We start from the raw sequence: 72,089 nt of genomic DNA, 5'->3' as shown, positions 1-72,089 counted from the left end.
GGCCAGGTTTGAAAAGAATTAGAGTGATAGTGTTTGAAATTGACCTGGTTATATGCTGTCTAGATGCTCCAAATCAACTGAAAACTGGGTAACACTTTACAATAACGTACACAAATACTATAGTAGTTACTAGTAAACTAACCATTAACTAATAGCCAGTTAATGAGTAGCTAATGAAAAATTTGGCATTAGTCAATTAATCATAGTTAATGAGTAGGTAGTCATTAGTTAATTAAGCAATATATCACGAGAGCAAGTGTGTTGTGGTGAATATATCCCGCTGATAAGCTGTTATCCCACGAGGCCGCAGGCCGAGTGTGATAACAGCTTATCAGCGGGATATATTCCACAACACCACGCAGCTCGAGTGCTATATTGCTTTTATAAAACGGTTTCCAAGTATAATAATATAATAATAATAATACTATAAGTCCGACTGGCATTTTATTCTGATAGAGTCAGTTGAAACACTACTGTAAGGCGGGACCTCTAGCAAGAAGATAGACGTGCGGGTGATTTGATTGGATCGTTCTGGAGACTGAAGTCGACATTGGCCAATCCTGGCGCTTGCTGAGAGGTTTTGCATAGCCCTACACCAGAGCCATATGCCTACACCAAGTAACGTTACGTCTTATTTAGAAATGCGGGGTTAAGAGTGAGGGTGCGCGAGAGAGGGGTTAAGACATTAGCCCGCGTCTATTCTTGTACAAAACATCATTTTCTGCGAAGTATTAGTAAAGTTATAAGCGAAGATCGATTCACAAGGATCTGAAAGTTGTCTCCGCCATTTTGTTTTTGAGGTAACCAAAGCCAAGAGAGTTGCGCCATCATGCGTCTGGCTGCAAGCGAGTAGCTTTTTGTTTTGACACTACTGTAAGGCGGGACCTCTAGCAAGAAGATAGACGTGCGGGTGATTTGATTGGATCGTTCTGGAGACTGAAGTTGACATTGGCCAATCCTGGCGCTTGCTGAGACGCTGAGAGCTTTCTGGAAAGCCCAACACGGAGCTCGAGCCTTTTAGTAAGAGAGTTGCCATGGCAACCAATAACCCATGGCCATGGGTTATTGAACTCGGTTACTGGAATTATACAATGGCTGTGAACCAATCAGATTGCTTGATTTGAGAGAGCACAAAACGGCTCTCTCAAATCAAGCAATCTGATTGGTTCACAGCCATTGTATAATTCCAGTAACCGAGTTCAATAACCCATGGCCATGGGTTATTGGTTGCCATGGCAACTCTCTTACTAAGAGAGTAATAATAAGGCTTAGGCTACCTCAAATGACAACGTAGAAAAAAAAAATGGCGGAGACAGCTGTCAGATCCTTGTGAATCGATCTTCGCTTATAACTTTACTAATACTTCAAACCCCCCCCTAATACCCCCAAAGTCGGGGGGACTGCGGCTGATCACAGGCTACTTTTTGGACTTGGCATGATCTTTCAACACTGTGATCTCAGCCTGCGTTGCAACAACAACAAAACACCCTGCACGTATTGGCTGCAAATATGTTGTTTGAAGAGATGATTGTATAAACAGATAGAGTGATAGACGTAGGATTCGTCTAAGTGTCACAAAATGATGAAATTATCGTACATTTGGGGGATTTTGGGATTATTGATCGTACATCGTACAGAGGTCGAAGTTATCGTACAAATACGATAATTATCGTACGTCTGGCAACGCTGCCCGGGGCCCTTGGGGTGAAGGGGCCCTCCAATTTATTTTTTATGTGGGGTTTGGCATAACCTTCGTTATTTCGAATCCCACATAGGTTATGCCAAACCCCACATAGGTTACACTAAAACCACCACCGCAAAGCGTGTACCTGTAGTTGGCCAGCCGGCAGGAAAGTATCGCGGGACTTCACGAGACTTGGTGACCGAGATCACGTTTGAGGTAATTTGATCCCTGTGAAAGTCCAGGAAATGGCCTGGGGCGAAATATCACTCTGGTGGATGTTGAGGGATCACATTATTACAATATGTGGCGAAAACGGGAATAAAAATAGCTATTTAGATGCAGGAAAGACAGGCTCACTTGGCCCCAAATCAGCTCCATTTTACAACTGACTTGGACGCTATTGATCTCAAAACAACGCTAGGACGGCCAGAAACGCCACGAACATCGCTGGGTGAGTGGCCAAATCATAATTATTGCCAGGAGATGGGTCCAGGTTAAAAAAAAACGAAATTCTCCTTTAAGGAAGCAACACTAGAGTAGGCCAATAGCCAAACATGCTCTGAGACTCATTTTCGTGAGAATTGGGTTAATGCAAACTTGGCATGACACACACTCTTTCAGATCTCATATACTACACACATATAGTAAAGAGGCAGGGTAATATTCTAATCCCATATTATACCAAAATGTTCCCTCATGCAGAAGAGGTCAAACAAACAAGGATATTCCACAGCATTTTATTGGCACAAACAGCAATATTCTGTAATTTAAGGGAGCATATCTAAATACAAAAGTACCTTTTCATCACAAATTAATCATTTATTTTAAACAGCATGTGTGTGATGAAATATTTACAGTGCTACAAAAACAATGGTGAACTGATTCATCATGAACGACTCACCAAATGCTTGTCCTATGGTGCCCTCTACTGTATAACAGGAACTGGTAGTGCTTCTGTCTTCTCTAGTGCTTAGTCAAAATGAAATACATTTCTGATTACTATACTTTCCACAGAAAAACACAAGCATAGCTCAATAGAAAGTGTGATTCTCATTGTCTATTGTGTACCAAAATATACCATAGCCCTCAAGACAATTTCTGCAACTGCCTCAAGAAGCTGCAGCAGATAAACACAATTTGATGTGAAGACACCAAGCTAAACACAAAGGTATCACAGAGTTTAGTGGTGATGAAGTTTGATGATGTTGCTTCTTTTAACATGTAGGATGGACAGCAGACAGGTGGATCTCACTTGCCACCGAGTTTCAGGACATTGTTGACCATGGCCCCGATGCCATCAAAGATCAGGTGCAGCTTAGTTTCACACATGAAGGCTGGAGATGTTACGACCTTGTTCTTAAGGTCTACATGGGCCTCGTGATGCACAACAGTTAAGGATCTTTTGGACAATAATTGTTATAGCTCGCCTATAATAACATCATCATCATCACTATCTGGACGACATGCTCAAATTAAGTGGGCACTGTTAAAACACACCCAATGCTTTCATGGAAAATGCTATGAGCATTTTAAATAACCTTGACTCATACCCTTTGTGGCAGTACATGGCATTAACAGAGCGCAGCCATACTAAAGGAAGAATCCACCCTAAAACATAAAACAACAAAAAATCCAGTGTACCTTGTATTTCTGAGCCCATTTTGTTGTTTGGTGGTGTAGTTTTTCTTATTCTCATGGATAACTGGCCAACGAAGATAGCATGACCTCACATTATATTTCCAGCAGTTACAATGGAGTTTTTGATAGCTGACCCCCTCCCCCCCCCATCTTTCAGCTATCTAAAACATCACACACTGATAACAGACTGATGACATCTAACACTGTAAGAGTTTGCAAATCCACAAATCTGATCCAAAATCAGCCAAATTGAAACATTGAGTGAAAGGATATGGTCACGTCCTTGACACAATGTTTGGCCCCCAGAGCCTTGATAGCCTGGGCAGTGCCAGCATAGGGCCACTTGCCGCCTTCTTCCTCCTCATGGCCCACCGTGACCTCTACCCCCGGGAGAAGTTTAGCCACCAGGACAGGGGAGATGCAGCACAGCCTGACAGAAACACATGTGACTGGGAGATGCAGCATAACCTGACAGAAATAACGGTGAAAGCAATTCAAGCGAGTCAAATTGATTGTAGCAAAAAATAACCCAGCCCCCAAGAGGTCGCATTTGAACACTACACTGAAACAGTAAACTTAACTGGGAATTTAATCATAAATAACTACAAATACGTCGATACCAATACAGTATATCTGTGATAGACCGATAATATCGGTCGATGGATATATCGGTCGAGCTCTAGTTTACAGTAGTAGTAGTAGTAGTAGTACCCTAACCCGATTGCAAAATTCTGGGCCGATACCGATGTTTAAAATAACAATTTGACCGATAGCCAATACCGATGTTTTCTTACGCCTTTTTTGACAGGAAAACAAAGAAATCGTCATTATAAACAAATAACTTAATTGTTTTAAAGTCTTTTGAGACCTTCATCACACTATCTTTGAATGCGCACAAATTCAATCATACTGTAATGTAATTATGAAACAAACAAACAACAAATTATGTGAACAAACTGATAAATATAATGCTAAAAATATTGGTGAACAGCATCTTTTTTTGCCGATGGCCGATTGCAGTCAACAAGGCGAATATCAGCCGATACCGATATACTAGAGAGCTGCGCGGTCCTGAAATCTCGGCCCGAGCCCTCCCCGGCACGTGACATGCAGGCCCGTGCCCGGCCCGGATGAGTTATGACATTAATTGGACCGAGCCCGCTGGGAGGCCCGAAGCCAATATGATATAATGACACATCTCTCCCTCTCTCTCTGTTCCCCAGATGTGTGCTGCGGCGCGGCCGTCCTGCTCCTGCAGCCTCTCTGCCTGTCTCTCTATTTGACTCTCTCTCTCTCTCTCTCTCTCTCTCTCTCTCTCTCTCTCTCTCTCTCTCTCTCTCTCTCTCTCTCTCTCTCTCTCTCTCTCTCTCTCTCTCTCTCTCTCTCTCTCTCTCTCTCTCTCTCTCTCTCTCTCTCTCTCTCTCTCTCTCTCTCTGTTCGGGAGCTGTCCGCTGTACATGGACGGACACGGCACACATGGCTTGTTTTGTTGTTTTTTACACACTGACACAGCAGCTCTCTGTCGCTGACTGAGCGGAAAGCTACATGTCATGACATGAGTATGAATGGCCGACTAACGTCACGTGACTTAACGTCTGTGTGTGACTGTGTGGCTGGGGGAGTGTCTGTGCACTCCTCCTCTCTGTCTGACTGTGCTCTGCTGTGTAAAATTAAGCGAGTAATACAACGTTATTTAATTTAATTATTGAAACGGGCCCGACCCCGGACCGGCCCGGACTTATTAATTAAAACGTACAAATTTAAAGCCCGGCCCCGGCCCGTATTGGCCAGGCCCGAGGGGCCCGCGAGGGTACCCTCGGGCTTGCAGCTCTCTACGATATACGGCCGATATATGGGATCATGTCTATGTTCCCCGGGTTCTATGTTCCCCGGGTTCTATATTCCCCGTTTTTCACTAACCTCTCCCAGCCCCCACGCCAAACCTAACCTCCCCCCATGCCTAAACCTAACCTCCCCCAGACCCTAACCCAAAACCTAACCTCTCCCACCCCCACGCCTAAACCTAAGGTCGGCATTGCGGGTGGTCGGCATAGCGGGTGGACACCATTTGGGAAAAACGGGGAACATAGGACCCGGGGAACATAGGACCCGGGGAACATAGGGATGACCCCCGATATATGGGTGCATCCCTAGTTTACAGTTCAGTGATTTGCAGAGATAGACCACCTCTTTAATACTGTCAATCCTCCTCTCATGTTACTTACCCAATGGGTTTACCTGCTTTGTGAAAGTCCTTCAAAACACGCTCTACATCTTTGTTCACTTTGCAGTCTGGCCCATCCACAGCAAATGTTGACCTAATAAGCAATCAAAACAATGCAATTAAAGCTCAGTAATTGCATTGCTCCATAAATGAGCACTCAGTTGGCTACTCGCGTGACATTTCTAAAGAGAATGAAGCAGTAATGCTACAGGGCAATACCTTATGATGCATTTCACATACCTGTGGGCTCATTAAAAGAAATTAAATTAAAATACAAGCTGCTCCACCTACAGATTTTTGGCCGCCCCAAAGCCTCCTGGGAAGATGATGGCATCATGGTCGCTGACACTGAGCTTAGCCAAGTCTGCGATGTTGCCACGGGCAATACGTGCCGACTCCGACAACACATTCCTGGTAGAAAGATGAGCAACCATTAATTTGATTGGGTGGATTGATTCATTGTGTCACTGTCAGTTACTCCCGTGAGTCAAAATAACTTGATTAGTCAAAATGTGGTGAAGCTACGCGGCCACGCTAATGATATGAGATGATGATCCTCAAGTATGTTTTGTTTTTTACACTGTAATAAGTAGCGGAACTGAAAACCGCCATTGACATCTGATATTGTGGCTAATCGTTGGCTAATATGGGCACTGCCCCAGTGTACAGTTTACCATCTCATGAAGAAAAATGGCCGTTCACTTGCAAATAAACACGCTAGTATGGGAGTAATTATTTCAGTTAATTTCCACCCTTGGGAATGGAAGCTTCAACAACCAATGTGATGCTGTTAGTTTAGAGAGAGCCGATAAGGGCGTCTGACCTAGACTCATCTACAGGTTGGCCCTTGCTGTGGTCGACCACGTGCATCTGGGTCACATCAGGAGCAAACATCTGAACTTCAGCTCCACTTCGGCTAAGGTGTACCAGGATCCTGACACACACACACACACACACACACACACACACACACACACACACACACACACACACACACACACACACAAATCAGTATAATAGAATAGAATAGAATAGTCAATGCAGCAGACTACTGTAGGCCTATGAGTAGAGATGTTCCGATACCATTTTTTCCTTCCTGACACCGATTCCAATAGCTGAAGTAGCGCATCGGCCGATACCAAGTACCGATACCTGTGCCTTTAAGAAATATTATTAATCATATTGTGTGTGTGTTTTTTTGTTTTTTTTTACTACTAACCCTGTATGGATGTGATATGATTACTCTCTATCATTGTTGTATGGCCTGGCTCAGGTTAAACCCTTTGATTTCAGAAAAAACTTTGTTTGATCCAGGTGAAACTACTTTTTATCTGGGCTAATAAATTACAAGGTATCGGATTGGAGCATAGACCAGATACCCGATCCAGCATTTCAGGCAGTATCTGAGGCATTTCCGAGCCTGGTATGGGAACAACTCTACCTATGAGCTACAGTTAGTACGTGATAGGTTACCGAGTAAATGTTCATCATGGAAGGATATAAGACAAGTAAGAGAGATAAGAGAGCAGAACTCACGCTGACGCTTCATGTATCTCTGTGCCATCAAACACCCCGCAGCCTGACAGCACCTGTTATAAATGCAAAACAGCCAAAGACAGTCAGACAGCTTGCAGGCTGCCATATGTAAGAGGGGAATGTCACACATCCAAAAAAAAGAAACGAAAAAGACAAAAGAAATCACTCTAATTTGGCCTTGTTTAACAGGAAAGTCATAGTATACACCCCTAAACTAATGACTTAAGATAGCTTCAGATACAACAGGAACACTCTTAATTTCATCATGCAATCAACAAGCAGCACTTATTTAAATGAAATCAACTTTTAAAAGTGGTTAACGGTCTTCACTGACAGTTATCGTCCGTAACATTGCATTTTGGTAGAAGATCGCGCAACTAACTGGTGAACAAAATATAAAGGGTTAAGTTTTATCAAAGCAAGTCTACCAACCAATGACTGAAAAACATTCCTAAAAATATCAGAAAACTCTGATGCAATATTAATATCAATATTTATTTATTTTATGTATTTTATGTATTTATATCATGTATATATTGGACTGCACCTGCACCTGCAATTTTGTGATTTTGTCTTTTAGATATCTTCTTTTTATCTTCTAAATGTTGATATGACCGCTAGGCTGCATACTTACTCTAAGACAAATTCCTCGTATGTAATCTTTACATATTGTGGCAATAAAAGTGATTCTGATTTGCAGAATATTCATCCAAATTGCTGCTTTTACACAAACTTCCATGTCATTATTGCATTCACTATTTGGGTTAATTTCTCGTTTCTGTATTTTTTTTAAATATGTGCCCAAAAAAGTAGTTAGCAGTTATGCAGTGAATATAATATGACATATTCATTATGACATAGTAATGGACAGATGACCGGTGACATTATGTCACTTTGTCAGCCGTGAGCTGTCATGTGTTTATTACTCAGTGATAAAATAGGAGTCTATAAATGTGAATAAGAGTCAGACAATGAGTCTTGTAAAAGTAGCATTGTTATTACAGTTGTAAGATAGACCTTTGATTGCTCAACCAGCATTCCAGTGCAGACACTACTGAGTGAGCACTGCAGACTCAAGTTTGCATCAGGAAAGTGAAAGACATTCACAGATTAAACTGTGGAGTACATCCACCATCTAGTGGGAAATTGTTGTATTACATGGGGAACACTGGTGGAGACGATAATAATGACGCGTGGTTTGTTTACACACAGTTGACTAATTTATGGGGTATGGACTGGGTTATGTAACGTTATATAAAAGGCCACATTAAATGGACAGATTTTTTAAAGGGATTTTAGCACGGCGTTCTCCCCATACCAGGAAGAAGGGCAGGGGGAGCTAATAAGCTAAGCTACGCAGCAGATATAACTTAGTGCAGGCTTCCATACTTACAACCGCCACTTTAGCTCCGCAGACACGGCCCCCTGTGTGGAAAGCTCGTGTTTTGGCCAGGTATTGCATTGTTGTAAACGCTGTTGATCTGAACGTGAACATTTTCCACAGAAAGAAACGCGTGACAGCTGACAACACGTCACTACAGCAGGGACAGTACAGTCTGGGCATCCCGCTTTTTGTCATGGGGGGCGTAAACCAAGGAACTGGAAACAACACCGGAAATAAGTGCGCCAAAAAACTTTGTTGCCGTTAGCTTGACGCGGTGAGGTTACGTTAGCTAGAGCCTGAAAAGGACAACAACACAAGTAGCGTTAGCACATTTCTAGTAACTGCCGAGGAAGGTTTCTGGAGAGCCAAAGACAATGGAGTACTCGCCATGTGAAATCTTAAATTATGATCAATCTCCATGTCTTTCCCAGCACAGGCAGCAGAGATGCTTCAACTGTTGTACTCGATCCTCCATTATCGACAACAGCGGACAGACACAACTAGCGTTATAGCGTTAACTATTCCATCAACTGGCCATTTGTTTGAAAAGTAAAGCTTCTGTATTGGCTTAAAATATGTGAGATTGTGAATCCGCAATGTTTCTACAAGAACTTCTTCAAAAACTTCGTTCGGTACGTCCATCTTTTGTTTTGTTGTTTGCCGTTTTATTTTCTGATTCGTTGTGTCTAATTGTCAAGTTAACAAGCTATTTCCGCTGTTGTTTCCTGTCTAGGGCGGGCTCTAGGCCGGAAGCAGGCAGGATGACAAAATCACTTGTGAGATCAGTCAAACTGACTACTCTAGACATTAACCAGAGCTAACTGGGACATAGGGGATCTAGCTAATCTACAGCCTAGTCTGGCCTGTCCTATTCTGCTCTAGTCTGATTTAGCCTGAACACTATAACAGGTCTACAGCCTATGGTTAGGCTGTAGCTAATCTTTCGCTAACTAAGCTATTCTAACCTACCGGCAGCCCTCGACCAGTGATGGAGAGCACCCGGGGCGGGGGGCATCGGTTATTGGTAACTAATTGCAGCATGGCATTTAACATGACAACGTAATGCGTGACGTCACCGCATACCACAGCTGACCCGAGCCTGCCATGGAGGAATCCCAGCGTTCAGCGGCTGGATATTTTCTCATCACTTTGATTTTGTCGTGAAAAAAGGTGACAAGAACATCAAAGCCAAATGTAACCTGTGTCCAGGGACTAAGACTGTTTCCACTGCGAAAAACACAACCTCAAACCACATGCACTTAACGTTAACATTACAACTGCACAACAAGATATGAAGCTCATGGACTAACGGCCGTTTAGTGAGCACAGCCAGGGCCGATTTTACACTTCATGGGCCCCTGGGCTATTCATCTCTGCAGGGGCCCCCCTCAAGCGGAAGGGGGGGCTTCGGCGGCGCCGAAAAAAAATGTGAGTGTTTTTTTTTTAGCCGTATTTAAAGGAATATCTCATTTTAACCCTAGAACACTAACGTCGGGTGATTTTCACCCGGACAATTGAATTCACGTGATTTTCATTGTCTTGCTGCTGTCTGAGGTGGGCGGGTCCTTAGGTACCTTCAGGATCCTCACTGACGTCATTGAATGTAGGTTTGTTTCCCTGCTCCCATTCATGGTTTTTTCTACCGGCTACATGTTCGGGTGATTTTCACCCGACGTTAGTGATAGAGGGTAAAATATCTTCGGGTTAGTTACAATGGTATTGTGGTGACTTTTTTTTTTTTTTCACCACACAAGTCCCATGAATGGGTGACCGAAGGAGAAGTTGGGAGCTCCTGTTTTTTGGGGGGGGGGATTTTTTTATAACGATTACCTCATTTTTCCCGAATTTGACATCTTTTTTATAGTGTCCCCCATAATAAACTTTTTTGTGTTTTTTGTGATATTTCACATTTAAAAACAAAAGAAGAGTACCTCAATTTGCCATGTATTGTTGTACTTTAAGATATTTTGATGAGAAGTATGTTTTATGGGGTATATTGCATCGGGTGAAATACACCCGACGTTAGTGATGGTGTGACTTTAAATCACGTTAGTGTTCTAGGGTTAAATCAACATTAGGATTATACTGTTGTGATGTCATTATTCAGTATCTTCTCCTTTTCTCACTAACTTTCATGTCACCACCTGCTCTCCTGTCAGCATTCTAACTTACAAACACAAACTGTAGGTTTAGCCATCATGTTCTTTCATAAACAGCCTGATTGGAAAGAAAACATTGCCACTGAGATGTCACAACAAGCACTTTTATTATTATTATTTAGTATTTATTATTGCTGTTATTATTACAGTGCACACACACATTCTCACAATTATTGCACAAATCAATCAAGCAGTATTCAAGTCTGTTCGTACCTGAAATGTCTTCTTCCTGACTTTTGCCGTGGCAAAGCGTTTGACTAGAGTGGTGAAGTCCAATTTTCTAACAATGTCACTTTCCAATGACATCAATGTCAAGTGGGTGAGCCTTTCTTGTCCCATTGTAGACCGTATCCTGTTCTTGACAAGCCCAAGTTTTGAAAAGGAGCGCTCTCCAGAGGCATTTGTTACAGGGAGAGTTAAGTAAATCCTGAAGGCAATATCCACATTTGGAAAAACTGATGACAGGTTCCTCTTCCTTATTATTTGAAGCAAGTGCCGCACACTTTTATTGTCTTTTTTTTTTGATGAATTCTTTGAATTGCACTATTTCATCTACAAATTCGGGAGCCCTCTCACAGGGTTCCATGTCGTTCCGACCTCTCGCTGTTCCGACCTCCCCTCTCCCAGCCCCCATGCCTAAACCTAACCTCCCCCAGACCCTAACCCAAAACCTAACCTCTCCCACCCCCACGCCTAAACCTAACCTCCCCCAGACCCTAACCCAAAACCTAACCTCTCCCACCCCCCGCCTAAACCTAAGGTCGGCATTGCGAGTGGTCGGCATAGCGGGTGGACACCCTCTCACAGTGGATGTTATTACTCTGCAAAAAAAATTGAATGGCGTCAGTAAAAAAAACATTTTTTGCGAAGACCCTGGACAGGGGGCCCAAAAAAAAAACATCAAGGGTCCCCAATTTCTTTTTTTCTTTTTTTTTTTTGGGCCCCTTGATGTCCCGGGCCCCGGGCTTCAGCCCGGGTAAGCCCGTTGGTAAAATCGGCCCTGAGCACAGCACAGCACAGAAACAGTAAAACTGTTAAAATACAGAGAAGTGTAACGTTAAATCTCACAGGGGACACTGTCTACTGCTGGCGGACGCCAATGTAACATATTGCTATGATATTGTTGCATGGCTACGTTATTTGTGACACAAACTTGTTGTGCAAAGATGTAGGCTAATGCCCATTGAGAATAACTTGGCAGTGCACTTACTGCGTTCTTGAAACAAGCTGTTTAAAATATTGTGTCAGTGCATAGCATTGCTGTTATGAACATAACAATGTCCTCCGTGGTCATTAAACAAGTGAGACAGTTGGTCAAATAGCCTACTTGCCTCATATTAGCCTTCCCAAACCTCAGCCCCACCCGCCGCCGCCTAAAATAACATACATGACAGAAACAGGCTGACGGAGAGAGCAGCAGCGGTTTCCCTCTATCTCATACAAATCGCCCTGTCAATTTCATCCAAAAATACGGAACAAAGTGCGTCTCTTATCAGTTAAATAAGGAACACGTCTTTAGTTTCCAAATACGGGACGATTCCTTATTTTAAGGGACGGTTGACAACCACACAAGTCATCCAGTAGAAGAAACTGCAGTTCAACTATCAGTAGTGTAACAGACTGTTCTGTATGTTAATGTATAATCTTATTGTGAAGTCCGGAAGAGGAAGTGGACAGTTACTGCATTTTTTACTGCATTATAAAAGAAAGGAAGAAGATAGCATGCTCTCAAAGCTGCTGTGTGCAGTCTGCCTGGCTGGCGCGCACAGTCGCACACACGCTCTCCTGTTGCTTCATGGATGGACCAACGTTTCTGTTCTGTTCTTGAGAAATTACTTTAGCCGTGCTTTTTGGTGAAGCTTTCGATCGCACAGCATGTATTGTTTTTGCTATTGCGTTGCGTGTCTGAACCTGAACTTGTGGGGTGCAGCTTGGCAGTTTCTTTACTTTCAGTTTATGGCTGCATTATTCACCTTATTCTTTGCCCACACATGGACGCTTCCGCATTACGTCATTTTGTAATAGTATTTCCGTTTTAGACTTGCCAAAAACCCCGCAGGCAAAATGGCCGCGCACATTCCGCTCTGAAGTGGCAAAATTACTCCCCCATAAACTAACATATCTTGGCCAATACGTATGTAACATACAAAATAAAACAACCCGTAATATCTTAATTTTATGTAGAATGCAGTGGACATGTAACTGTTTAGTTAAACTTGCATTCCAGGAATATTGTGCTCTTAAGATGACGTTAGTGGAGTGGACGTTAGGTTGCGCACCTATGTTAGGTTGCATGTAACCTATGTGCGATTCGAAATTACGCATCCGAGATAGAAACGTTATGAATATAGCCACGTTATAAACAACAAACTAACGCTGGTGATCCGTATGGAATCAGTGTTACTCGAAATGGTTAACGGTTATATCAATTTGGTCATTCAGTGGCATTTTACTGCCATATAACATAACTAACTAGTGGCTAATATTATTAGCCACTAGTGGCCTTCGCAACTAGCACTGAACCGGAAGAACAAATACGTTTGCGTTGAACGCGGAAGAGAGAAAAAGTGGGCGTGGTGAATAAGGTGAATATGCACGGCCTGCGCTCTGCTGCGCATATCTTGGATTTTACCTGTTTTGCTTATTGTGCTATATCATTCCCTAAACAACATGGTAGCTACTGTGAGTGAGGAACATTAATGTAGGCTACCACAGAACAGCGCGTGTCCCTTTTATGACCTATATTGCCAAATAACCTCGCTCTCCATGGATAACCTTTCCAACAAAGCAGGCAAATTCACGCCTGGGCCTCTATTTTCTTAAGATGGTGATACCATGGGGATAAATGACTAGGTAGGCAGCAAACTGTTATTATATATCCTACATTTATAATGGATACAATAGGCTATAGGGAGCAGAGATGCATAGTCTGTCAAAAATATAAATCGTGTAGCCCTACAAGCTTTTTAAAAGGATCAGAGCCATGGCTGATCCTTTTAAAAAGCTGAACATTTTTCTAATAAAAGTTTGAACTGACAAAAAGCTGACCATTTTTCTAATAAAAGTTTGAACTGACACTGCATTTTCGATTCCCCGAATATATATATATACTGTATATGTTGTGTATGGGGTCCCACGCAAGGGGTCCTGGTTCATATAGGCCTATATATATATGAACCTGGACCCCTTGCGTGGGACCCCATACACAACATTTCCTACAAGTAGGCTACATAAGCATCCTATGCGGCTGGTAGCACCACATTGTAATATTGAGTGTCGATATTATATGTACGCATTTCTTTCTTTTCCTTTCCTGTGTCTGAGCCTGTTTGATTGTTTTGTTCATGTACTCTTCCAAATAAAATTGAAAATAAAATATTTAAAAAAGTATCTAAAACCCATTTTCAGTCTCCACCTTTCTGTTCCTGTTCTACACAGACTGTGGTTGCCTCACACTTCCTGTCATATGGGTGGTGCCTCTACTTCAGATATAAGAGTCTCAAACAACTGTCACCCGCAGAGAAGGGTGGGGAGCTGCAGCATCCTGCTTCTTGTAAGTAACTACTCTTTGTGTAATGATGAAGAAACATATTTTAAACTATTCTAAACATCTTCACTTTTTTTTAAGTCATAATGTCTATTATAATTTTTCCTGATGCCGGGAGGGGGGGGGGTGCGTTATTTAACATCAACACCAAAATTGGAAGGCTTAAAAAACAATATGTACAGGTATCATATAAAATCAAACAAAGTTTAGACTTCTAATATATAGCCACATTCTACTAGTGTAAAACATCAGTCAGTAGTTTCATATTTTGTTAAAAAGAGGAACTTAAGTTGTTTTCTTCTCAGAGGAAGTTGACTGAAGTAACTGATTCCTGGTATCAAGAAAGGACCCAAAATTAACTAACTTGAAAACTAACTGGCTGCTACTTTTGATTTGTAAAAAAAAAATACCCACCTTTTTTTGTAGATCAGAACAAGAGTCTCTGTTCTATTATATGCTATTAAGATGATGTGACACTGATACATATGACATTAGAGTATACTATTTTCATCAGAGATTAGACCAAGTCCAAATGTTACCTATGAATCAAGTTCTATTAATACATTTACACACCTTGAGTATTGTGCTGGCATGTTTGGGGTTGGGGTTTTCGGGACCTGTTGGTGAGGATTTCGGATGTGTGTTTGTGTTATTTTCTAGAGTAGAGTTCCACACCTTCAGGCTACACTTACAGTTGCTGGATATGCCTTTTAAGGACAAGAGCAACTCATACTGTGTACCTCTACCAAATTATTAGTTCCCCATACTGTGTTCACATCACATCATATTTAACATTACCCTGAATATGAGCTGCCAACTGGTGGGGAAAAAAAATGTTGGTCTGAAGAAAAGTAGGATGTGGTTATACAGGGTTTTTTTCTGTCGGAACTCGTGGGAATAAAAATGCAATATTATAATGTATATTCATACTTATAAAACCACCTCCATTTATGAAAAGTGTCAATCTATGCTGCTGTTGATTTCTGATGGATTTTAAATTCAGAGATAAAATGCTGTTGCTGGAGTCAGGAAGTGGAAATGTACTGATGACACTGTTTTAGTCATCAAGCCACAGCACCATTTTGTAACCATTTATGGTCACCAATGTTAAAGTGTGAAAAAGGACAGAGGTATACTGTAGGTTGTATCAAATAAGATTGTGTGGTGTGCACGCCCAGTGTAAACTTTAATAGTGGTGACCAAAATGTGGTCGGCAGTCACAATTTATGCATTAATATTAGCAGTCAGTAGGCAAACAAACCGGTTTGTGATGTATTTTCAGTCCCTTTATATCTGAATAATTTGAAACTATGTGGGAAATCTTAAATTCTGGTCCACTGGATTTTATTGTTGCTTGTTGTTTATTGAGTGTTTTTGGATCTCTTTGGTTTTTGTCACCAGGAAATGGATACATGTATGCTGTTCCTTCTGCTCCTGCTGATGTGTAGAAATGGTAAGTTTTTTGTTTCTTCGTTTGTTTCTTTGTTTGGGACTCAATGGTACACACTCTACTCTGCCCCTTTTGTTTGTTTTTAGATTACATTGCACAGAAGAGGATTGAGGCCACACATTTATTTGAGTTGTGAGCTTAATTAATTCAGAGATTAAAGTAAGAATTCTTGCTTTATACAGTACTTTGAATTCTGAGATTAAACTCAGAACTCATATTTTTCACATGTGGACCTTAATCGTCTAACATTGCTATATTCACATAATTAAAGGTGTAGCCTAAATTTGCAGGTCTTTACCAAATGTGATTACTTTAATTTAAAAAATCATGTTAAGCCCTTTGAGGCATGCGTTGTTATATTGGACTAAATAAATAAGACCTGGCATGACTATTCTAACCTGCTGCTGGATGGATGGGTTTGAGCGTGTCTTGTTGTGAAAACAATACCGCCCCCATCTGGCAGGGTCAGGTTATGACTATTCTGGGTTGTTCTCTGTAAAGCCCTCTGAGACATGCTTGTGAATTAGGGCTAGACAAATAAACTTGGGCATTACATTATATTACGTTACATTACACTACATTATATTACGTCATTTAGCAGATGCTTTTGTCCAATGCGACTTACAGTAAGAACAGCAGTCAAACCGACTCTATAACAGTCTTCATCAGGGAAGCCTTCAAGAGGCATAAATAGCATTCATAGAATCAGACCCCCCCCCCCCCCCCTTCTTCTTAAGAGTAGAAGAGGAAGAAGATTGTTACATGATAAGTTAATGGTTAATGGCTCCGTAGCCTATTTTGGATGAGGCTGTACACCAGTGTTACAACCCAGTCTAGGGTTTAGGCCACAACAAGGAAGTTCACACAGAATTAACCAGGATAAAATGTGCAAAAATACTTTACTTTGACTAAAAAGAGTTACAAAGTCTTTTATTTTTCCTTAGTGATGGTACACTTAACACAATTAACATAAAGACAGACATTACAATTACCTTAACTCCAACCAGTAAACCAAATACAAACAAAGTGAACGTGTGGGTTGTTGAATGAGCAGACAGATGAGAGTGGAGCCCCTGTCGCACTCTGCGACACTCTGCTGCCAAGCTGTCTGTCTTCCACATTTGTAGAGGAGCAGTGGCTGATCTCAGCCACCATCAGCAACGGCCTCGTAGAAGTACTTCTCTCCTCGATGCACCAACCCCAGCCTGCATACACCTAGAGCACAGCCAATCAGTCACACAGCCAGTGGCGTGCCGTCCATTAGGCGAACTAGGCAAATGCTAGGGGTGCCAGAGAGGGTAATTTTTTTTTTTTTTTTTTTTTTTTTTACAAATACTTTTTCATGATAATAGGCCTACTATTATTTTACAATAGTAGACAAAAAATTAGCAGAACAACATCTTAAGTCTTTAAATAATAGTGAAATCATTTTTCTAATTCTGGCTTTCTGGCTGCCTGGGCTGCAGCACTTTCACCATGGTCCCTAATCCATACCACCCCACCCCCTGCGCGGCCGCGCCCCCTTCTACCTGCTCGGAGCTTTTTCCCAGAGTGGGGGAAGGGAGCTGGAAGGTGGGTGCTGAGGGTGCTGCAGCACCCCTTGGTGGCAAGAAATGGGATTTTCGAAATTGTTGGATTTGGCTGTCTTGTGTTTATACCACCAACAAGATGCATTAAAAAACAGTTTGTGCTTCCCAGCTCTAATCTTATTTCATACGCTCTCTCTTCAAAAGTGTTTGATTTTCATCATAATCTGGTTTTCCATAATAATAATAATAAGTTCAGTTTTTATGCCCGTGTTGCTGTCTGTTGTAGTGTAAAACGACTAAAGGGAGAGCAGGTGCTTACATGAAAGTGAGTGAGAAAAGGAGAAGACTGAATAATGACATCACAACAGTATAATCCTGATGTTAATTTAAAATTAAATATTCTTCTAAATATGGATGGAAGTCCAAAAAACGTCAAATTTTCTTCGGCGCTGCCCTCGCGGGCAGCACAGAGAGTCCCTTTCTTACAGCACCCCCTACCTAAAAGTACTTCCAGCGCCACTGGGGAAGGGACATTCTGAGCCTGCACTGCAGTGGTGGAATTAGCTGCGATATAATTTTTATTATATTTTCTTTGGGGGGGGGGGGGGCACCAGCAAAAATCTTGCCTAGGGCACCAACTTGGTCAGGCACGCCACTGCACACAGCACAAACACTCACTATTCACACAAGCTGACATGCACCAGGCTCCCATCAACAGTCAATCAGGCATGCAGATGAAGGGAAGAAAACACAATACAGAGGATCCCAGTACAGGGAATACAATCACATATGAGCCCCAGGGTCATAACAATCAGCAAAATGGTGTCAATAGAGACAGAGCAAGCAATGAGACAGCTGAACGACATCGCACTGAGGAGCCCTGAGAGTGAAATCCCTTGCATGATACTGAATTTATATAGACTAAGTTATATTCTCTGCAAACTTTTTGTCCACATGTGAGAAGCATTTTGTTCAATTAAAGCCATAGTTTACCCCAAAATGAAGAAGGCAGTCATCATTATCTACTACAACACTCCCAGAGCTTGCCAGCTGAAGTCAGCATGCTCCAAAACAACTGTAGTTGCTGGGGTCCTGTCTTCAGTCTTCAAAATGTAATGGAAAAGAACCATAACACGGCTCCATCCTCTCTCTTGAGGCTAACCAATCTTGAAAAGCTTGACATTTACACCATTATTTAGCTGAAATTGCTTCTACCAGTTGTTTTCAAAATATGTCACGTTTGCACGTACCCAGGCCTAGATGAGTAACACCAGAGCAATCGAGTAAGAGAGTGGCATCAGCGGAGGTCCAAAATGTGGATCCAGGAAGGGGGCTTGCAATATACATGTGAATGTATAAAATAAAGCTGCTAAATATACAAATTGATTATTTAAACCGCTTACCATTTTAAAGTACATCACAAAATGTACTTTCTGCTGCAACTCAACAGCTCTCCTTAATCAAGAACCTTACTTCCCAAAAGTTCCTTTTTGCCAAAAGTTTTGCAATGTAAAAAACTGGTCCATTGAGTGAATGGAGATGTTGCGACTCTTCTATAGCCTATACATGGCTCTGGGTAATACTAGCTTGAATTTGTAGAAACAAGCTGTTTATCCTTAAAAATAAAAGTGTAAGATTTTAAATATAGAAATACTGTTTTAAACCAATGTTTAAAACAGAGTGTATTCTGCACAATGTAATACATAGCTTAGAATGGAACATACCGTATAGCATTTTCCATTAGTATTATTGACATCAAACATTCATATGGATGCTCCCTTATGACTTGTGACAAATGTGAACATGTTGCACCTAGTTGATGCTTTTGTCACATAACCTAATCCTTTCGTGGTGGAGAAATTTCTTCATTACTACAATTATACAAGTTGTTATTATGTCATTATGCATGAGCACAACATATATTTTTCAGAATACAATTTTGTGAGACTGTTGGTACAATGTTTTCCCTGTAGGGTCTTCTCAAGAACCGGAGGTATGCTCTAAGTCAGCGATCAGCTCTTGTGATGACTGTATAAAATCTGGACCATACTGTGTGTGGTGCAAACAACTGGTAAGAAAGAACTTCATGAATTATCTGCTGGGAATTTGGTATTACGTTTTACCAGTGCTTAGAATTTGTGTGTATAGAGACGGGTTGGGTGTGTCTCAACACACTCTACATGTGTGAAGTGTCTCCAATAGCTACAAATGCTGTGGGCAAGGTGTGTGCCTTGTGACTCTGCTCTTCGACTGTGTGGTTAGAGCAAGGGCTTTGTGTTGAAAAGTGGTGGGGACATAATTATTATTTATTTATTTATTTGACAGGGACAACAACACATAAGCATTGCTACATTTAAATAAAATGCAACCGATGCAAACAATACCTCTTACTGAGAAAGATGACTGACCAAATGTTGTTCTGCGCATTGCTGCTCTACAGTTTCCACTTGTTGCACCTAGTTCTGATCCCACTATCTTGTTTACCAGTATTTCTGTGGCAAGTTTGTTTACACATTTATTAGTTTTAGAAATGAAAACTGTCTACAAAACTGTCAAAATTTAGTAGCTTATGTTTCTGTAGAATAAGGGCTCAGATGGGGGAAACATTTTTTAAACATCTTCAACATAGGTCAAACAACATCATGGGAGTTTGAGTTGAGATCACCTCATGCCCTAACTTCCCCAGTGAAGTGAGACATTTCATAGATGTTGCCGTTTAACACTCAGTGCACAGTGTGACATGAAATTCACACCTCTGCCTGTGCAGCGGAAGCAGAAGACAAACAACAGGCTTCATTTATTTCGGATGCGAGACTATAACACCTTCCTTCATATGTGATTTTACTCAGCATAAAATGCAGCATTTTCTAGTGTTTTGTATGTAACCCACTGTTTTTTTTTTATCTGTCAGTTTTATGTCATCACTTTTCACTAATGAAAAAAAAACAATCAGTTAGAAGTTGTGATCACAAGAAAAGTTGGATCTCTTGAGATAACGAGATAATTCATAAGTCATGATGTTGAGATAATCTGATAAACATAAAATAAAATAAAAATCAAGCAACCATGGTACAAAAAAAAGACACAGGAAGTGGTAAGACGGTGTGACTTCAGAGAGGATACGTCACCTATCATTGAAGTTTGTAGAATGTTAAGTTTCACTTTTGTTTTCACACCGGGAGACTGTGGATTTAGTTCAATACTGCTGGTCTGCTGTCTGTGTCTGCACATCAGGCACATCATAGATCGATGTAGATCCATCTACACACTGACCAACTTTTGATTTTGTGTGTCTGTATGGGAAACACTGCATCTCACAGTCAAAGACCCCCTCTAGAGGCCATCTGACGAAGCACATGACTGACTGACTGACTGCCTGCCTATCTGAATTTGGCTTATGATGCCCTCAGCTGCGCAGATAGTTTTTATTATTATTATTATTATTATTATTATTATTATTATTATTATTATTATTATTATCATGGCCTGGAAGCTACCAAAGGTAGCCTACTACCAAAGTTCAAAATCACCTAAAGTGTGAAAAACAAAATATATTTTTTTAATCTTGTAATGTGTATTTTCAGGATTTCACCAAAACAGGGGCACAGGAAGCAGCTCGCTGTGATACCAAATCACAGCTGATGAAGGATGGTTGCATGGAGGACGAAATCATATCTCCCACGAACCTCAAGACCATAGTTAAGGAGAAGCCTCTGTCTGCGTCATTCAAAGAGACAGAGCCCATCCAACTCACTCCTCAAGAGATTACATTGAGACTGCGACCTGGTGAGTGGATACAATTTAAGTTGCACTATTGGGTATACTGTACCTTGAGTTCTTGATATTGTTTATCTATCTAGTAGTATTGATTCATTAATTCACAGTAGGCTATAGGTTTAGCTGGGAGGAGTTGCGCCCCTCAGTCCTCATTGTAAAGTCTAACAAAGGAGAAAAAATCCAGTCAGGCTCATGTGAGGATGACCTAATCTGCACCAGGCTTGATACAGCTGCATCAATTCAAACCACTTGAATTAGGCCAAAGATGGGAAGGAATCACAGCTGAGTCGATGCAGGATGATACATAAGTGCTATATAATTTGGCACATTGTGTATAGCACCTTTACTCTGGCAGACACATTGTGTCGAGACTATAGAGAGCCAAAGTGAATGTCACTTCCTGCTTTTCTCCCTGTACCACCAGCGTGTGAAAAAATAGGAATGGTGGTGAACGGAGAGATTCGTTACTTTTTGATCAGGTTTGAATTGTGCCATGGGGTACACATGTTACATTTGGTCAATTTAACACTCAGAATAGGCTACTGTCTTATTGTGAAGTTGCCGTGCGTTACAGCAATATACAAACGTTACAGCACTTTCATGCACCGTCATGGGGCGGCTTTAGCTCAGGAGGTAGAGCGGGTCGGCCAATGATGCAAGGGTTGGCGGTTCGATCCCCGCTCCCTCCCAGCTGCCGTCGCTGTGTCCCTGGGCAAGACACCCAACCCTCCTTGCTCCCAATGGTGTGTAGGCACCCTGCGTGGCAGCCTGCCGCCATCGGTGTATGAATGGGTGAATGTAGACTACCTACTGATTGTAAAGCGCTTTGGATAAAAGCGCTATATAAATGCAGGCCATTTACCATTTACCATTTACAGCAATAAGTTCATATTCTCTGCTTGTAGCGTGCGATTCGGGGTTGTAACAGAGATAAAAGCCACTGGATCAGGTGAGCTGCTGCCGCGTAATTACATGCGGCGCAGGAGGAGACCTGCTTCAATGTGCAGATGAAATATCATCAAAGTTGCCAATTGATTTGATACTGTCGCCATCCACCACTAATCCAACAGGCGTTTCTGCACTCCACTTACCCCCTGACATTATATGTGTGTTTGTTTTTCTTTCTTGGAAATTTAAGAGAAGTTCAGTCATCAAGCCTTATTTCCCTACATTGAGGGACGAGCATTAATTAGACAAACCCGACATGCTTACCTCATTCATTGAAACTGATAATATGTGGGTATTAACAATGATGTGTTTTGATAGCAGTGTTTATTATAAATGAATTTGGGGTGCCTTGCCCCCGAAACTGATTGTTTCACTCCCTCTCTCATACCCAGCTGTCGCTTATAGGCTACTGGGCAGCTTTGAGTCTTTTCTTTTTTTCCACGAGAAACGATACACCGTGTCATACCAAAAGGTTTGGCAAGGAGGGGTGTTGTTGTTGGGTATAGTTGCTGAATTCTGAAAAGCAAAAAATAATTATTATTATATCTGTATGATCCTCCTCTGGACTCAAATTAATAACAGTGTCTCCTCCCCGAGACTAAATTTTAAAAAGCATCACCCTCCCCTATTTTCCTCCAGTGACCCCTTCCATAAATAACGAATGGTCCCTAACATCACAAAACTTTGTAGATAAGTTGGTCATGGGCCAATTTAGAACTGATTAACTTTCCACACCTGCTGGCTAAAAGGGGGTGTGGCAATGGGCATGTCCAATCACAGAAAGGCACCTAACTAACGGATTTGCACAAAACCTAGCAGAAAGGCTGGTGATGGGCCACTTAGAAGTTATTAACTTTGCACGCCCACTGGCCAAAAGAGGGTGCTGTAATGGGCGTGTTCAATCACAAAAAGGTGCCTAAGTTGCGAAGATTCATGCAACACCACAGAGAAAGGCTGGTCATGGGCCAAGGACAAACTGATTAAAGTCCCTGGAAACCAGAAATATTTCTTTATTATTTAGCATTTTGAGTTCATCACATCACAGGAGCCTATGTTAATAAGCCACCAGCCAAATTTGAACGATGATGAACGTCGCAAAGTATATAAATTTAGGTTTGACAGTCCTGGCAAAAGTCATGAGAATCAATTATTTTTTAGAGTGTATTTTCTCCCGCGGACTGTGTGGGCGTGTCCCGTCTACAGCAGGGAAATTTCCCTCTCTCAGTCAGACCTCTCTCCTCTCCTCGGAGAGGGAGAGAGAGAGAGATGGTGTGTGTGTGTGTGTGTGTGTGTTTGCGTGTTGCTGCGCGCATAGCGTACTGACGGTCATCTGTCTATCTGTCTATCTGTCTGCACGCGCGCACACACACACACACACAGCAGCGCCGCAGCAGGCAGAGGAGAGGTTTCTACACACCGCCGATGAGACTAATCTCTGCTCTGCCACTTCGAGTGCACAGCGCTTCTATCTCCCTCCCACCGTGTGCTGTGTTCGTTCGTTCTCTCTCTCTCTCTCTCTCTCTCTCTCTCTCTCTCACTAGTCCAGAGAGAGAGAGAGAGAGAGAGAATGAACGAACGAACACAGCACACAGAGTGGGAGGGAGACAGACAGACAGCGCCGTGGGGGCAAAGAACGCGCGTGTACAAAGGTTATATAGAGCTTATGACGTCATAAGATCCTGCGTTTTAGCACCTCGCGCACTGCTGTCTTCAATGAGGAAGTACTTTGTAGTAGGGATGGGCATCGAATTTCGAATTTTCGAATAATCGTTGTTATTATCAAGGTCGACTTTTATTATTGAAAGTCGAAATTCGTTTATTGGGGGGGGGGGGGGAATTGTGTGAGTGAAATGTTGCATTGTCTCCCCTGATTCTAAGTATAGTCGAATCGCTTGGTTTGAGCAAGTAAAACAATTTTTATAAGCAACCTCTCCCTCTTCATGGGATTTCATCCGCCATTCATTTTTCCATAAACCTTGCTTAAAATGCTTATAAAAATTGTTTTACTTGCTCAAACCAAGCGATTCGACTATACTTAGAATCAGGGGAGACAATGCAACATTTCACTCACACACACAAAAAAAAAAAAAAAAAAAAAAAAAAAAAAAAAATCGAATTTCGATTAAAAGTCGACTTTGGCCAGCGAATTTCGAATAGTGTTTTTGCTAGAAATGCCCATCCCTACTTTGTAGAATCTTGTAGAAAAGTGTCGATTTTAAGGCTTTGGGTTGAAAGTAATGTATAATAATTTCGGAGGCACACAATTACTAACATAAGACCCTAAATAACATAGTTAGAACGTTTTTGTGGATTTTGGTTTCCAGGGACTTTCCACGCTCACTGGCTAAAAGGTGGCGTGGCAATGGGGTTATGCCATGGCAGAGGTATGCACTCTAACAAGTGCCCTCTAGTATATGAGGGATCAACCGCGCAGCATTTTTGGTAAACAAACCGCGTCACTGGGTGGCAACGGCAATGGAACCCTATAGAGCCTGAGCTTTGGGAGGCTTGAGTGGCTGACTCTAGCAGGCTGACTCTGTTTACATTTTAAAAACTGCGAAAGTTCACACAACTTTAACACGACATGCATATATTATACATCAAACTCTTGAGCTACTTCTGCTCTCACTCAGATTGTATAAATATAAGCGATGGGATGTATAGTTTTTGAGATATTAACGTTTGTTTGGCACAACTCATACTAATAACTGCCGCGCGGTTCCGTATTTCTGGGTGGCAAGTGACATCACGCTGATTCGTCCTATTGTGTTGTATTGTATCCCATCACATCATATTGCATTGAAACAGGCCAGCATCAAATTGCATTGAATCATTGGCTCCTTAAATGTCTTAGGTACTAGGACTGGGTATTGGTTCAAATGTCAAGAATCGATTCGATTCCGATTTACAAGGTTCCGAATCGATTAATCCCGATTCGATTCGATTCCGATTCGATTAATTTCAATATCGATTTGGTTAGTGATACTAAAACATGTTTTTTGAGCTGTAACCTGAATTACATGATTGTCCAGTTATGTAACACAGGGGTTCCCAACCTTTTTTGCGCCAAGGACCGGTAGATACATGGGGGAAAAAAGTTGCGGACCAGTTGTCAATTTGAATGGTTTTAGTTACACATATATTTACTCACCAGGTGGTGACAAAGGGTAAATAACAGCCTTTTCATCTGTCAATAAAGACACTTTCACAATTATGCACAGTGATTTGATTTCACCCTATATAATTTCTAAAAGTAGATATTAATGATCAAACATTTCCATTTATGTACAGTATTTATGTTTTTGTTTCAACTACAAACATAAATAAACGTCAACTTGAAACTATGTTTCAACTACCACACACAGCCTATAACATTATAGCCTATGTTTATTAAAAAAAAAAAAGGGGGGGGGGGGTAAAAAAAATCGATCTCTGGACATATGAATCGATATCAAAGGATTAAAATAAAAATCGATTAAAAATCGGAGAATCGATTCTTTTTTTAACCCAACCCTATTAGGTACATCAAATTGTTGATTCTATTGCCCTGTACATATTTATTTATTTATTTATTTATTTATTTCGGTCATGGGAAATTAAAACATTTCATAAAATAAAACGAAAAAGTACAAACAAGCAGCACAAGGCTGATAGACCGAAAAGGTGTAGGCTGAAGCTATAGCTTATAGCGCCTACCCTTCTTACTTAAACAAGCTATACAACAGAAAAATGATTAACGAATAATCAATTATAAACAAAAACAGAGACAATAATTCTCAAATTCAAATAATTACACAATTGACAATTACACTGCATATCACATCTGTTGTGGAAGTAGAGATACACACCCTAGCATTGAAATACTGCCTAGCATGAATTAGGCTGCCGTATTGTTTTTCCACCTGATCTGTTGCCCATTGTTTCAGCATTGAACAGTGTTGCATAAACCTAGATTCACTGAACTACAAATATTTGAATATAATGTATAAGATGTATGCAAAACTATAGTTTTCGCTCTCTTTGCAGGGCTGCCTACCACATTCCCCCTGCGTTTTAAGAGAGTCGAGGGCTATCCGGTTGATCTCTACTACTTGATGGACCTGTCCTACTCCATGAAAGATGATTTGGAAAATGTCAAACGTCTGGGCCAGACCCTTTTTAGGGCTCTGAGGGAAATCACTGACTCTGGTCAAATAGGTGACACGATTATTTATTGCAATCTCAGTCTGATAATGTGAATGGTCTAATATACTAGTCTAGTATAAGCTCTTTTGCCATCTCATTGGTCTGGTTTATGTAGCCTACCTTTTAAGATGTGTTTGCTTGCCATCCCACCTCCTGGTTTCATGACAAAATCAATGTAGTAATACGAATAAGAATAATAGTAATAGCTGTTTCTTGACACTGCAGGATTTGGTGCCTTTGTGGATAAGACAGTGCTGCCTTTCACTAACACCAACAAGGAGAAACTTCTGAAGCCTTGCGATGCAAAGGAGCAGCAATGCCAGGCTGCCTTTGGCTACAGGCATGTTCTCAGCATGACGTCCAACGAGACTAAGTTCAAACAGGAAGTGACAAAGCAGTTAATTTCTGGGAACTTAGACACTCCCGAAGGAAGTCTTGATGCCATGATGCAGGCTGCTGTCTGTGGGGTAAGAACAAAACCAAAGAGTTTAAATACCACAGTTAAATACCACCAACCTGGTTGTGTGGCAATAAAAGTGTCTTGTCTTGTCTTGTCTTGTCTTGTCTTGTCTTGTCTTGTTGTCTTGTCTTGTAAAGAGATACTGTATAATAACAAGCCTGTGATCAGAGATAACTTTTTTTTATCAAGCTTAAAGCCGAGCTAAAATGGCATTTTCAGAGTATTAATTTCCTTATTGTGACGCATTTCCGAGTGAAACAACCAGAGACTGGGAGGAATTTGGTTGGACAACATGCCGATAGAGAGGCGGAACATAACATTCAGGGAGTTTGATTGGACTGTTGAAAAGTGTGTCAGATCAAACCAAACCAAATAGTCTGACATCGATGAGTTGGATGTTAGCCTCACACACACACACACACACACACACACACACCCTTCATCTCCCACGTACACGTAATGCACCACCCCCACAGGATTACTCCTGTGGCAATAGTGTAGAAGCTAGTAGAAGTGAGTGACTAAGCTAATAACCGTAACAGCACATATAATTGACAAAGATCTCAAAATAAATATACAATATTTACCCTAATGAGAAAAGGAGCAAATATTGATGGTTAAAACTGAATAATGACATCACAACAGTCTAATGTTAATTTAAAATGAGATATTCCTCTAAATCTGGCTTCAAACGACCAACATTTTAGAAAAACAGCCAAACATTTTCGGCTGCGAGCTAAGGTTGCCCTCAAAAATTTTCAACGAAAACCTTTGGTCGTCGCCGAATGTTGCCCCCTCAGAATTGTGGCTTGCTCTTGTGTTTGTGTGTCAATGGGGCGTGGGTTGCAGAGTATCCGCGCCATGGGCTGGTTGAGGTTGGCTGGTCTGGGTAGAAAAGTCCAGGGCCGTTTCTTAGTCCCAGCCCGACCCTGGTCACACCTGAGTTGTTTGAGTTCCATTTAAACAATCGGGAAACCAGACAGGATTAGCTCTAGCCAGGCTAACCAGCCATTGTTAGCAATAACAGTTAATAACAACGCATTTTGCGGTATTTAGCGCATACATACAAACACTGTAGCAACATGACCACACAGATAGAAGATAAAGAGTACTGTGTGCTAAAACTGATTTGATGAGACATAAAAAGACAGAAGTGCTAATAAACAGTATTTACTATGATTACTCTTGAAGCGCAGAGCAGCCATGTTGGATTTTTGAGGTTGGGGCTGGTGAGGCTCCCCCAAGTTCGGCAGGGAAAATCCTAGGACAGATGACGTCACAGGGGGAGTTCATTACCTTTGAACTGTGAAATTCCCAGCTCCCAGTTTAAATGGAATGCAGCATTCGTTTTATCATCTCGTTAAGAGCTCTGCCTAGATACTGTCCATTTCAAGGGCTTTTTGCACATGGATGTAATCCACAGCACAGCATATTGGACATCTTGGAGCACCCACAGAATACACTGCAGCCAAATGGCAGGCACATAGTTTGGAAGACACGTGCCTGTCCCAAACAAACCATTGAAAAAAAAAACCTGAAAGAAGGCATTACAAAATGTGATCACAGCTTTGCTCTAATAAAAAAAACAGTCATCAGTTCCATGTATTTGTTCCTTCTGGACAGGACAAGATAGGTTGGAGGGAGAGCAGCACCCGGCTCATTGTGCTAACCACTGATGCTGGATTCCACATGGCTGGGGACGGCAAACTGGCAGGCATACTGGATCCCAATGATGAACAATGCCACATGGAAAACCAAGTTTACGCCAAGAGCAATGACATGGTATGTGTCAGTGGCCAGAATTTACTGGGTATTCACTTCGTTTTGCATTGTACCCGCGCAGGAGAGAGTCTGGCTCAACTCACTCTCTACTCAACTCACTGCAATTTTCAGCTTGTAGGTTTCGCTGCAGAGGCAGAGGCATTTGAGAGCGGTAAGATGCAGGGGATTTATATGCGTAGCCTGCTTCCGTTGAGTCAGACTTAAAGGTGCCAATGCTTTCACATGATAGATCTACTCTCCCCGCCAGGTAGAGAGGAGAAAGGTCAGCGGTAAGTAGGTCAAAGTTGAATAATTTTAACTTTGAGCGCAGCAAGGCACAAGGTTTTCCCACAAGGACCAGGAAGTAACCCTGAACGATGTAATTCCTCGAATGGCCACTTGAGGCAGGGTGCACAAGTCCCGTCATTCTCGTTCACCCCCATGTTAAAAAGCCCCACTTTGTAGCAGTGATCAAGCATCTTTACAGCCTTTGGTCAATACAGCTAATTTAACCTTTTCATAACAACTGTATGGGGTACATTTTTATATAACTCGCACGTTTGGAGTAAAATAGATGATAGAAAAGGGGGTGATTGACAGATCGTCTGTCCAGTGATCGCACAGCTTGCTGATCACGGACTAATAGCAGGCGAAGCTGCGGCTCTGCGAAACTCCCATCTCACGTGAGCTGCGCAAGGACTCGACCCAATTCCCTCCCACTCTGCTGACGAAAAATCAAGATGGCGACAGCCACCACTTCAACTCAAAACAGGAGAGCAAAATCAATGGGATTGCTCTGTCCATATTTTTTAGGCCAGTGAGCGCAGCGCAAGATGGCAAATTCGAGCGGTGCATGATGACAAGGGTAGCGTTGCTGCTTAGTTGGGAGGCACCACTCTCTCCAGAGGAAACAACGGCACAGCAGCACAGGAATGTTCTATGGTATCTCCTGATTCTAAATATAAATGGCGGATGAAAATCTCTGGTACCATGCTGAAGCAGGAAGTGACGTTCACTTTAGCTCTCTATATGATACTCCACTGCAACTTAGTATTGAGCTAATGTTACAGTCAGAACCATAGACACCTGTCTAGTGAAAGATCTTCCAATGAAGAGGTGCCACTGTGCGAAGAGATAAAGTTAAGATAGCACTTTATTGATCCCCTTGGGGATATTCAGGTGCCACAGCAATTGACAGACAATGCCAAAGAAGTCAAGTAGAATATACTTAGAGCATCTTGCTAGAGTCTACCAAGAGGCTCTAAGCTTGCAACTTACCATTGTGATTGCTAAATTGAATATCTTTGTGTGTAGGACTACCCATCTGTTGGACAATTGGCTATGCAGTTGGAAAAAAACCTCATTCAACCAATCTTTGCTGTTACAAAAAACATGGAGAAGGTTTACACGGTAAATAAGCTTAACATAGGTTTCTTCTTTTTTTTTTTTTTTTCTAACTTCCCATCAATATTTATCATCTTTACATCATTTAAAAGGCAGACATTGTGACAGTTATGTTTGACTTTTGCCATTGTCATATGTTTTATCACAGCAACTCAAACGAATGATTGCAAAATCTGAAGTGGGAGTTCTGTCAAATGATTCTTCCAATGTTGTTGATTTGATTAAAAACGCCTACGACGTAAGTTAAATGCCCTTATTCCAAATGTTCTGCTTGTTTATATTTTTGTGAGCACATGCATGTTTAAGACTGACCTATTATATCAATACACTATAGTAGCCTATCTGGTAACATTGTTGTGTTTAGTGTCTCTCCCATCTCCCCTGGCCCCTCGGTAATCATCCCTCTCAAATGTTGTCACCCATGGCAGAGCTTGTCCTCAAAAGTAACTGTGGCCCACAATCTCCCTGACAATGACAAAGTGAGAGTCAGGTTCACCCCTATTTGTGATCATGGAGGACTACCTGGGGACACTGGGGTTTGTGACAACGTGGGGGTGAATGATGAGGTCAGTTCAACAATTACTGTGTGATCCTTTAAGGTGCTGCCTGTATTTATTTAGCCAATTGATCACCACACAGCCATCTTGATAGGAAAATAGCAGGTGATTGTAATCAATTAACAGGTGATTACAATCAATTGACACAACCAGCCAATGAGCTGTGTGTATTGTAGCGCCAGATTGGTAGGAAAATGCTTGTGACGTCATGTGAATACTATGAATAGAGCTCAACAGTCACGTGACTTTTCGTGACGTTTTCGGCCCCGGAAGTAAGTTCGCCCATTATGTTTCTCCCATTCATGTTTCCAGCCTTAAAATCGGTTATAAAAGGATTTTTCAAAATGTCTATGGGAGAAAATGAATGGGCAACTTACTTCCAGGGCCGGAAACGTCACGAAAAGTCCCGTGCCTCTTCAGCTCTATTGAGCTAGAGCTCCCGTCCAGCTGTGACATGAAGGTGGTAGTGTAGAAACCTGAACACCAGAAACATGCACACTAAACCTTTGATCTGGTAGCACTTTATAATAAGTGAAACAGGCGAAACCTCGAGGGCAAACCAACGAGGCACGCCACTGTACAAATGAGCGCTGCCAGTTCAACAGGCGAACCAGCGAGGGATGCTAGAGCGCTCAATTTCTAGTATTAATAAATAGTTAGCTACTATTAGTTACTCATGTAACTTATATGTTAGTACTGGGATAGCATAGAAATGAGAGAAACAATGGAGTATACAGGAATGAAAATGTATATTGTCCACTTTTTTTAATACTAACTTCAGTAAAACAACATGGCATTCAACAATGACCTGTTTACTAAGAAAAAAAATCTACTTTTGCATATACTCTACATACAGCACACCCACCCAATTTCAACAGCTTATTAGTTGACATTCAACAATTCAACTGTTTAAGAGATGTTCAACAGATTATCTATTGATAGTATTCTGTTACATCATCACACAGCCATCTTGGTATAAAAATAACATCTGATTGTAATCAATTAACAGGTGATTACAATCAAATGACACAAACAGCCAATGAGCTGTGTGTATATTGTAGTGCCATATTGATAGGAAAATGCTCGTGACATCAGGGGAATACTATGAATAGACTGTTTCACCGGGATTCTATAGGGTACAGTTTGGAAAAGTCTTGACTTTCTGTCAGTTATTGTATTTTACACAAACTGCAACAGGTAAGCTTAGAGCCCATTTAGAATGTTTATGTTGTCAAGTTGAAATGGTCTATAGCAGGGATTTTCAAAGTCTGAAACTGTGGGCCTCCCTTAGAATAATGAGCCCCCCTTGCTCAATTCCTGGATGCCTATTGCCTATGCCTATTGGATGAATTAATGAATTAATGTCTTTATATAACAGCGACAATGCACAAGAGCCTATAAAATAGGGAGAGATGTGTCGTACCAGGTTATAGTAAAAATGCTATTTTCCACCCGTAGTCCCTGGGCAGATAAATATCTTGATTATGTTATTTGATCCCATAGACACTCAACAGTTGAGCCAAGATAGCCTGATATTGCTGTTTGACATACTTCAGACACCAAATACATAATAAATAAATATCTGTCTGATAGCATTTATTATCTGACTCTGGGAAAGTGGGAAAAACTATAAATGTCCCCCAAACTACTCTGTCTCTGAACTATCTCTTTAACAAATCACACACATTTAGGCTATTCTGTGATCTCCTTTTGATCTGTTGAAACTCAACTGATAAGCTGTTAAAACATCTACAGACAAAGCCAAACAGTTGAATTGCTTGTTGAATTCCATCTAATATCTACTAAGAAGCTGTTGAAATGTTACATATACTCTGTAGACTCTCTGTAGGGACTACTATCCAAATAAAGTGTTACCCAAGTGGATACATGAGTAGCAGAGAGAGGACATTAAGAAGTGTCAGAATGTTGCACCTGGTGGTCAATATAATAAATAATTTGAAACAATACTGTGCACCTGTACATTATACATGTAATGTATTTTGTTGTTTGGAAGAGACAGCTTTATCATTGTTTTTACTTTTTATATATATAATTTTTTAATGCTGTCCAAAATGTATTATGCCAATTCTACTGCCTGACTCCGCCAAACCCTAACCCCACTCTGCAGATTTCTTTTAATGTCACCGTGACAGCAAACGGGTGTTTGGAGGAGGCGAGGTCTTTCCTGATCAAACCACAGGGCATTAAAGATCAACTGAACGTGACTGTATCAACCAACTGTCAGTGTGACTGTGATGATGCCACTGACATTAACCACTCCCACTGCAACGGCCAAGGTGGAGTCAGCTGTGGTTTGTGCAGGTAAGCTTGAGACTGACATGGCTGGGAAGGCTAGTGACAGGCAGCTTCATTATGTCACATTTTAGAATTCTACTTTACGTTTTGCTTCGATTGTCTCGTCTATCTCTTCCTTATCCAGGTGTAATCCAGGCTTTGTGGGGCACCAGTGTGAATGTGCCATTGGAGATAGGGACTCAGAGTCTCTGAGGGCTCTTTGCGAGACGAATGGCACCATATGTGGGGGTCGAGGAACCTGTGTGTGTGGCGCGTGCCAGTGCCATGCCTTGGAGTCTGGTGGCAGCTACCATGGTCGCCACTGCGAGTGTAGTGATGAAAACTGTGAGAAGTTCCAGAATAAGCTCTGTGGAGGTACAGTTCCAATAATGTGCACATAATCAACATTTCAGGAGTATGAATTATTACAGGAAAATTATTTATACTCCCATTAGGGTTTCACTGCATGGCATTTTGAAGGCGGATATCGCTTTTGTTCGACTGAAGACATCAAAAGGTCACGATATTCATGATCTTAAAGCTGGAGTGCGTAACTTTTGTAGCGCACATTTGTCTCCCCCTTCTGGCAGTGAGAGTACATGCGCTGCATTCATGTGGTGTCGGGAAAATGAGTTCCCAACCGTTTCCTTAGCTCTTTGTTGCCAGCGTATCATGTATCAACGTGTTGTTTAAACACTCTGAGCAATAAAATACATCATTCTTCAGAGCACATGAATGCAGCATTTGTCATAGGCGACGTCGTAAACCTACTCCACCGGGACTGTAAAGCAGTGGATATATAGTTTTGAGATCACACAATCCAAAATAACTCGTTTCACTTCAGAATTTGATAAATTCGGTCTGAAACATTTGGAAAGTCTCGAAGAGCCGCACAACTGAATTATTTATCCCCATTCAAGTTAGTAGAAGGCTAACTAGAAATTAGGTACCTCGGCTAATTATCTGGTGCGCATGCTCTAGGCCAGCGTGGGAAAGTCACCAGACGACACTAGATTGAAAACTCTGGTACTGTGAAATACAGAGAGAATTACAGATGTTACTCCGGTACTGTGAAATACAGAGAGGCCATTTACACCTGGCACTAACATACATACATTTCTGTGATCAGATTGCAATCGGATAGTGCTTGACCACTTGAAAGTACAGGTCTAAATGCCCCCAAGACACATTGAGGACGGATTGCGATCTGATGGCGATTCCTCTGTTCTGCATCATGGCTTTCTGACAGAAATCCTTCAAGGCTAAATTCTCCCATGTGCTTTCGGGTGCAGGCTAGACATTGTTCATTTGCACATACTACCAACATTGTAATGATACAAAGCAAAGTCCCTCTTTAAGGCAGCCTATTCAGACATTATTGAACAATTACACAAATAATTACAAAGTCAATAATGTGCAAAGAAAATTTAACTGAATTGAGGTTTTACAGACTGTTTATGAATAGTGGTCAGAGAGGAACACAGCAATGGAGGACACTGTCTCATATCTATGCCATTAACAAACAGATTGGTCTAACCCTGCTCTCCATCCCTCTCAATTTAAAGGAAATGGTAATTGCCGGTGTGGCGAATGTAAATGCAACGATGACTATGATGGCACAGCCTGTCAGTGTAAGAAGTCCGATGAGCAGTGCACCTCTAACGACATTGTGTGCAGCGGCAGAGGTACTTGCAAGTGTAACCAGTGTGAGTGTGAGAAGGGATACCAACGCCCATTCTGTGAGATATGCCCTGGCTGCCTTGACCCCTGCCAGACCAAACAGTAAGGAAGCTTATACTGTACAGTATATTGATTCTTATGAATGAAAGTTTTACTACCAAAAAAGAAAAACAAAATAAAAAACACAAAGATAGGGAAACACCACCAGACAGAGTCAAAGTTACCTCTTGTTAAAGCTGCTCAAAGGAGTAATCAAATATCTGTATCACTTCAAAAGGTTTGACTGTTGAGTTTCCAACTTATATAATACAGTTGTCCCATCTTGAGATCTGGAATTGGGTAATATATAGTATAATTTGCTACTGTCACTCTTGTTTTTCAGAAAATGCATTGAGTGCCACTTTGGCACAGGCCCCTGCCCAGATTGTGAAAGTGTTAAGGCCGAAAAGGTCGAGACATTCAATATGCCAAAAAAGGAATGTAAACTGAAGGACGCAGAGGGTTGCTGGATCAAATTTAAGATACAACAGCTGGTCGGATACAACTACACAGCTGAGATTCTCAAAACCAGAGGTAAGCTCACGATGAAATACAGAAATGCTATATAGACACAATTATATTTCAATCATGAGAGACCAGTGGGTAAAATTTAACGAGCGAGCTTTATTCACAAATGGCATGGCAACTAATTCTATGCAGGGCCGATTTTACACTTCATGGGCCCCTGGGCTATTCATCTCTGCAGGGCCCCCCCTCAAGCGGAAGGGGGGGCTTCGGTGGCGCCCAACGGGCGCCGCCGAAAAAAAATTTGAGTGTTTTTTTTTAACCTTTTTTAGCCGTATTTAAAGGAATATCTCATTTTAAATCAACATTAGGATTATACTGTTGTGATGTCATTATTCAGTATCTTCTCCTTTTCTCACTAACTTTCATGTCACCACCTGCTCTCCTGTCAGCATTCTAACTTACAAACACAAACTGTAGGTTTAGCCATCATGTTCTTTCATAAACAGCCTGATTGGAAAGAAAACATTGCCACTGAGATGTCACAACAAGCACTTTTATTATTATTATTTAGTATTTATTATTGCTGTTATTATTACAGTGCACACACACATTCTCACAATTATTGCACAAATCAATCAAGCAGTATTCAAGTCTGTTCGTACCTGAAATGTCTTCTTCCTGACTTTTGCCGTGGCAAAGCGTTTGACTAGAGTGGTGAAGTCCAATGTTCTAACAATGTCACTTTCCAATGACATCAATGTCAAGTGGGTGAGCCTTTCTTGTCCCATTGTAGACCGTATCCTGTTCTTGACAAGCCCAAGTTTTGAAAAGGAGCGCTCTCCAGAGGCATTTGTTACAGGGAGAGTTAAGTAAATCCTGAAGGCAATATCCACATTTGGAAAAACTGATGACAGGTTCCTCTTCCTTATTATTTGAAGCACTTTCATTGTCTTTGTTTTTGATGAATTCTTTGAATTGCACTATATTTCATCTACAAATTCGGGAGCCCTCTCACAGGGTTCCATGTCGTTGTTTCCGACCTCTCGCTGTTCCGACCTCCCCTCTCCCAGCCCCATGCCTAAACCTAACCTCCCCCAGACCCTAACCCAAAACCTAACCTCTCCCCCACGCCTAAACCTAAGGTCGGCATTGCGAGTGGTCGGCATAGCGGGTGGACACCCTCTCACAGTGGATGTTATTACTCTGCAAAGAAATTTGAATGCCGTCAGTAAAAAAAACATTTTTTGCGAAGACCCTGGACAGGGGGCCCCAAAAAAAAACATCAAGGGTCCCCACAAAAAAAAAAAAAAAAAAAAAATTTTTTTTTTTTTTTTTTTTTTTTGGGGCCCCTTGATGTCCCGGGGCCCGGGCTTCAGCCCGGGTGAGCCCGTTGGTAAAATCGGCCCTGATTCTATGGCATGGCAGCATGGAACTGATTCTTTGGTGTAATGACTCCGTGGTAAGATGCCTCTCTTCTTGTGGTGAGAGAGGAGGGCATCTGCTCAGACTAGGATAGAGAATCCCCCCCCATAGGGAATTCTTCAGGAGTCAAGACGTTGGTGGTGGACTGGGGAGGTGGGTGGGGCGAAACGCAGCTTCAGAGGATGGTATACGACCTGCCCAGGTACAGCAACCATAGAGGTGAAGGGTCAGGGAAAGAGGATGATGACACGCACATGGCTATATGTACTGCCACGCCATGGCCTCGGCAGTGACGTCATTACCAACGTCATATTGTCATATTGACAGGGGCTGATTGGCTATTGAGGATGGGGTGATGAGTGAGGAGACACACGTCATAACGGACGTCACACTTGGATTACACTTGACTTATGTTGAGCGCTGATGCCTATTGTGATATGAGGTAACATGACTGGTTCTCATCTTGAAACATATTAGCCCATCTATTTTTTTACATTTCAAATTTTGCACCCAATGCACCACCACCGACACGTGCAATGAGAACAGTGCTCTGTTACTGTCTGCATCCCCTCTCAAGTCTCAGATGATGACAACAATTACTGTAGGAGGAGGACATGGTAATGAGAATAATTAAGCAGAACAATTAACTAAGACCATCTTGCGATTGGATCAAACCAGCACACAACTTAAAGCTGCATTCAGCAATGTTTTTGTGTTAAAATAAGTGTTAAATGGCTCTATATTCTGACGGCAATCACTGAAATAGAGTGTTTGGTCAGTAACTTGGAACCCCCAACCCCCCGCTGTCCTCTAGCTATCTCTCCTGTAGTCCTGCAGGCAGGGCGGATGTATCTCTGCAACCGTTTCTCTGATTGGATCAAAATTGGCGCCAACCTCAAACTATCCAATTAGAGAATATAGAGCCATTTAACACAAAAACATCGCTGAATACAGCTTTAAGAATGTGGTCCAGGGGTGTAAAGTGTGTGGGTGTGTGTGTGTGTGTGGGGTAGGGGGAGCGTTTCACACCCATTGTAGACCTCGACCTTCATATTTATGTCAACCACACACCTGTAAAGTTTCGTGAGGCGTTCGGAGCCTTGCAACTCCGAACAAACTCTGTCCAATAGTATTAAGATATATAGGATAGGATAGGATTAGGATATGATTAGGATAGGATGAACAATACTGCAGAATGTTTGGAGAAGAGAGCCTGCCTTCATCTTTGTGGTTGGTAGAGTTTGTATCTGGGGATTTACCTCTCGAAGAGTTATTTATCATGGAGAACAGATAATTTAACATTGCTCTTCCCAAATTAACCAACAAAGAGGCCACATCATGGATCTTCCAGTCAATCTTAATGAAATGCCACGAATACTGTAATGTACTAAATGATGACGATGTGTGTGAATAAAATCAATCAATCAATCAATCATAAAATACACAGAAGCACTCATGCCAAATGGTAGATCATCTACTCAAATGACAATATAATTTACATGGACTCGAATAAACAAATTGTTTCTTTACATACATCCCTCTTTTTCTTCTCTTCCAGAATGTCCAGAATTACCAAACATTTACGCTATTATTGGAGGCTCCATTGCTGGTGTGGCTCTCATCGGCCTCCTGATACTGATGCTCATCAAAGGCCTAATCTACATGAACGACGTGAAGGAGTTCAGGAAGTTTGAAAATGAAAAGAAGAGAGCCAAGTGGGCAGATGTGAGCCTGCTTAATTAAATGCCGTTTTGACATGTTGTTGTTGTTAATAATAATAATAATTATTATTATTATTATTATTATTATTATATGCTTTTCTAAATGCACAATTAAAAAATGCACATAAATGTAGATGATGATAAGAGGCCCATTAATTAATTCACAGAGAGCAACGTTCCGTGCTTGACTAATTTTATTCAAAACCCTGGAATCCAAACACAATGAATCGAAAGGTCATGAATATCAGATAATTTGACAAGCAAAGCACAAACAGAACAATGATGAAAGAGAATGGGAAGTCTGAGTAATATATGATAATGAAAATTGGTTCAATGGATTAGTTGACCCAAAAATTACAATTCAGTCATAATCTAGCTACCCCACTAAAGTGTATTACTCCATACAACATGGAGCTTCCCAGCTGAAGTACGTAGCAGCATTCCCCAAAACAACTGCAGTTGCTGGGGACATATCTTCAGTCTTCAAGACATATAGTATAGTGGAGAATAACCATAAAATGACTCCATCTGGTTATCCAGCATAATCTTCTTTTGAAGCCAACCGATCCTAAAGTGACTTGAAAACATCAACATTTACGCCATTATTTATCTGAAATTGGACAGTCTATAGCTCTCGATTTAAAGAATAGTCATGTTTGCACGCACCCTGGCCTCCATTAGTACAACTAGCTCCCGGGAAACAAGACTTCCTGCTAGCCGTTACCCTTCAAAATAAAAGTGCAAGATTTTAAATGGGTAGAAAGCATGTTAACCCAATTACAGTACTTTGTATTTAATTGTCAAATTCAATAAGTGAGCACTAGGGGTGTGCCGATTAATCGTATAATCGATGCATCGCGATTAGCTTCAGTCGCAACTGAAGATAATGGAGGTACATCTGTTTGTTTACTTTAATTAATGGATACTGACAAATATACCTTGCTTAAAAAAAATCCTGTTTGGTGAAAAAGATGCATCGAAAATCGTGATTAATCGTAATCGTTTAATAATCTAATCGTAGCACCCTTAATCGTAATCGAATCGAATCGTGAGGTGCCTAAGGTGGCACACCCCTAGTGAGCACCCATATTGTTGTATGTCCCCTTTAGTCTCTGTTCTACAGTATGTTTTTTATGTGTAGCTTATAGTTAAAATGACAGATTCATTATTATGACATTAAACATGATCTTTATTTATTTATTGCCAAATGATCTATCATCTTGAATTATAACGGGTATTCAAGGCATAATTTTAAGTGAATTATTATGTAACCGTCTCTGTAATTAGCATGGTTGAAAACAGCTCATTGTTTTTGCTCCCTCAACAGGCCGGCGACAACCCACTGTTCAAGAATGCCACCACCACTGTGGCCAACCCAACCTTCACTGGAGAATGAGCCCTATCACTGCAGCCGTTCCAGGATTTACACAGCATTCAATGCAATACATTTGTGGCAAATTAAATTTCCATTGTATTCAATTATGCCTGTGTATATGCAGTCGGCACTAACTTATCATGCAATGGGAAGCAAAAAAAAAGTAAAAAAAATAATAATCATAGGACAAAATTAGGCAAACCACCTAAACAGCTTGACTGGCACTATGGAATAAGAAAGGCTGCATCTTCCATGAGATATACAATTAGAATCAATGAAGCTCGAAATGACCAAAATTATTACATTTATCGCTATGGCCAAATTGAGATTCTTCACATAAAAGCAATGCTCACCTCATACAGCTACTGTATAATTCTGAGGTCAATTTGACTTTACCAGTCAGATGTTATTTTGTTATTGTTTAATAACAGAATCACAGTTGCATTATGAGTGCCTAAGTTGCGGTTGCTATGGCCCATTCACACCAGGCTATAGTGACAATTATAAAGAGAACTAAACAATACTGATGTAATTTAAGTGTAACTGTAATTGTTAGGGGCAAATCTTTTTCAAATATATAGTGCCGGGTTCCTCTGGACTTCTGTCATCAGTTCCTCTGCAACCCAAGGACATAATTTATGGGGAAGACACGGGACATGCCACACACACACACACTTTTTCAGAAGGCCGTATTGGACCCCTGCACTTTTTTCCCACTCCTCGGCCGACTTTACTGTCGTTCAGAGGGTGTTGCTGGCCCATTTTTAAAAACTATAGTCAATATACTGGTATCATTGAAACTAGAAGACCTAAGGCATCCAGTGGTACCAACAGGGGCAGCGCGACCCTATCAGCCCAGAGGGGGTGAAGCTTCTAGGGGGGCCCATGCCGCCGGCCTTGGCAAAGAAAAATTTGCCTTTTTTGCATGTTTGAATCTGTTTTAGCCATATTTAGTGGAATATCTCATTTTAAACACACCAATGTTATTGTCTATTGATTGAATTCCTCTCACACTCACACCACTGACTTTATTAAATAAAGTCATTTTAAGTCACAACTGTAAAATAGCTGATAGCCCCTATATCCGAAAACACAATTTGTCACTCATTGAGCCAAGTAATATTGGGCTCTATCGTTGCAGCGGCGCAGTTTCTAGGCCGAGCGCCAGCCGCAGCGCAAAGCAGTGGGCGTGGAAAGGCGCACTTGATATCTTGGTATCGGCGCTAAACTCAGCCTCAACCATTATAACCACGCCTTTTAAGCGTAAAATTATGCATTGTCCGCTCATTGGAGAATTGCAGGGAAGAGACACACGCTTGCCTTTTAAGCTCCAATTCCTGGACAAATCCGGTAAAACCAGACAAAGCCAAGGGCTCCGCCGCCCCCCCCTCCCTTCATCCGGTCTGTCTATCTCCATATATAGGCTATTATTCCATATTATTGCTTCTCAAACCAATCTAACTGCAGTTAAAATACTGCAAGCATGTAAATACCGTAAAATACCAATTATTAGCCCGGCGTTAATTGACAAAATATGTAGCCAGACCCCGCGTCAATATGGGACCTGCGGCAGTTTGGGACCTGCTTTAATTATTTTTGTACAAAAATATTGCTCAGCAAAGATTGTAAATAGTATGAAATTGTTTATTTAAACCATTTATTTTAATGAGTTGGCTACAGTCAGCACCCCACACGATTGCTTGTCTATGGGGAGAGCCGCGCCTCCCTCTCAGCGCAGCAGAGCACATTGCATGCCAGTTCTGGCCTGTACATGAAATCAAATAAAATTTGAGCTGAACTGTGACCTACCGGTATTTACCACTAAACTTTCTCCGCTGAAGGTGAGAGAACATGATCATCATGTGAGCAGATTATTTGTTGCATGCGCTGCCTCCTCCGCTGTTCATCACTCACGGAGCACCCTCTTCAGTAGCGCACATGTGAAAGAGCGGTGAAATACCAATTAGAAGCGGACTTCTATGCCCGCTGGCAGGGAAATATACCATAGGCACATTTCTCAAAATAATTATTACACCAGAGATGTCGGTTTTAGTGTATAAAAATCTTCAGGAAATGCCTACACAATTTTCAGAATCATCAGATGTTGAGGGAAAACGAATTTTGATCAGCAAGTTTCGTGCATGTGTTTTTTTTCCTCGTTGTTCCCGTTTCCTCGTTGTTCGTATTCTTCATCCGATTTTTCTTCTTCGTTGTGTTTGGGAGATGCATTCAACAGGATGTCGCAAAGGTAAAAAGAAAACATTGAAAAAACTAACCGGGCGTCAAATTGGGACCTGCTTTTATGTACAAAATATGTATCCAGACCCCGCTTATATATGGGACCCGCGGCAATTTGGAAGTCGGCTTCTAATTGGTATTTTACGGTACATGCCTATAATGTCAATTATCTGAATGAAATAATAATACATATTAATTAGGAATATTAGTAATATTAGTAGCCTAGCTAATTTCGGGGGGGGGGGGGGGTAATAAAACGTAGAGCTATATTACACATAAATGGGGATTATTATGATAGCCTAAACTAAATTTATGAAACTGCATTACAGCTTCACCCAAAGCCTGAGAAGGGTTGCAATCTTATATTCTATTGTATTCTAAAGTATTTTTTTCTATATATTGTATTCTCCATTCACTTTCCTGTCCCCGGTGCACAGAATCCTGCTTTAGGCCTGCTTTTCAAAAGCGCAAAGCGCTAAAAGTAGGCCAGGTCGGAAGATGGCTGGAAGATAGCAGTACGCCGGTATTTAGCGCTGACACGCCCACTTCGGCGCATTCAGGGACTCCGCCACGCCCATTCGGCCTAAAGCGCATTTGGCAGCCTAAAGCCTATTGCTATTTTCCCGAAACAGGCGCAAGGCACGTTTTTTTGCGGTTAAGGCCCGTAATAGCGCCGATGGCCTGTGGGAGAATAGGGCCCATTATGTCCAAGAAAGCCTACAGTGAAGGCACTTTACAGACAAACTTGTTCTGAAGAAGAAAAAGAAAAACACAGGTTGCCAGCCAGGCCTCTTCAGATGTTTCAGCACCGAGGCACAGCCCTCGGTTCAGCACCACCGCAGATGGACAGCGACAGGCTGTCACAGACAGCACCCTGTCTGCCCCTGTCTCCCTCTCTCTCTCACACACAGACAAGCGCGGACTGCATAATCGGGCACGTCGGGCCGATGCCCGGTGGCCTGGCCTGGCCTGACCTGCAAAAAATAAATAATAATTGCGCACCCTCTGCCCCGGTGTACCCTCCGCTACTGGGTACCAACCCTGTCATGCTATCCTGTCGGGAAGGGGGCTAAATAAAGCTCAAAATTTTGGCTAAATTTTGGCGATGGAAAACTGCCATGGCCATTTTCAAAGGGGTCCCTGGACCTCTCAATAGATCTGAATGAGAATGAGTGCTTATGAGTGATTATTTAATTTCAGTAACTTTCATGTCCCTGGGATATATATATATATTTCTTTTTAACAAAAACAAAGTCCCCCCCTGTTATTTATGTTATCATTAGTTAGTGCTTAACTAGGCTAACCCTCTATACATAATTATTCTATTGGAATTGTTTTTTTGTTTTGTTTTTAGCTTTTATACTGTTTTTTGTTGGAATGTCACCATTTTCACCTTGTCCCCAACAGAGTTCTTTTTAGTATGTGTTACTATAAATAAAAGTTGAATCAATGTTATTCTCTCAAATATTTAACGTTAAGTACCATTTCTTACTTTTTTAAATACAAAATATGTATGTCTCTTAAGATTGCTGCCATCATTCACCACATCGAACAATTTGCAGGACAATAACGTTTTGTCAAAGGTTGGTTTGATAACCATGGCAATCTGTGTCAAGGAGGAAGTAGCCTACCTGTGTGACATTTTGATCACCAGAAATATAGAAAATCTTCCCATTATACATGTACGTAAGAGAGTATTTTTATTGCATGTGATTACCAAACAAGCTGTAGTTTGATGTTTTTTAATTAATTTCGTCATATCTTTATGTAAATTAAGTAGTCTACATTGCTAGCTAGCTCTGAATGGGATAGCAAGTTCACCCAGCAGTTAATATTTTGTTGCTAAATGTGTTTAATGTAATTTTACATTAATAATAAAATGTCATTATAACAAAAGATTGTCTCATTACCACAACCGTTCATCAACATGAGATATTTTCAGATAAATCTAACAGATCAAATAAAATAAAAATACATTTTTATATACATTACAAGCCTCTCCGACTTTATTTAAAAGAAAATGACTTTTCACTTTTTTAAAGTTCTTCAACAATTCTTTGATGGTGGTGGTAATGACTATTTCTTTTGACATCCTGGAATATATATATATATATTTTTTATTTTTCTGTAAGATCATGTTGATACTGGTCACAGACGTGTTTACTGTAATTAATATTTGCTATGCCACTGTATTGTTTGCAGAAGACAGGATATAGATGAATTGCCTTCATTTTCAATGTGTATTTTATATCTATGCTCTAGCCCCTCCAGGATTTCACTGAGTTTTTGTGTGATTGTTGTGATCATTTTGCAGTGGCTTTTCTCAAGAATTCTGATGCAATTTGCTGGCAACAATTGCAAGTTGAGGAACCTGTTTTGGCATTTTTGCAGAGAAATCGCAGGAATTTTGAAAAATTGCAAGCCCCTTCAAATCTTGCAGAGATTGGTTGAATTCACATTAATTATTCTGATCGCAAAATTGTAATTTCCTGGAGGGACTGATTTATATTTTATGTAGGCTACAATACGATACAATACAAACATTGTACTTATCTTTTTATAATTTACACTGTTCATTTCACTGTTGTCGTTTATATTAATCAAGGGCATGAACTTATTTTTCATGTTACATTAGCCGTTTCCAGCTAGGAAATGTCCAGAATTTACTGGGGGGATCCTACACTGAGGTCCCAGGTATCATCGAAAGCTGTTATATTTCCTATATTAGTCAACTGCTTTTTCCTCACTGTAACTCTGCCATCTTGCTACAATTTAAAATAAACCATATTATTTCTGCTCACTGGGTCTGATTTCACAAAGATCTCAAATTAAGATATCGGATTTATTCTTACATCTACCTTGGTGAGACCCTTGGCTTATATATATATATATAACCATTCATGCCACATCATGAATCAAGTTGGACTCCTTGTCCATACACCAGGGGCCTGAAAAGCAAAACGTAGCAATCTCGGCACCACTGTGACTTGAAAGTACTGTAAGCATCCTTCAAATCCTCTGTGATTAACCAATTCCAGCATCTACTTTAGCATGCAAGATGGTCTCTGAGACTGAGAGATGCAAGTGTTGAGCAGACGAAGATCCAGGATATGTCTCATATCTCCGGTTCTCTCTCTCTCTCTCTCTTTCTCTCTCTCCTTCTGGATAACTACAGAAATTGCTCTCTTCTGAAGTAGTATCTCCCTGGAGAGTGAGACCTCCCCTCTCACTCACTGCTCTCTCTCTGGTTCTCTTTCACTCTCACTGCTCTATGCTTGGTTAATGAGATGAGGAGAAGGGGGTGTGGTTGACACAGTGGAAAGACAGACACTTTGTGTGTGTTCATAGAGCCTAACACTTCCTGTCAAGGGAGACACACAGACTCCACCTCACACAGGTAAGCAATATTTAACCTGCACAGGTGCTAATATTTGTTTAGTGCTGAACAATTTCATTTTGAGTGTTGTCCTTTTCTACTGGTCTCCTTGTCTGCTGTCCTTTGTAGTAAATGTCAAAGCCACACAACACAATCGAAAGCACTTCACTGTGCTGCATGGGATTAAGGCAAATAAGGTGGTTACTCTTGTGAGCTGAGACTTATTTCCCTCCTTAACAAAGACTTTAGAAGCACTGCAAACTTGTCCTGTATAGTAGCATTGGAAGCAGGTGCACTGACTGACTCTGCCATGCCCTGTGTGGAATTATGTGACATGACTATTAGGCTGTCTCTTGATGTATCTTTCTGAATGTTGAATGCACAAATCTGTATGTATGTCTGCATTTGTGTTTATGCTGTATGACAGTACACAAGTCTACTCCAGGAATACTGTATACTGTAGTGTATACTATACTATAGGCCAGTGGTTCTCAAACTGTTTTTGCTTCACTACCCCCCTCTCCCCGAATCCAACATTTTGCTTAGGAAACTGGAAGAGAAAAATATATCATATGATGCAATGAATTAATGATAACCCACCCTTTGAAGAATATACCATTAATTAAAAAAAAGAAATTGAGTGAAATTGAATGTGAGTGAGAATTGAGTGTCAATTAGTGACTCCCGAGCAGGTCTATTCTTACTTTTTATTAGATGTATTCTTACATTTGACCATTTTACTCTCAAGCACCCCCTGTAGTACTTTTTTTATTTTTTATTTAACTTTTATTTAACCAGGTAAGAACAAATTCTTATTTACAAAGACGACCTGATACCACATACGTGTACCCCCATTTTGAAAAACGTGGGTGTAGGCTACATTGTTAGTACTGTAGACCTCTCTGCAATCTAACTTGCATGGAATTTCCCCATGGTGGTCTCATCTCATGGGAATCAACACAATTCAGAAGGCGCTCTTATTGAGTTACTGCTTGACTTCAGTTTAACAAACGCTGGTCAAGTCCCATTAAGGACCAATCACCTTACAGAAGTCCAGATTCCCTTCCCTTCCCCTCCCCTCCCCCCCCCCCCCCCCCCTACTCACATACACACACTCACATTTAATGGTCCACGGTCCACCTCACTCCCTTGAAGTACCGACCCATTCGGAACTTGGCGCAGGTCTGGTCTAAACAGGCTCATCAGATTGGGAGTCTGATCTGGGAGACAGAGGAGCCAGTGTGGACGTAGTGACAATGGACAGTTTAAGTAACCACTCTTTAAAAACTCTCTCCCATTTCTGTCACTCTTGCATTGTTTTTCCAATGGAATTAAAGGGTAATGTAAAGTGGACTTGTATCATGAGCCATTTTGAGTCATTTCACCTGCATTTGGACCATTTCATTACTGTCCAGGTCAAACATTCACAACAAGATGCTGAGATGAAGGGTGAATTTGCTAATATTCCAAGGTACAGATAGCCTACATAGGTTTCTCCACATTCTAAATATGCAAATCAATCCAAAGTCTATAAGCATAATAGAAGAAGTGTGTGTGTGTGTGTGTGTGTGTGTGTGTGTGTGTGTGTGTGTGTGTGTGTGTGTGTGTGTGTGTGTGTGTGTGTGTGTGTGTGTGTGTGTGTGGGGGGGGGGGGGGGGGGGGGGAGGTTGTGTGTGGAGGTGTCTGTGGGGGTCAACATTCCAGTACAGATTTTGGCCTGTTGTTGGGAGAGCATGGCTGTTATGAAAAATTCCTTTATCTGGAAATCGGTCAGAGGCCAACCATTATCCAAAGAGCTCTGTGAGGATTTATCATTGGATACAAAAGCCAACTGTTTTTCTTCCATTTAAGAAGTCCTCCAACAAATCAGTCCCCTGTGTGTGTGTGTGTGTGTGTGTGTGTGTGTGTGTGTGTGTGTGTGTGTGTGTGTGCGTGCGTGCGTGCGTGCGTGCGTGCGTGCGTGCGTGCGTGCGTGCGTGCGTGCGTGCGTGCGTGTGATCTAAGGGGGGGGGGAGTTGCGTGCGTGTGATCTAAGGGGGGGGGGAGTTGAGCCAGTGCCACTGGCACTTTGTGCAAATGCCACTTCTCCGTGCGTGCATGTACTGCATGCCTGTTCTTTCAGGCTGGACATGATGCTAAGCCAAACATGTCAGTGACTGCGTCCATTTGGCTGAAAATAGACTGCAGATGATTTACATGACAGTACACACCAGTCAGCAAAAGGCAGCTGATCTCTGACACAGAAAGTGACAATAAAGGGTATGCACACCCACTGGAACACGCCCCCTCAATCGGGAATGAGTGTCAAAACGAGTGTCAAGTTCCTCCCTGAGCAGCAGGTGTCAGTTATCTAGGCTGATTACTGCATTCAAGCTCAGTCTTGCTGTGACTCAGTGGGTGTGACCCCACAGTGACTTCTGCCTCTGTGACATCACATGCATACCCTCTATAGCACCAACATGCCCCAGCCACAATTAATTATGTTCAAGATGAAACTGTCTGAAAAGGTTTCTGCGCGCCGGCGATGCAGTAGACTCCAATTAATGAAGCCCATGTAATATAGTAAACATCAAAACATGCATAGGAGTGATTATGTCTGAGGAGATAGGAATACTTTGATTTACCAAAGAGACAGAGCTGGATACACACAGCACTAAACCAGTGAAAGTACAGTATATAGCCCCTTTCAGACATAGCCTTAATGACCTGGGACAGTCCCTACATGGGGTCATGTGTGAATGGGTACAGGCATCGATATCCAGGGAAACTCTCTAGCACCAATTTCCAAACACAGGCTATAACCAGAGGACAGAGTCGCTTGTTTCTATTGCCCTGCAGTCAGGGGTGTAGTGGTAAATACAGAGGTGGGTAAATGATCCAAGGTGAGTAGTTTACCCACCTTGTTTCCCCTCATTGATTGATACAGTTGATCTGAAAACAGGTGAGTAAACTATTTGCCACATGCCAAAGAGGTGCAAACTGTGTATACTCTACCCTACGCCTCTGCCTGCAGTTGCTTGTGGGGTTCGCCGGTTTTGAGTGCGTTTTAGCCGTTTTTAAACATTCGTCTTTGGGCTGGAATCCATCAGCTGTATCTGGCAACACTATCCCGGGGTTGCCATGACATGTATGAATAGACGCAAGACGGAAATGTCCCTGTGTGTAGAGCATGTATTACTAGTGAAAATCACTAGTGGGCCCTGAAAGGTTATCCCAGTAATGTACTGGGAACTATGGCTTCCCAGTAAATTAAAGGGCTTATGACAGGGCGTCCGGGTAGCATAGCGGTAGATAGATTGCCTGCCTACCAACACGAGGGTCACAGGTTCACGTCCTCATGTCACCTCTGGCTTGGTTGGGCATCCATACAGGCACGATTGGCTAGTGTCTGCGGGTGAGAAGCCGGATTGAGGGTATTTGTCCTGGTCGCTGCACTAGCGCCTCCTCTGGTCGGTCAGGACGCCTGTTCGGGGGGACGGGAACTGGTGGGAATAGTGTGATCCTCCCACATGCTACATCCTGCCGGTGAAAAGAAGCGGCTGGTAAATCTGCATGTCTCGGAGGAAGCATGGTGCTAGTCTACGGTTCTCCCCAAATAGGCAGAGGGTGGAGCAGCGACCGGGGCAGCAGGGGGAAATTGGCCAAGTACAATTAGGGAGAAAATGGAGAAAAGAATCACGGGGGAAAAAAGGGCTTATGACAGACAGAGTGGACAAACAGGCAGTGGAGACAACGGAGTGAGGACAGGCCAGAGGCTCTTCTCTAGACATGTGACTCACACCTGTATGCATATCACCTCTGTGTTCCATATATGGTTAGTGAGGTAATGGATAATCAAAGTGTGTGTGTGTGTGTGTGTGTGTGTGTGTGTGTGTGTGTGTGTGTGTGTGTGTGTGTGTGTGTGTGTGTGTGTGTGTGTGTGTGTGTGTGTGTGTGTGTGTGTGTGTGTGTGTGTGTGTGTGTGCATGTGCGCATGTAAGAGAGGGATGCAGAGAGACAGACAGACAGAGGGAGAGGAAGAGAGAGTGAGAGACAGACGGAGAATCGGGCAAAGTCCAGGTGCCATAAAAGCAGATACAGCTCTACTTGTTGGCGTGCATTGACACATATCGCCCTCTCCTTCCTCGTCTGTTTACATCAGGTGAGCTTTCTAATTCTACTCCCAAACAGCATGCATACGAGGGAAATACAGCTTTTATTTTTTATTTATCCGTCTATGTGAACATTTATGTCGCCCCCCCTTCCAAATAGGGAAATACACAGGCTATGTGATATGGAAAACTACTATAACTTCTGAGCTACTACTACTACTACTACTACTAGCATGCTGTATAAAAGCAAGATTTTGGTTGTTGTTGTTGCGGTAGTGTCATTTTCAATCTTGTGGAAGTGGAATTGAGTTCTGTTTCGAAAATTCTGTTTGCCATCAAAGCTGTGCGTGTGGTCACTAGGTAGGTCTTAACTTGTATTGATGCATGAACTTGAAATACAAAAGTGGGCATAATACTGTAGCACATATAATCAGTGTACATCAGTAAAAAAAAAAATCAAAGTTTCAAAGATTGAGCTTTTTAACTTAAATGCAGACAAATTATTTTAATTTCATGTAAATTACATTTTGTGTTCACAAATTTAGGATGTGTGAAAATGTGTAGCTAAGTTGTTGAGAATTATTTTGGTTTAAGTGCTGAAAACTATGTGTGTCTCTATGACGTCGGCAATCTTGTTCCTGTTATTGGCTTTCTTTCATGGCCCTCAACGGTTTTGAACCATGTTTGTAAAGCATTCCGAATTATTATTCTAATGATATAGTATACTCATAGTATACTAATGATATACGGTATATTATACAACAAAAAGTCCAAATGTGCAGTGCCGCGGTAGGGAATGCCTACTCAGCTGTGAAGACGTGACACCATTTGATCATATCTGCTGTTAGCTGTGAATCATGATTAACTACACCCCTCTAAACATCATGACTGTATTAACTACACCCCTCTAAACATTCCTTCTGGCCCCTGATACTGTATCTCAGGACAACTGGAACCGGGACCATGACCCATATCAAAACTGACGTTTTAGAAGTCTTCAATAAAACCACGGCTGGTCTGCAAATATGGAGAATTGAGGTGAGCAGAAGTTTGCCAGATCAATGTTTGCCTTGACCTACATTTGTGATAAGAATAAGACACATTGATGTTCAAATTTACATTTAATTCATTTGGCATATGATTCATTTTGTTCAGGACATGGCAATGGTGACCTTTCCCCCTAAGTCATATGGAAATTTTTTCGAGGACGACAGCTATGTTATTCTTTATGTAAGTACCACAGGTTTTCCTCATCCTAAATTTTGTATTTTAATCTGTTAGATAATTTATTATACCAGCAAAGCTAAATGACATATTTTTCCCAAGCAAGAATTCAGCTGGGAAAAACTGATAATCAAGAAATAACAAAAAAGAAATTTTGACAATTACTGATCCTGTTGTCACATAACATGACTGTGTCTGTGGCCTCTTCATTGTGCTGTCACGTAGACAAATAAAGTGGGCAGCTCTTTCACCTATGACATCCACTACTGGCTGGGGAGGGGCTCCTCTCAAGATGAACAGGGGGCCGCAGCTATCTACACCACTATGATGGATGAAGTCTTAGGGGGCATGGCTGTCCAGCACCGTGAGGTACAGGGCTATGAGAGTGACACCTTCCGCGGATACTTCAAAAAGGGACTTATGTGAGCAAATACGCATGCACACATGCCTCCAATTCATAATGTTCATTAGGCGCCTGTCTCATGAAGCAAGTTCATCAACGTGTCTGCAATTGCTAGCTTCACAAAACCAAACAATGGCAATCCCAGCTAAGTGGTCTGACAAAGAAGGTTATCAATTTGTTCTGTCAACCCAGCATTTTTGAATTTAGTTTTAGATTTTTTTTTAATAAGACTTTATTGATCCCATTGGGGAAATTGCAGCAGCAAAAGTAGTAGGATTCAGAGGCGAAATAATTATGATATGATCACACCTCTAGAATATAAAAATTATAATAGTACCACTAAAACACATTTGCTCATACCAGGTGTAATGGAGGGGATCTCCAGACTCTGCAAACTTAGAACTGGTGTCCCTCAGGGCTCAGTCCATGGGGTCCATGCTATTCTCTCTCTATACTAAATCCCTCTGCCATGTGAACTCCTCCATGACTTCTCCAATCACTGTTACACTGATGACACTCAACCCTACCTCCTCCCCCCCCTCAGATACACAAATTGATGTGTGCATCTCCGCATGTCTCAAAGACATCAGTGCATCACCTCAAGCTCTGTCTTGACAAAACAGAGATACTAGCTTTCTCCCTGGGAAACATTGCCCTCTCACAGACCTCTCCATCACCACTGTGTTGCCCCCTCAGACTGCCAAGAACCTTGAAGCATCCATGGTTGATAACTGTCATCATGGTCATCAGCTGATGCTATTTTTCCACAGCTACAAGAGGGGTGGTGTTGCCTCAGGAATGAAGCATGTAGAGACCAACACCTACAACATAAAACGACTGCTCCATGTCAAGGGACGAAAGAATGTAGTGGCAGGAGAGGTGAGGGGAAACAACCTGCATCTCAGATTCTCAACTAAATTCCACATAGCCTACTGGCCTAATTTTTTACTAATCTGTCCCTTTTTTGGTTGTACATTTGTGTGTAAAATGTTAGGGATGTTAGGAAATAGCAGTGTCAACTGCTGTTAGGATACAGGGTGTGTAGTGTAAAGGAAAAACCTGGGAAAAACCTAAGGAAAAATACATGGTGTCACATATTTTATAGAATTGTTGTCTTCTCCAGATTCGTGGAGGGATGTTATGATACGTCTTGAGGCAGGAGATCATAGTCATGACATCAGTCTGAGAGGACTTCCTCAATATTTAGAAGTTCTCACTGTGAGTAACCTTTAGACAAAGATAACTCGCAAACACATAAGCGAGTGAGGCATACAATTCAAGTTGAATGCAAAGACTTGAGAGGGAGAATGTAATGTTACAGACACTAACGTAGGAGCTACTAATTGTAGACTAGGCAGAGTAGCGGTCATAATAAACAATTAGTATACATTACATTAATATTCTCGAGCCAGGTTTATGTCCGGGATTTCGTAACAATTGGAGGGTTACGTCAGGGCGTTTTCGTAACGACCACCAATGAGGGAAACATTCATGATTTGTAGTTCAAATGTTAGTGGGTGCATGTAGTCGAGACGCCATACTTAGAGTCTGAGTCAAGTCTCAAGTCACGAGTGCTCAGGTTGAAATCCAAGTCACATATGGGTTTGAGTCTGAGTCCAAGTCTCCAAGTCGTGTCATATTAGCAAAAATAAATAAATAAAAATCTCTGAGTAATGAGATGCCTCTCACTATGGATACACCCCTATGCATATCGTCAGAAGCATCTACCACTATGGCAGGCTTGTGTGCTCATCTACCACAGCACATGAAGAAAAAGTAACTTGTATTACTACAAGCAAAGTGACATTCAATCGATAATTCTTACATGTAGGAATAGACAAATTATGCCTGCTCTCATTTAAACCTGAAATTTCCATATGTGCTCTCCATACGCAAAAGGTGAGAGAAATGCATGTCCCTACCGCAAAAGGGTTAGACCTACGTGAAGGAGACACTAGAAACAGGATGTACGCTGAAATAGAATGTAAGGGTGTGATAGGTGCTTATTGCCCGCTATCACACAGCAGGCAAACACCTGTGTCAACTTATTACAGACTGCATCTGATACCAATGTATATTAATCATTCATTTGTCATTGCCTTTCCCATTGCCAACAACTCGACCTGTCTACAGGTGGAAATGAGCTGGAACAGCTTCAACAAGGGAGATGTCTTCCTGTTAGACATAGGTAACCTCATTATCCAATGGAATGGGCCCAAGAGCAATCGCTTGGAGAGACTCAAGGTAAACCTTTAGACTAAATAATATGGACATTTCTGTCTTAATGTACAATACCATCCAAAGCCATAGAGAATATTAAAACCAGTGGTACTCAACTGGTCTAGCCTCACACCCCAGATTTTTCCTAAAATTTATTTCACAAAAATCACTCAGCCAAGTCTCTGAAATTGCTATTATGCTAAACCTTTGCTGAAACTGTTGAAGGTATTATCTTTAATTTTGTAGAAGTTACTGTCGAGACTCATACTGTTAAAGTGAATCATTGAAAAACCCTCCATTTTTATGTTGGAATTGAACTTGTGGAATAATATCCACAATATCATGTTAACTTTCTGGTAGAAGTGGATCTCTGAATCAATGTCATTTCACAATGTCACAAGTTTGTGATCTTGAAATTCAAGACTTAAAATCTGTGTTCATACATTTTCTTACCAGATTAGTCACTCACAAACAACATTTGACCTTAGGCTATTTCACAACACAACTAGTATGACATTTCCCCACTATTGCACGTCTATTTCACCTCCTTATCTCTTCAGGGTATGGCCCTGGCCAAGGACATCCGTGACAGAGAGAGGGGTGGGAGGGCACAGGTTACTGTGGTGGAAGGTGACAATGAGGAGTCATCGGAAGAGGCCATGAAATTGATGAAACAGCATCTCGGAGATAGACAGAATATCAGAGATTCCATCATCGCTGACGACGTGGTGGACAACAAGCTGAAAACTAGTGTCAAACTCTTCCTGTTAGTGCCTGTCACTTCTCGGTTCTTCACTTATTAGTTAAACAAAAAAATAAGTTGTGCTACTATCTCTAGTCTAGTTATCTTTCTCTTTCCTGATTAACAGTTAAAAATATACCTCAGTCAACCAATTCAGAAATGTGTGATCCCAAACATGACTTAACAGTTCTTGCTAAATCTAGTCTAACTTTGTGTGTTCTCTGATGGTAGTATCTCTGATGCCCAGGGGAACCTAGTGGTTCAAGAAGTGGCAGCGAAGCCTCTGAAACAGGAGCTCCTCGGTCATGAGGTTAGTCCTCAGAAGTAGTAAAGAGGGCTTTACAGTACTTTTAAAGGTGGAAGACTCTCATTGATGAGTTTGACTGATGTTTTTTCTGAAAGGGGAAATTGATACCTAGTACCTAGTATAAGTGGTGGTAAGTACTGATAAATATCAGATTTAAGTGGGGCCTGCCTGCCTCAGACTGGCTGTATAGTTTATTTCTTCTTGAGTTGGAACCAAAGTACCAAACCCAGTGCAGTTCCCTTTGCAACCTTAGTTTCCTGTGGTATGAATATAACATGATATACAAATTGCAGCTAATACAGAGCTTCACTTTTAATTGCTCTATTTAAGATCAACATTGTTTGGGTCAACTATTGCATTGATTTTTCAGGACTGCTATCTTCTGGACCAAGGTGGAACAAAAATTTTCATCTGGAAAGGAAAGAAGGCCTCAAAGAATGAACGCTCCGAGTCACTGGATAAAGCAGAAGTGAGCCTCGTCTTTGACATGACTAAAATTACATATTCAAAATTACTTTTTATGCTTGCTTTGATGTCCGCTGATTGACTGAAAATATAATTTTATGTTCGCGTCCATCTCAGATCATCATTATCGTCATCATAGGGCTGGATAATCGTTCATACCATTATACGGGTAGGCCTATATATTTGTAGCTAATTATATCCAACCCGCCAGTCCGCATTGTATGTTTTTAGAATCCACGGAAATGTAAGCTATGAACATCTCTGAACCAAAATACATTGTAATACATTAGCGGGTAGCCAATTAGCCTGCACACTGCAGCTAAAACATGATTGCTGCCTCAAATTGTCAAGACTTCTCTTCAACACAACTAACAAAACTTTCTGTCCCAAACTTGCCAACCATTATCTGTTTACAACCGAGCCACTGTAACTACTTGCACCCCAACCAGCCAGAGTGAGGTGTCAGCAGTCAGACGTATATATGGCCAGCCACTGTAATGAAACAGTCAAGAAAATAGCTTTTTCAAAAAATGTGAATCACCACAGCCATAAGGGATCATTGAGCATACAGGTATAAATGTGCACAGAAGATGTTAGGCTGATTATCTGATTGGTCCAGTATTATGCAAGATCAGCTGTGGACAGAACCACACGCTCAGACACACGACCAAACGCATGATCTCTCGCCTGGAGGAGATAAATATCAAGGTATTGAATTTTGTCAATATCACGCAGCCCTTCATTATCATATATGCCTTGGCAAGCCAACAGCATCTGTTTCTCATGGTTCCCACAGTCTAAACAAGCTCACAACACATGACGTATGATGTTACTGATCGCAAGAGGAAATACAATGGCATTCATATTAACTATAGTAGTAGTAGGTTAACCCCCCCCCACCCCCCCCCCCAAAGTGTCTTACACCAAAAGGTGCCCAGCCTACATACAAGACACTACAATCATATAATGCAGGAGCAATATCATGAGTGAAAGAACAAATATGATTTACCTCCATACTAATCCGTGTCTGTTGTGCAGGCATACATAAAGGCCAAGGGCTATCCTCCCTCGACGTATGTGGAGACAGTGAATGATGGGGCTGAGTCGGCTCTGTTCAAGCAGCTATTTCAGAGCTGGACCATCAGAGGGCAGACTGTGGGACTAGGAACCATAAACAGCCTGGGGAAAATTGGTGAGCTTTGTTCAAACAGCTTCTCTTTCTGTGTTGCCCTGATGTCTTTCTATTTGGGTTGCCTGATGGATTAGATTAGTGACCATCCAGGGTGTTGACCCTGCTTTCTGCCCAATGGATAGGCCTACATTAGACATATGCTGATCATTTTAATTAGGGATGCACCGTTGCCACTTTTTTGCAGGCCGAATACGAGTAGGCTACGAGAACTTACATTTGGGTACTTGCTTCAGCAGATGTTTTTGTTTTTTTTAAGCATGAGTTTTAGTCCTATTCTTTAGTTTATTTATATTTTACAAGATTACAGTTTGAACATTTGATTGACACATAATTTTTACTGAATGGAGCTTAAACGCACCATAAACTTTACTGAATGGACCTTGAACGCACCACCAATACAAATGATAAATTGGACAATTGGAAATTGGACGTAATCAGTGAATTTATGTTACTGAAAGGTATAGATTATAGGGGACATGTATACTGCAATATCTGGTAAGTTCCACAACACTAACACTGTATTTTCTGCTAGAAGAGCTAACTTAACCTGTAATTTAGACAAAGTTCTGTTAGCAGTTCAGTTGGGCTGAAGAGTTTAACATTATACCAACGTGAAAGACGTATAGAAGTATGTGGGCAGTGACGATTAATGGCTCTTATAGACGGTTTTAACTTGACAACAAAAACATTCTAAATTGAACCCCCGCTCACCTCCTGTTGCAGTGTTTGCTATGGACATAAAAAAAAAAAAACATTCAAGTGCAGGACTGACCATTCCGTGAAAACCGTCTATACAGCTGAGCGGCAAAAACAAAAGTAACGATGTCGAGTGAATATTTCTGCAGTTTGCCGAATGCTGAGAAAAAGGAAGTGCTGTGGGGTTGCGCTCTGGTGAAAACCGTCTATACTCCATTTTCATACGTAAATAGATGCGTCCGTTTCAAACGTTATTATCGTCACTGCCCACATACTTCCATGCGTCTTTCACGTTGGTATCATGTTAAGCAATACATTCACCAGTGGGCAGTAGAGAGTCAAATGTATGAGTGTGTATGTGGTTTTGCTCCGTTTCATGCATATCCGTAAGCTTTCGAGGACGGACAGAAAATGCACGAAATGAACACAGAGTACGGACAGAAGGCTCTGTCCGTCTCCGTCTTTAACGTAGAGTATAATTTGGCCTGAAACGGAGCAAAACCTCATACACACTCACTCATACATGACTCTCATACTGCCCACTGGTGAATGTATTGCTTAACATGATACCTATGGGCAGTGACGATTACACCGTTTGAAACGGATGCATCTATTGACGTATGAAAATGGAGTATAAATGAGCCATTACACCGTTTGAAACGGACGCATCTATTTACGTATGGAAATGGAGTATAAATTAGCCTTAAGCAAGACTAGCTGCAGTGTGCAGGCTAAGGGCTAATCGTGCATTCCTTTATAACTGGGAACTGGTAGTCTTACGACTTCAAAGGTCATGAGCTGGGAGGTGACGTCACCAGAGCTGGTATTTCCCATTCCAAATTCGTAGGCCTCAGCAGCCCCAACCTAAAAAATCCAAGATGGCTGCAGCAACAGTAGTTATAATCGTAGTAATGTTGTTTAGCACTTCTGTTTTGTTTATGTTTCATTAAATCAGCTGTACACACAGCACTGCATAACATCTATCTGTGTGGACATGAGGCTGCAGTGTTTGTATGCGCAAAATGCCACGAAATGCCATGTTATCAACTGTTATTGCTAACAATGGCTAGCCTGGCTAGCGACTGGATCTGACCAATGAACAGTGAACTTCCCAGCTCAAGTTTTCTGCAAATGGAACGCTAACAAAATGGATGTGACATTTTAGCCTCAACATCCCAGTTATTCCCAGGTATTTTGCGATAAAGGAATGCGCCATTAGTACCAATCTAGTGAATGGGCGAGCAAGGTCGGGAGCCAGCCGAGGTGTGCCTGCAGCTGATTACTGACCTATTTTTGCGCTCCAGGCAGGCAAAGCTTTCTCCATGCAAAACACGCTATGTGTAAACAGCAGTGTTGGGAGTAACTAGTTACTAAGTAACTAGTTACTAAGTAACTAGTTACTGTAACTAGTTACTAAGTAACTAGTTACTGTAACTTAACTACTTTTTTCAGTAACTAGTAATCTAACTAATTACTTTTTCAAATTCAGTAACTCAGTTACAGTTACTAAAATAGTAACTGGGCTAGTTACTAGTTACTTTAGGACATGAAAATAACAGACAACTTCAGAGGATTACCCAGTTTCTGATCCTCAGACCTAGTCTGGGGAGAGAGCTGCAGCCAGAGCCCCAGAGGCTAATGACCTTGATAGGCTATAAGCCTCCCCAATAAGCGAAGGTTCAATGCCACACTGTGGCACAGCAACACTAACATAATGTGTGCATTAATAACAATTGAAGCAGACTTTTAAAAGTAACGCAAAAGTTACTTTCCCTAGTAATTAATTACTTTGAAGTAACTGGTAACTTTAAGGTAATTAAATTACCTTTTGAGAGAAGTAACTAGTAACTGTAACTAATTACCAATTTTCAGTAACTTTCCCAACACTGGTAAACAACCAACCATGATCAGCCATGACAATATGTTTCTGAAAAATGGCGATTTCATTCTACTGTTGAGTGTTGAATCTGGCAACATTTCCTCTACCATGTACGAGGCAAGCCTGTCCACCTCTGATTTTGATGTTACCTGGTGAAAAGCAAACTTTTGCTGCTTGCTTGGGGTCGAGGCGGGCGACTCAGCTTGGCTCTGCGGGTCTCGCAACCAGCTTTGTGTTAGCATGTTGCCTCTGCAGTTACCCTGCTAGCCGGGCGCTTCTGGCTCATAATGCGCTCGTATGAGCCAGAAGCGCCCGGCTAGCGGGGTAACCTCTGCAGATGCTTTGAGAGGTTTGATGTCGTGTTCGCAGTGGTAGCTAGCTGCTTCTGTCCAGGGCAACGTTTGCAGTGTCACATTCTTGTTCTTCCTCGCAAAGAATGTGAGGTAATGTGCGTATCTCCACCCCTCAAAAGTTGTTGTAGAAGACGGCGGGGTGCTACTGGATTTTTTGGCAGATTGCAATCCAATTATTACGAGCTTATCACACTGCGCCCACTTCACTAGCCTGACGTATTACAGACCCCATCGCTGTATGTGGGTTTCTCTTATGGTTTACATTTAATTTCATTTTATTTTTTTGTCCAATATTCAAATATTCCAGAATTGCATGTTGTTAAACATACATATTATTTCTACATAAATATTATTTCTATCTAACCCTTTTTAGCCTGATTTAATTGTAAAACAGAATGTAAAAAGTTATGCAAAGCTTTCTGGGAAATTTAACCTGTGGAAGAGGAAAGTGGACTTAGTTCCCAGCATGCCCTGGGGTAGTGTGTTTTGTTTGTAGGTTTGTTTTGTCAATGTTTGTCAATTGTTTGTTTGTCAATGTGTTTTGGAGGTTAAAATGATTTATTGTTCTATTATGTTAGTTATTATCTGCAAAGTTATGTGTTGACTACGGTAATAGTGCTGTTCTGCATGCTAATACAAAGTTGAAATGTTGGCACCATGGGTGATTCTGGTGTGCAGTTAAGTGACCCCGTCTGATGGGGCACAGGATCTGCTATTAAAACTGATATCTTTTCTCTCTATACTTATCTTGCTAGTATGCAAGTAACGAGTTAAGTGTTTGATTAGAAACTGTAATGTGGTTACTGATATTAGGGGCAGTAGTGCCTTACACTACTGTTACCCCCATGAGCCTGTTGCTGCTTTCAGGTTAACGTCCCATTTGTAGCCATAAAGAGGTATCGGGTGCAGTCGTGTCAGTATCGGAGTACGTGTACAGTAAATGAGCACAGGATCGGACATGTATGTCTTGGTGCATTTCTAATTTTAACCATTGAATAATGAATTTAAATGTGCATCAAAACCAGATTAATGAGATTTAAACAATACTGTCAAGATATCATGTGTGCCATGTCCTTATATGCAGCTAAAGTTGAGCAGATCAAGTTTGATGCCACCTCCATGCATGCAAGACCTGACCTGGCTGCTCAGCAGAAGATGGTGGATGATGGAACAGGTGAAGCAGAGGTCAGGAACAACAAAACAATGTCAAACAATGTTTTATAGAGCCTATCTCAGATTCTTTGAACAATGACTCAACCCCTGACATTCCACAGTATGCATGAATCTGTTCATTTCTCAAAACAGGTATGGCGGATAGAGGACAATGAACTGGTCCCTGTGGACAAGAAGTGGCTGGGGCATTTCTATGGCAGTGACTGTTATCTCATCCTCTACAAATATGAAGTCGGCAACAGGAGGCACTACATGCTGTACATCTGGCAGGTCAGAAATGAAAATTAATTATCTGGGTGCTAAAGATAAGATAATAGACCACCATTGTTTGCTATCACGTTTGCAATGTCCACAGACAGACAAACAGACAGGCAGACATATAAACTCCTACTCAAAATGGCTTCTGTGGTAGTTCCCGCTACAATAGGTGTCTCCAGGACCACATTTTTCCATGATGACACACATACAGGAAGGTACTGTAATAAAATAAAATATGTAATAAAAGACGATAAATTAAATGTACATAATATAAAACTATATAGACAGTACAAATAAATGCAGAGAAATCTGTCATTTTTTGTTTTTGCCTTTGGGCTAATTTCATGGGCTCTACAAAAGTAGCTGATCGTATCCAACAATGTGAATCCTCTTGATGACATACAGTAGCTCTTGTCAACATCTCCGGGTCCACTGAGAAGCAAGTGGTTGAACTTGCTGCTTCTTTCCAGAGTTCAAATACATCACTGCATTTTTACACCAATCACGATTAAACTTAACTTCATGCTGCTTAATTGTCATTCAGGAATCTGATGTATCTATTGCGTTCCTGGTGTGACAGGACATCTTTCTTCACTTCGGATCTGTACTTTTGGATCATTGTTTCACATCTAGACGTGGGACGTATGTTTGATGGTCCCTCGTCCACTGCAGCAGATTCAGCTTCTTCAGTTTCAGGTGCCATTATATCCCATGCTGCTTGCGGAGGTCCCTTTTCTTGAACTTGATCTGTCTTGCAAGTCCTTGTTGATGAAAATGTGTTGTTTGTCTCTTTCATGAACAACTGTTCTTTCTGCATCATATCTGGTTTTGAAGTCCTCAAAGTCTCCTTTGAGGGCATTCTCAGCTCTTCAAGGAATGAACAGGGTCAGACGTGAGTGACAATACCTTTTGGGCTCCTTGTGTTTGTGGAAACTGGCACATCAGATGATGGCTGGCCATCTGCACTTCTGCATGGTTCCCAAGCCATAGGCAGATGGATCACCTTGAGAAGTTCATTGTGTAGGCCTACTGGATCATTTGCAATGTGAGCTTCTTGGTCTTGATCATCAACAGCTAGTGTTGTTCCTCCGTATAGTTCTCTTGTTCAGTTTTGTAGCGGTAATGACTGGCGAAGTCTGCAAAACACTTTTCACAACAGAATTTGTGTAGGGGCATGGACAGAGCACAGTCTGTGTAGTTTGTCTTCTCTTGCTTTTTACAAGTCCTCGTTTTCACTCTCATGAATAGCTGTTTCCTGTTTTCTACTTTTAAGCTCAGTGTGTTAACGCTGTTGATGTGTGTTGAGATGTGGCCTATTTTTCCTACAAAATGCAACATTATGCATTGATTATGCATTATGCATACAGCAGGAACTGAAAGTCATACTCAAAACATACACAAGGGGAGCTCAACTCCCCTGAATCTTATTGGTCACCTAGACAGAGTCTGAAAGCACGTCTCACACCAAATGCATGAGAGTTGACAACACTGATAATGCACTAATAACAACATATTTGCATGAAGCCAACAGAGAGCCACCCCTTAACAGCACTACAGCACTACACTACGATTTTTGGTGTAATTTTTACATAAGAAATCTTGAAACGAACTTGGGAAAACCAAAATATCCAAATGGAGATAGTATTTCCAATCAGAAGCACAGCCTCATGTGTTGCATTATGTTACTAATGTGTTTTGCAGTGTTTCATTCCCTTAAAGGTGATCATTTTGTTTGACATTTCTGGTGTAGGGTCGCCAGGCAAGTACAGCAGAACGCACCGCATCTGCTTTTCAGGCTGTCATACTGGATCAACAGTACAATGGAGAGCCTGTCCAGGTCCGTGTACCCATGGGCAAAGAACCTCTCCACCTTATGGCTATATTTAAAGGAAAGATGGTTATTTATGAGGTGAGTCTAACACAATGTTTTCATTCAAGTTTACCTCAAGAAACAAAATGAGTTCTCAGGTTTTACATAAATGTAATCGTTGACAGGAAGGAAGCTCAAGAGCCAGCTCCACACAGAACCATCCCTCTATGCGTCTTTTCCATGTTCGAGGCACGAACGAGTTCAACACCCAAGCCATCGAAGTCTCTGCACGTTGTTCATCCCTTAATTCCAATGATGTTTTTGTGCTCAGCACTGACACATACTGCTATCTGTGGTATGGAAAGGTACAAATCAACACATTTTTATTTGTGAAATGAGCATGAAGTCTGAAATTCAGACTAGATTACATTACATTACATTACATTACATTACGTCATTTGGCAGAAGCTTTTATCCAAAGCGACTTACAATAACACACTTTTTGTCAGCAATAGAGCAATCAACTATGGAGCACAGTATATGACAACTACAAATCCTGAAGGAACAGTGGTACGAGTTTAGTTTAGTTTAGGTTTTTTTTTTTTCTTTTTTCTTTTTTTTATAGAAAGAGAGAGAAAGAAGTTAGATCAAGAAGGGCCCAGATGGAGCCTGAAAAGGTGAGTCTTTAGTCTTTTCCGAAAGATCGGCAGTGATTCAGCAGTCCTGACCGAAGGTGGCAGCTCGTTCCACCATTGGGGTGCCAGGGACGATAAAAGTCGAGATCGGGATGAGTGACTTTTGAGCGCCCGTAGCGAAGGAGGGGCGAGGCGCCCTGCACTGGTGGAGGAGCGAAGGGAGCGGTGAGAGGTTTGGAACCTGACCATAGATTGCAGGTACAGGGGAGCTGACTGGTGTACTGCCCTGTAGGCCAGTACCAGTGTCTTGAATTTGATGCGAGCTGAGATGGGAAGCCAGTGGAGGTCCCGGAAGAGAGGAGTGACATGAGAGAATTTGGGTTGGTTGAATACCAGACGGGCTGCAGCGTTCTGAATGAGCTGAAGCGGTCGGATGTCGGTGGCAGGTAGGCCAGCCAGGAGCACGTTGCAGTAGTCCAGGCGAGGGATGATAAGTGACTGGACCAGGAGTTGAGTCGCTTCTCTTGTGAGGAAGGGACGGATTTTGCGGATGTTGTAGAGGGAGAACCTACAGGAGCGTGCTGTCGCAGCTATGTTGGCTGAGCAAGACAGCTGGTTGTCGAGGATCACCCCAAGGTTCTTAGCTGTTGTGGACTAGATGTTGTGGACACCAATTATATGAACTAGAAGTTAGCGCACGCGGAGCACACTCATTTCTACGGTGGAGACTCTGGAGACGATGCGCCATGGGCGCACTTTTTTGGGGTGTGTGACTAAACTCATGCTGAAATTTGGCACCGCACTCCTTCAGGCTCCTGGGAGCGCACTCCCCAAGGTTGAAGTCGATTGGATGAACAGTTCTCAAGATAAACCGTTCTTTGTGTTGCCAGTAGGTGGCGCTATGAGGATGCGTGTGTCAGAAATTGGACACCACACTCCGTCGGGTTCCCGGCAGCGCACTCCCCAAGGTTGAAGTCGATTGGATGAACAGTTCTCAAGATAAACCGTTCTTTGTGTTGCCAGTAGGTGGCGCTATGACGATGCGTGTGTCAGAAATTGGACACCACACTCCCATCGGGTTCCCGGCAGCGCACTCTCCAAGGTTGAAGTCGATCGGATGAACGGTTCTCGGCATAAACCGCTATTTGTGTTGCCATTAGTTGGCGCTATGACTATCTGTGTGTCTGAAATGGGGCAACGCACTCCGTCAGGTTCTCAGCTTCACTTCAAGCTTCTCAGCATAACTTCAAGTTATGAAGTTAATAGGATGAATGGTTCTCGAGATAAACTGCCTTTTGTGTTGCTAGTAGGTGGCGCTATAGAGCTGAACAGTCACGTGACGTTTCCCATTCATTTTCTCGATAGATATTTCGAAAAATCCTTATATAACGAGTTTTAAGGCTGGAACCAGCTGGGGGAAGATAACCAAAAAATGTATCCCTAAACCCCCCACCCCCCTACGTTGGGTTCCCGGCATTGCAATCCCCAAGGTTGAAACTGCTGCTTTGTGTGTTTTTTTGTTTTTTTTATCATGTGATACCATGTGCTTTATGTCTCTGTGTTTTTTACGCTCGCTGCAAATCAATTTGCCCTTCTGGGACACTTAATAAACTTGATTCTTGAATCTGAATCTTGAAGTCGATCGGATGAACGGTTCTCGAGATAAATTGCTGTTTGTGTTGCCAGTAGGTAGCGCTGTCCAAAAGTCATGAAATTCGGCACTGCACTCCGTCAGGTCCCCCTACTGTAAGCGCACTCCCCAAGGTTGGAGGTGATTGGAGCAATGGTGTGCGAGTTATGGCCATTAAAAATCTAAAACTTTACCGTCAAATCTAAAACTTTGCCCCCCTATGGGTCTATTTTTGTTCCTTTTTTTCCATGCAAGTTTCATACCACCAGACCCCTGAAAAGTGTCTCTGCAAAGTTTGTAGGCAATTGGAGCAACTGTGCGCCTTCCTACACTGAACGTACAGACGGACATAATGGCTCTCCAGTTATAACAGTAGGATAATGTTCCTCCACCACTAAAGGTTTCTGCAACAACAGCACAAATTGGCTTATGTGACAATAGCATGAACTGGACAGACCATTTTCACCTGTTTCAACAGCATGAAGGAAAAGCTCAATCAATCCTTTCCCTCAATTTAATACTCCATATCAAGGGGAAAAAATCTGCAAAATTACATTACAGGATATATTACAATTTATTCAAACTGAAAAGGTGTCAAACGTTATTCACTTACTGTGGTACGTACAGAGGAAGCAAACTCTTCATTTACTTTCATTAATTAACGCTGCCCTGTGTGCACTTTTCATGCACAAAGCATGTACTGTATTTGCATTTTAAGACATCATGCTCATTGTGTAAGTTCAAGGTTCAAACCTCAAATCTTCACAGGTTTGGTGACAAACTCATGAGATTTTTAACATCTTAACTGTATAACTGGATTCCTTGCAGGGCTGCAGTGGCGATGAGCGAGAGATGGGTAAATCTTTGGCAGACATCATATCCACAAGGGAGAAACATGTCATTGCTGAGGGCCAGGAACCTGCTCACTTCTGGGTCGATCTGGGTGGGAAGATGCAGTATGCCAATTGTAAAAGGTAGCAAGCATGACTCTTCAAGGACTTGTCCAACATACCACACAGAGACAACCTTGCGAGGCTGCTGGATTTGCGAGATCGCGATCAGCATTCGAGGAAGGAGGAGTCGGTCCTAAGTGATTGAAGTTAGCCTGTGATAAAACGGTGACAGACAGATTGTTCATCCAATCACCTGCAAAGTATTTTTTGAAAGCGCTTGTCCTTTAAACAGTTTCTATGGGGGGGAATACATCATTCTGTGTAACAAACCATCGGGCACATCAGGTTACGAGAGCTGCTGAGAAAGTCTCCTCCACATTTTCAGGGCAGTGTGAATGTTTTAAGTGTTTATAGCATGTTTTTGTATCTAAAAAAATCTAAGCCTTCCTAGGATTTATAGTATTATAGGATTCTAGTATTTGACGGGGTGGAAGGGGGGGACAACCTAAACCTTATTATTAAAATGGAATGACTATGATACACCCATGGTGCTAACATTGATTTTTACTATCACAAATTAAGTGGAGGACCCTGGAAAAGTTGTGTAACGACTAGACGGCAGAACAATTGTGACAGTTTTAGCAAGGATCACTGACTTGCATAATTACAAGAAGATTAAAGATGTTTATTGTCACTCCGGTTGCACAAGTACACTTGTGTGAAATTCTCCATGTGAGGGAACAAACTTTGATGTAAGCAATGAATATTAGTAGTAATAATATGGGACCTGTTCATTTTTAATGTCTCTTAAGGGTAAAATTTGTGGCATCCCAATATCTGAATATTGTTCTCTCACAGAGAGGTGCCTCAGATCTGTGACAAAGTTCCACTCTAATCCTCTCCAGACTTCAGGAGGATGGACATAACAATATCACCCCACGTTTGTTTGAGTGCTCCAACCAGACAGGACGCTTCTTGGCCACAGAGATCACCAACTTTGATCAGGAAGACCTGGACGAGGATGACATCATGCTGCTAGATATCTGGGATATGGTCAGGAGGACCTGTTTTAGATATCAAGGAATAGTTCAACCCTGAATACAAATCAGTCATGCATTATCTACTGATCCCCATGTCAGACAACCCAACTGAAGTTTGCAGGACTACCAACCACACAGTGAGTCTCCCATATGTTTACCTCGTTATCTCCTAAATATTCCATACTGACAATGTTGTGTGCAGTGCACTCTACAGAGCACTAGAGATAGACTGCTTGCTATAGGCACGTAAACATTGGTGCATTCTAGAACAAAGCATTGTCAGTAAGGGGGCAGGGGAGGGATCTGAGATCATGAGGTAAATATTGGACTTTTGGACCCACACTGCAATGTTTGGCTACAAAACGGGCTATTCTGCAAAAGGTGTTTAGAGAAATTTGGTGGACAATTTACACAGGAGCTAACTTGCTGTGAGGATGGTGGTCTTAAGAACTTGAATGGAGTTTTGACTGACGACTGACATGGGGTGAGTAGATAACCATATCTTGAATCTACAATCACTTGGCTATTCATTTCTAGAAGTATACAGTAACACTCATTAGATGTATTGCATAGCCATTTGCAACAATTTGATGACTTTAAGAAGCACATTGAGACGCTAAAATGTGCTTAATAAATATATATGTTTCTACATTTACATCTGGAATTACATAAAGCATGCATTTGACTAGCCAAATTGTAAAGAGCTACTTCAAAAACTCAACTCACTCATTTCCGTCAGGTGTTTTTGTGGATAGGCAATGGTGGCAATCGAGTGGAGAAAGAAGCAGCAGTTACAACAGCAGAGGAGTACCTGCGCTCCCACCCTGGTGGACGTGATGTGGATACTCCCATTGTGTTAGTTAAACAGGGCTTTGAGCCCCCGACCTTCACCGGATGGTTCCATGCCTGGGATCCACAAAAGTGGAGTGTATGTACAGTACAGTAGCTGGAAGAGAAATGGAAAACATTTCTAACTACAGCAATGCACTCTGCTAAATGTAATTGCTGCGGAATGAGTGTAATCATTTTGTCCGCAAGACTTTGCTGTTAACTTAAGTAAATCTGACTTTTATTTCACCAGAGAGGGAAATCCTATGAGGAGTTGAAGTCTGAACTTGGAGATGCCACTGATATCATCCAGATCACTGTGGTGAGGGTCAAATGCTCTGTTACCAAACCCCCTAGGTTTCCCATTCCCTTTTGGCTTCCTGAATCTCACTTTTTTGTATCTTTCTACAGGACAGGACAAAGAATTCTGCACAAAATACTACAAGAATGGGAATGCGTCCCCCCTCAGCCCTACCCACCTTCCCTGCTAAGACGCTGGCCAATCACCTGCCTGAGGACCTGCCAGATGGAGTTGACCCAACAAGGAAAGAGGTGACTCAGGAATTACAGTGATGTGCTTTACTCACATCCAGTGTGACTGTTTTGGATAGTGTTGCTGAATACATACAAACAGAATAGTGTATGAGATAAGTGCTGGAGAGGATATATATACCTTTATATAAGGGAAATACTGTGCACCAGACAATATCAACCAAGTCAACAAATTAATTATTTTGTTTAACAATTATCACCAAGTCAACAAATTAATTATTTTGTTTAACAATTATCTTGGTTACAACAAGAGAACATGCTACCACAGCACTCTGATAAATATAGTATAGCAGGCATGTCCAAAGTGCGGCCCGCGGCCCGATTTTAAGCGGCCCACGGCTTGTCTCACAAAATATACTATATACCGTATGTGGCCTGCCACAAAATATTAATCAAGCAAGTTCACTTTGCGTTTTTTCCGTTCACCTAACGATGACAGCACAATCATACAGTTTGTAGACAAGCACCAAGTAGAAACAACGCAGGCAGAACTAATGTTTTCAGATGGTAAACAGGAGTACAATTGTATTGTATGTGATTTTTTTTTTTTTTTTTGCACCACTTGATGTGAGAAGCAGCTGCGACCTAGCCTGGGTAAACCCAGCCTCCACGTGACCTCTATGTGCTATCAGTCACAAAGAAACTTACGCTACAGGCATAGCCTGTGACGTCACGTTAAAGGCTGAGTTTACCCAGGCTAGCTGCGACCCCCAGGTATTTCCACATTATCTAATCTAGCCCCCATTCAAAAAAGTTTGGACACCCCTGTAGTAGTATAGTATAGTTTCACTCACTCGAATTATGCATACCATCCCCCCGTGCCCATAGCAAAAAGCTAATATGCATGTTTTTCCCTATTTTCCAATATTTTACAGTACATGGTTTACAGCCTTAGGGCCTGTGTCCACCTGGCGTCTTTTCCTCAGGTCCAGCGTCTATTTTCAATTGTTTCCAATGGGAGGAGAGCGTATGCGAGCGCACACGGACGTGTAGAGAAAGTGCAGAGCGCCCAGCGTCTTTTTTCGGCGTTTTTGTGCGCCGACTCCCAGCGCTTCCAGCTGAAAATATTTTAACTTTTCAGAAAGACGCTGGTGTCGGCTGCTCCTTTTCTGGTAACTAATCATATGGAAAAACTATCGCAACAGAGACAGAACGGCTCAATTGTGGGAGCAGATCGGCTAGACACTTAATATTTCTGGTGAGTGTTGTGCTTACTGCTTTTAATAGCGTAGCCTACCTGTGTTGTTAGCTTGCTAGCTGTCAGCTATCAAGCTGAACTAACGTTACTTGCAGACTGCTTCCTTGTATATTGTGCGCTGGGATCAGCGTTCCCCAGCGCACTCCCAGCTTTTAACGTCGGAAAAAGAAGCTAGGTGGACACAGGCCCTTAGCTTGGACTCTGTGTGCTCATAAATATAGGATGAATATTCAGTTGTGACTCAGAAAGTTGACCTATGCCTCTCCTGTTTGTAGGAACACCTATCTGATGAGGAGTTTGCTCTGGTTCTCGGTGTTTCTCGGGTTCACTTCTACTCCATGCCAGTCTGGAAGCAACAGAATCTGAAGAAAGAGAAGGGTCTCTTCTAGGGGGAGACAGTGTACATACACCCTGTGCTCCATTTTGACAGCTTACAGTAGAAATTGTTAATTTTTGTTTTTATTGTAAAATGCCTGCTTAATATGCAGTGTGAAATTTTAGAAGGAAATTGATAAATCAGTGCATGTCATGCATTTGTGATTAATAGATATAAAACTGGACAATATAAAATAAGTTAGAGCTTCACTTCACTTTATTTATTTATTTTTATATAGAGAATAAATAACTCCTATCCTAGCTTAAATCTCAAATTTAAAGCAAAACAAAAAATGTAAATGGCGGAGAAGTCCAAAATGTTACAGAGCGAAAATCGCATTACTTGCTCGAGTTTGGCAAACTCGAGCAAATTATTCTCCAAAGTAGAAAAATGGCAATGGGGTGAATATCACGACATCCGTGCCACTAAATTTAGCTTAATTTGCCTCATTCGCGTCGTCTGCTCGCGCATTTGCATTGAGTTTATAAATCATCTCACCATGCAAATTTGCGCAATCATGTTCAGTGTGAACACCCTGTAAAAAAGTTATAAAAGATATATCTACTGAATATCTAGTAGAGCCGAACTAGTTATTATAATGATTTATGTTAAAGGTGCTGTAAGTGGTATTCAAATTAAATAAAAAATAAAGTGTTAAATAGTTCTTTACAACCGCCATCACAGAGTGGTTGGTCCTCCACTCTGCAGTATACATAAAATAAATGATATGGGATCCCATCCCACTTTTCACTGAATTTCCAATCAGCAGAGAGGATTCCACACGTTGATTTTCTGTTTACTGCAGAGCGGAGGGACTGAGAGAGCCACGTTACTGACCAAACACTCTATATCAGTGATGGCTGTTGGAATATAGAGCTATTTAACACTTATTTTAACCCCAAAGAATCGCATACAGCACCTTTAAGAAAAAGTTAAATTATGTTGGTTTATTTCAGATTTTTTAGCCTAAAAATATCCTATCACACACAACTTTGTGGAGGTAGTTAGCTCCATGCAGGTCACAGTGTGGGTGGACGTGGACTCACATTCGACTGTTTTGGCAAATAATCTCAAATAAACAAACATTTTTACTTTTTCTTAACAACATAGTTCATCTAGCAGTTTAATTTAATATATTCAGTAGATATCATTTTATGACCCTAATATGCAACCCTAGTTTGCAAACAGGAATAACTACAACTTCAGTTCATGCTTCGTGCTGACTTGTTTCAAGCTGCTCTGGGAATTGTCGTTTTTATTACTGTTTTTCCTAGAACTGGAAGTTGTAATTACTGAATTGAGACTACACTGAGGAGTTTAAGGGGATGGTAAACACATTGTGTAATCAGATTTTAAATATTGTTGAATGAGTGAACATTTCTTTTAACCATTACAGTTGTTGACTATACTCACATGATAGATATGAGGTCAAGAGCTCTCTACAACAGTTGGTCTCATGTCTGTAATCCATTTTGTTGCTGAATTATAAGTCTTCAAATATGCACACAAATATGAGGTCAAGGTTCAAAGGTCAATATTTCAAAGCAGGAGCCATACAGAATCTTTATACTGACATATGTTACTCTCCAGGTCGAGACCTTTCCAACTATGGACTTGGTTTAGCTCCACGGCAAAGTGAAGATGATGGAGAGAGAAATGAACAGACAGAATTTGAAGGCAGAAAGACAAGATATGAGAAAGAGGGTGCAGCAGCCTGCAGGTTATGGAAAGCGGAGAGACACGGAAATGACGCTGAGAGAAAGAGCACAGGAGGAGACACACATGGAAAAGAGAGACCAGACAAGCAGAGCAGAGCCACAGCACAGTAAGGATGATATTATCTAATGTGATGTGTGTAGTTCTTTATAGATCTAGCCTCTTAATTTTGCTTACAAAGTGCGCCAGATTGAAGATTTTACTTTAAAATGACGTTGCCGCGTTAAAATGAATTATAAAGTCAATTCATTCATTTGATTTTCAGGCCTCAGTGCAAAAGAAACATCTGGGATGCCCTCTTATTGAAATGATTTCAGTTGTTATAATTACCCATTATTCCTCTGTACATGATTATGGAAAGGGATATGTTAAATTGAATAAATATCTATATTTCAATTATGTAATAATTTGTTTGATGTTTTGTTGTCCTCTAAATTGTCATCTTTATAATCATAAATCATTAAATCATTATAATATTTTGTCATGTTTCCTTAAATAACCTTATTTTCATTAGAAGTAACTCTCAAAGTGCTACACAGTAAAACAAACTAAAACAAGAGCATACAAAAATTATTGTTATTAAAGATCATTAAAAGCCACACAGGAAAAAGGCCTTTCCCTTAACTCCCTTTTTAAAGCATTGACAGTGTGGGGCAACGCTTTAGAATACTGCCCGCAAATTAGCATGTAGTTATAGTATAACTACGGGGTACAAGGACTGTAGTTATAGTATAACTACGGGGTACAAGGAGTGAATTTAAACTTTAACTAGAGGGTAACAAGATCTGTAGTTATAGTATAACTACGGGGTACAAGGAGTGTAGTTATAGTATAACTACGGGGTACAAGGACTGTAGTTAAAGTATAACTACGGGGTACAAGGAGTGTAGTTATAGTATAACTACGGGGTACAAGGACTGTAGTTATAGTATAACTACGGGGTACAAGGACTGTAGTTATAGTATAGCTACGGGGTACAAGGACTGTAGTTATAGTATAACTACAGGGTACAAGGACTGTAGTTATAGTATAACTACGGGGTACAGGGAGTGTAGTTATAGTATAACTACGGGGTTTAAGGAGTGTAGTTATAGTATAACTACGGGGTTTAAGGAGTGTAGTTAGAGTATAACTACGGGGTTTAAGGGTTTAAGGAGTGTAGTTATAGTATAACTACGGGGTTTAAGGAGTGTAGTTATAGTATAACTACGGGGTACAAGGAGTGTAGTTATACTATAACTACAGTCCTTAAACCCTGTAGTTATACTATAACTACACTCCTTAAACCCTGTAGTTATACTATAACTACACTCCTTAAACCCCGTAGTTATACTATAACTACACTCCTTGTACCCCGTAGTTATACTATAACTACACTCCTTAAACCCCGTAGTTAACTACACTCCTTAAACCCCGTAGTTATACTATAACTACACTCCTTAAACCCTGTAGTTATACTATAACTACACTCCTTAAACCCTGTATAGTTATACTATAACTACACTCCTTAAACCCCGTAGTTATACTATAACTACACTCCTTAAACCCCGT

The 72,089-nt window shown here is 41.4% G+C and overlaps 3 protein-coding genes across 3 annotated transcripts; 2 read left to right on the top strand and 1 right to left on the bottom strand.

The window, feature by feature from the left end:
• Positions 1-2,411: 2,411 nt before the first annotated feature.
• gatd3 (glutamine amidotransferase class 1 domain containing 3) lies at positions 2,412-8,602 on the bottom strand. The gene is made up of 7 exons (XM_083639513.1): positions 8,476-8,602; positions 7,083-7,135; positions 6,370-6,480; positions 5,838-5,957; positions 5,548-5,640; positions 3,597-3,752; positions 2,412-3,062 (listed from the first exon to the last, which is right to left on the bottom strand). The coding sequence occupies exons 1-7, from the start codon at positions 8,575-8,577 to the stop codon at positions 2,933-2,935; spliced, it is 765 nt and encodes a 254-aa protein (XP_083495639.1). The 5' UTR covers positions 8,578-8,602; the 3' UTR covers positions 2,412-2,932.
• Positions 8,603-14,080: 5,478 nt separating this feature from the next.
• On the top strand, positions 14,081-44,278 carry itgb2 (integrin, beta 2). The gene is made up of 17 exons (XM_083639477.1): positions 14,081-14,178; positions 15,574-15,625; positions 19,125-19,222; positions 20,736-20,937; positions 25,903-26,073; positions 26,287-26,528; positions 28,145-28,303; positions 29,597-29,692; positions 29,835-29,924; positions 30,115-30,252; positions 32,372-32,565; positions 32,684-32,913; positions 34,104-34,320; positions 34,601-34,791; positions 37,706-37,872; positions 39,196-40,359; positions 42,177-44,278. Exons 1-16 carry the CDS (start codon positions 14,092-14,094, stop codon positions 39,262-39,264), a joined length of 2,403 nt encoding a protein of 800 aa, XP_083495603.1. The 5' UTR covers positions 14,081-14,091; the 3' UTR covers positions 39,265-40,359; positions 42,177-44,278.
• Positions 44,279-49,911: 5,633 nt separating this feature from the next.
• vil1 (villin 1) lies at positions 49,912-68,835 on the top strand (the record flags this gene model as incomplete). Its single annotated transcript, XM_083638513.1, has 19 exons — positions 49,912-49,986; positions 50,104-50,178; positions 50,398-50,594; positions 51,346-51,454; positions 52,709-52,819; positions 53,356-53,561; positions 53,769-53,847; positions 54,215-54,313; positions 55,348-55,501; positions 59,514-59,614; positions 59,735-59,872; positions 61,611-61,769; positions 61,856-62,035; positions 64,764-64,909; positions 65,734-65,881; positions 66,608-66,796; positions 66,950-67,018; positions 67,108-67,248; positions 68,722-68,835. 19 exons carry the CDS (start codon positions 49,912-49,914, stop codon positions 68,833-68,835), a joined length of 2,490 nt encoding a protein of 829 aa, XP_083494639.1.
• Positions 68,836-72,089: the final 3,254 nt, after the last annotated feature.

Source organism: Poromitra crassiceps (assembly GCF_964638095.1).
Source record: "Poromitra crassiceps genome assembly, chromosome: 6".
NCBI classification, from domain to species: domain Eukaryota; kingdom Metazoa; phylum Chordata; class Actinopteri; order Beryciformes; family Melamphaidae; genus Poromitra; species Poromitra crassiceps.
Note: the sequence above shows the minus strand (reverse complement) of the source record. Positions and strands in the feature narration are given on the sequence as shown.

Excerpts from the sequence above, each read along its gene's own strand:
- itgb2 (XM_083639477.1), top strand. The coding sequence starts at position 14,092 with ATGGGTGGTGCCTCTACTTCAGATATAAGAGTCTCAAACAACTGTCAC. Across the intron at positions 34,321-34,600 it reads GACCCCTGCCAGACCAAACA|AAAATGCATTGAGTGCCACT; the intron begins GTAAGGAAGCTT and ends CTTGTTTTTCAG. Across the intron at positions 34,792-37,705 it reads TGAGATTCTCAAAACCAGAG|AATGTCCAGAATTACCAAAC; the intron begins GTAAGCTCACGA and ends CTTCTCTTCCAG.
- gatd3 (XM_083639513.1), bottom strand. The coding sequence starts at position 8,577 with ATGTTCACGTTCAGATCAACAGCGTTTACAACAATGCAATACCTGGCC. Across the intron at positions 6,481-7,082 it reads GAGATACATGAAGCGTCAGC|GATCCTGGTACACCTTAGCC; the intron begins GTGAGTTCTGCT and ends TGTGTGTGTCAG. Across the intron at positions 3,753-5,547 it reads AAAGCAGGTAAACCCATTGG|GCTGTGCTGCATCTCCCCTG; the intron begins GTAAGTAACATG and ends TGTTTCTGTCAG.